Source organism: Crocuta crocuta, unplaced genomic scaffold, assembly GCF_008692635.1.
Source record: "Crocuta crocuta isolate KB4526 unplaced genomic scaffold, BGI_CrCroc_1.0 scaffold750, whole genome shotgun sequence".
Lineage (NCBI taxonomy): Eukaryota > Metazoa > Chordata > Mammalia > Carnivora > Hyaenidae > Crocuta > Crocuta crocuta.
The window spans coordinates 66327-138415 of NW_027529191.1; the positions used below are offsets into that span (position 1 = coordinate 66327).

General features: G+C 40.2%; 1 pseudogene; it reads left to right on the forward strand.

The window, feature by feature from the left end:
* Positions 1–28091: 28091 nt before the first annotated feature.
* Positions 28092–29300, forward strand: LOC144226763 (syntenin-1-like; annotated as a pseudogene).
* Positions 29301–72089: the final 42789 nt, after the last annotated feature.

The window sequence follows — 72089 nt, forward strand, 5'->3', positions numbered from 1 at the left end:
GGGAAGATAAAATTGGACCAGGACCAGAGACACAGAGGGACGGGGGCGATCCCCCTCCGCGGGGAGTTAGAGGGGAAAGAGAGAGGCTGAAACTGCTCAAGACACGGTCCCAGTCGCTGGGGAACAGAAAAACCTCCGCTTGGGACACAGAGGGACCCGGTCTCCTGCTCTCCAGCTGACCATAGGCGGGACGCACTCGTCCCAGGCGATCCCCGGGAAGACAACTCCCTGTGCGCCAACTCGACCTGGAGAGGCCACACAGCGACTGCGCCTTTGTGCTTCTGGCTCGGCTGGATCCCTAGAGGGGAGACGAAGGGCTTAAAACTGGGAGATTTGCCCGCGAGTTCGTGTTTTGGGTGACAAGACACAGAAGGACCCAGTTTCCTGCTCTCCAGCTGACCCTGGACAGGCCGAACTTGTCCCAGGCGACCCCAGGATAAAACTGCTCCTCGCTCGCTAACCCGACCTGGAGGAGATGGGAGCAGCAGCTTCTGGCTCAATCCCCAGGGGAAAGGCAAGAGGCTTGGAAATGCCCTGAGGGGATCGCCTGTGAGTTTGTGTCTCCCGCAATTTCAGTGGGGCACACGGACTGGGATCTGGAAACGAGGCCTGGCCTGGGATATAGAGCACCACCCACCTTGGCTGTGCCTCTGGCACAGGGAGTTTACACACCCAAAAACTGAGTTGCAGCTCTTGGGTCAAGAAGGGACTGGAGCGCTGCCACCCTTCTTCCCATAACTGCCAAGACAGAACTCCCACCTGACACATTGGATCAAATCACGCCCATTACTGCTAGAGAGCTGCCTTCCTCCTCCCCCCCCTCCTTTTTTTTAATTGAAGCACTGCCCTGATTAATTCTGGTCACTGTCTTGCTTAAACAGTCACATTTAATCCATTCTCTAGATGTAAACTCTACACCTACCTACCTTTTCATCTCTTTCTCTCAGGAGTAATCAGACTATATAGTTTCTCTGGATAACATCATCGTCTTTCTCTCACCTCTTCAACCATATTCCACCCTTTCATTCTTTGAAAAAAGCTTCTTATCTCTTCTGCCTGTTCACTTCATTTCCAATTGTGCCTCATCCTTGCCCTGTCATCTTTCTCTTTCTCTATGCTCTTCAACCAGCACTGCATACACCCAGCTATTTAATTGTAGCTGGGAAATCTGATTATATGCTTTAAACTGTTCTTTGTCTATTGGGTTTCTTCTTTTTTCCTTTTCTTTTCTTCTTTTTGACTTTTTTGTGTATTTTTATTTTCTATTATTTGCCTTCCCTCCTCTCTCTTTTCTCTTTATTTGTATGTTTTCTCTTTCGGTTTGCCTGTTTGTTGGATTTGTCTGTGTGTCTGTGTGCCTATGTTCCCTGTGTGTTTGTCTGTCTGTTTTCTTCTCAAGGGCTACCTCAAGAAACAAGCCAAAGTACACATGGTGGAGAGTCCTAAATACCACTACGAGTAGGAAAATAAAAAAACCAAGGTATCAACAAGAGAGACCAAGAGACACCATTCAAAGAACATTTTCTGAAAGGGTAGGCCCTGGACAGTCAAAGAGCCTTCTTGGGTAGAGCAGCACTCACAGGTGCAGAGAGCATAACAAGTTTTTAAAACTAACAAGAGATAGAAAGCTAACCAAAATGACGAAACAAAAAAGCTCTCCTCCAAGGAAATTCCAGGAAGAATTGACAGCTAATGAACTGCTCAAATAGGATATAAGCAGCATAACTGAACAAGATTTTAGAACGATAATCATAAAATTAATGGCTGGGCTTGAAAAAAGCATGGAGAACATCAAAGAAACTATGGCTACAAATAACATGGAGCTTAAAAATAGGTATGATGAATGTAAAAATGCGATAAATGAGATACATAATAAACTGGAGGCGTCCAATGCAAGGATTGAAGAGACAGAAAGGAGAATAAGTGATTTAGAAGACACAATTATAGAAAAAGAAGAAACTGAAAAAAAAAGAGATAAACTGATCCAGGAACATGAAAGAAGAGTTTGAGAGCTCAGCGATACAATCAAACGGAACAATATCCATAACATAGGAATCCCAGAGGAGGAAGAGAGAGGGAAAGGTGCTGAAGGAGTCCTGGAACAAATTATAGCAGAAAACTTCCCCAACCTGGGGACGGAAGTAGACGTTGAAATTCAAAAGGCACAGAGAACTCCCCTCAGACGTAATTTGAATCGATCTTCTGCAGGACATATCATAGCAAAAATGGCAAAATATAAGGACAAAGAGAGAATTCTGAAAGCAGCTAGGGAGAAAAGGGCCCTAACATACAAAGGGAAACCTATCAGACTGGTGATAGACATATCTACTAAACTTGGCAGGCCAGAAAGGAATGACAGGAAATCTTCAATGCGATGAACAGAAAAAATATGCAGCCAAGAATCTTCTATCCAGCAAGCCGGTCAGGCAGAATAGAAGGAGAGATAAAAGTCTTTCCAAATAAACAAAAATTGAAAGAATTTGTCACCACTAAGCCAGCTCTACAAGAAATCCTGAGGGAGACTCTCTGAGGGAAGTGTTGCAAGGTATGCAAGATACCAGAGACACCACCACAAGCATAAATCGCACAAAGGACACGATGACTCTAAACCCACATATTTCAATAATAACACTGAATGTAAATGGGCTGAATGCTCCAATCAAAAGATATAGGGTAGCAGAATAAAAAAACAAAATGCATCTATTTGCTGTCTACAAGAAATACATTTTAGACTTGAAGATACCTTCAGATTAAAAGTAAGGGGATGGAGAAATATATATCATCCTACTGGAAGTCAAAAGAAAGCTGGAGTAGCTATACTTAGACAAACTGGACTTTAAATTAAAGACAATAACAAGGGATGAAGAAGGGCATTATATAATAATTACAGGATCTATCCATCTGGAAGAGCTAACAATTATAAATGTCTACACACCGAATATGGGAGAACCTAAATATTTAAAAAAATTAATCACAAACAGAAACAGTCTTATGGATAAGAATGTGCTAATAGCAGGGGAATTTAATACTCCACTTACAGCAATGGATAGATCAACCCAACAGAAAATCAATAAAGAAACAATGGACTTGAGTGACACATTGGACCAGATGGATTTGATAGATATATTTAGAACTCTACACCCTGAGGCTCTGGAATTCACTTTCTTCTCAAGTGCACATGGCACATTCTCCAAGATAGATCACATATTGGGACATAAAGCAGCCCTCAATAAATATAAAAGAATTGAGATCATACCATGCACACTTTCAGATCATAATGCTTTGAAACTTGAAATCAATCACAGGAAGAAGTCTGGAAAACCTCCAAAAACATGGAGGTTAAAGAACACCCTACTAAAGAATGAATGGGCCAATCGGACAATTAGAGAAGAAATTTAAAAATATATGGAAACAAATGAAAATGAAAACACAACAATCCAAACTCTATGGTATGCGGCAAAGGCAGTCCTAAGAGGAAAGTACATTGCACTCGAGGTCTAGTTCAAGAAATTAGAGAAAGCTCAAGTGCAAAATCTAACAACTCGCCTAAAGGAACTAGAGGCAGAGCAACAAGAGCACCCCAAACCCAGTAGAAGAAGAGAAATAGTAAAAATCAGAGCAGAAATAAACAAAATAGAGAACAAAGAAACAATTGAACAGATCAATGAAACCAAGAGTTGGTTCTTTGAAAAAATAAATAAAATTGACAAACCTCTAGCCAGGCTTCTCAAAAAGAAAAGAGAGAGCACCCAAATAGACAAAATCATGAAGGAAAATGGACTTATTACAACCAACCCCTCAGAAATACAAGTAATTATCAGGGAATACTATGAAAAATTGTATGCCAACAAATAGGAAAACTTAGAAGAATGGACAAATTCCTAAACACACACTCACTACCAAAATTCACACGGGAAGAGATAGAAAATCTGAACAGACCCATAACTAGTGTAAAAATTGAAACAGTTATCAAAAATCTCCCAACGAATAGAAGCCTGGACCTGATAGCTTCCCAGGGGAGCTCTACCAGACATTTAAAACGGAATTAATCCCAATTCTTCTCAAGCTATTCCAAAAAATAGAAATTGATGGAAAACGTCCAGGCTCACTTTATGAAGTCTGCATCACTCTGATTCCCAAGCCAGACAGAGATCCAGCAAAAAAAAAGAGAACTACAGACCAGTATCCTTGATGAATAAAGATGCAAAAATCCTCAACAAGATACTTGGAAATTGAATCCAACAGCACATAAAAAGAATTATCCACCAAGATCAAGTGGGATTCATTCCTGGGTTACAGGGCTGGTTCAATAATTGCAAATCAATCAATGTGATACATCACATCAACAAAAGAAAAGATAAAAACCATATGATCCTCTCGATAGATGCAGAGAAAGCATTTGACAAAATACAGCATCGCTTCTTAATAAAGACCCTAGAGAAAGTCGGGATAGAAGGAACTTACTCTAACATCATAAAAGGCATCTATGAGAAGCCCTCAGCTAACATGATCCTCAACGGGGAGAAACTGAGAGCTTTCCCTCTGAGATCAGGAACATGACAGGGATGTCCACTCTCACCACTGTTGTTTAACATAGTGCTGGAANCATGAGAACAAATGAAATCTCGCCATATGTAGCAACATAGATGAACCTTGAGGGTCTTATGGTGAGCGAAATAAGTCAGGCAGAGAAGGACAAATACCGTATGTTTGCACGTATAGGAGGATTAGGAGGAACTTAATGGAGGACCATGGGGGAGAAGAAGGGAACAAGAGTGGGGGAGAGGGAGGGAGGTAAACCATGAGAGACTCTTGAATGCTGAGAACAAACTGAGGACTGATGGGTGTGGGGGGAGAGGGGGGAAATGGGCATGGAGGTGGGCACTTTTGGGGATGAGCACTATGTGTTATATGGAAACCAACTTGACAATAAACTATTTGTAAAAAAAAATAATAATAATAAATGAAACAACACTGGCATCTCCCATATAACTTGTCCTGGTGTTACTGTCTTCCAGCCAAACATCACCAGGGCACACACTGGCTTTATCATTCACTTAAGAAGGGGAGAACACATTGTAGGGGAACAGTGGGGCTTCTCATCAAGAAGGTGTTAGAAAGAACCTATTTTGGTTCTGGCCATATTGGTAGCTAACCTATAACCCCCGTGGTAAAAGATAAGCTTTAGCTTGCTGTAGAGCAGCAGATTGCTCTCCCCCAAGGAACATGGGGATAAGAAGGCTTCTGGGGATAAATCAGGTGACACCGGAGACCATGATATGTATTTTTTTATAAATTGCTATATATGCTATAAAACTATTTGACCTTATATTTATAAATTTTATCTATGTCATAGTCTTGTGTAACAGTTATTATTTTAACTAAGATGAGACTATTCAATCATAGAGTATTTCAGCAACTAGCTCAATTTCATTTAGCTTGTGGTAAAGTCAGAAACCAAACTTCTCCATTTATTTTTATTCTAGACATTTATATTCTTACCACTCTTCTGCTGAATTTTTACAGCACGATGTCTAAGGAAGTTATGCCAAATTTTCTGTAAGAGTCTTCATTTGCAAGCTGGCAAAGCAGTATAATACAAGGCAAGAAAAACAAAGGCATATATCCCTATTAGTGTTAAGGCTATGGCTTGCTGTTCCAGAATTATTGCAACCTTGCTGGTGAGATCACTACTGAGCAGATCTTCACGATTCAGGTGTGACCGTTTCCTGGAGCCTGCTTCCCATGTTGGTGCTGTAGCTAGTGATCAGTAAACACAGGCCAGCTTTTCCAGAAGTTCCAATGGATGCTGTAAACTGTTGTCCTGTTATTTCCTACTTATTACTATTTCAGGACAATCTGAGAAACTCAGAAGTGGAAAACCATTAGACACTACTCAAAACAGAGAAAAATATTCATATATTCCGAACACTGCTCTAAGAAAACATTCATTGTCTGCGTGTCTTCTGAGCCCACACTTGACACAAACACAAAGTAGATGAGGCATTTTTATTCGTTTTTATGTTATCTACAGGCAGATGTTGTGGATATTGTATAAGTGAGAATAACAAGACAAAAACAACAGAAATAACAGATACATGGTAACTCTAATTCAGGAATAGATACATAGAATTATTACCAAAGTGAAAATAAGTAATGTTTCTTGACCTAAAAATTACTGACTCTAGAAAGAGCACTGGGTCTTAAGGCCAAAGAACTGAGATTGAGGCCTATGTCTGCAGTCAGTAGATTTTATTTGTCATCAATAAATGATTATTTTAACATCTGCTCTACTAAGTCCAGGGTGGTTGTGAGGATCAACTATTATACATAGTAGGTATAAGTTTGAAACCTTTCAATTTTCCTTTTACTTGCATCTTACCAATATTAGTAATAAATTTTATCTGTGAAATTAAAGAATTAAATTTAAAAATTGCTCAGATTAGCTTCCTGACTCTAAAATTGAGAAAATACATGAGTTTTTGCCTTCCTCATTATCTGAGCACCTACTTCACATCATAGGATCATATTAAACCATACAATTACCAGTTGTAGTTGTAGAACATAATGGAGAATCTGTTATGTTCTAGGCCCTTCATGTGCATTGTTATTATCTGCATTTTTATTTTTTTTATTAAGCTATAAACATTTTCTGCCAGGAAACACACACACACACACACACACACACCTCAGTTTTCAAACACTTTTTATCAAGTATTTATTAAACACTGCTTGGGCATCTAATATAATCTAGACACTATGCACCAAATAATAATATTCCAAAGTAACAAATGGGAAACTGAGATTGAACAGTATAAGCTAAAACTGCTAGTTAGTTCCAGAGGTAGGATTCAAACCGAGGTCCTCCTTATTCCAAATTTGTGCTAACACACTCTCCCATGCTGCTGTTTCTCTAAGGGTCTGATCTAATACAAGTGAGTTGTCTTTAATTTTTCTATTATCTTTTGTTCATATACACACAGCACCTATAAAGGTAACTGAACAGAAACTCAGGGCTGAGGGGACAGAATTATTGTCTGGTTATAGAAACCACAGTCAACAAACATTTTCTCTAATGAGTAGCATATACACACAGCACTTATTCTGATCCATAATACCTAAAGTTGGATGTTGTCTTGCACTCAAAAAGTGCTGCAACCCAAGCAGCTATAGATTAAGGGAAGAATGAGGCTTAAAGTACAAAATTAGGGCCCTGGTCTTTACTGTCCATTATCAGCTATATACCTTTGAAGAAATCGTTTAATTTCTCAAAATCTAGGTTCTACTATCTTTAGAACAGATGATAAATCATTGCATGCCTACGTCACAATGGCATGTGAAAGCAAATTGTAAACTATGTAAAGAGTTATTGATCTTTGTGGTAGAAGGCATTTCAAGCACTGATTAAAGTTGGCTTGAAGCTGTAACTTGAAGCAGGAAAGATTGTTCAGGATGTAGGTGGAGAAAGAACATCACAGGGCTTCCGTCATAGCCTTCAGGGTTTGGATGCCCAGGGAAGCAAGGGTAGTTGGATTTGGATGCCCAAGGAGCCAGGGTGGTTGGAACAGAGAGTGTTGTTGAGGCTTCCGTTTAAGTTCATGAACAGAATCAGCTTGAAGTAGTGGATAGATCACAAGCAAAGTGCAAGTGGAATAGTATCAAGCCCAAACTATCTTGAGAGTGTCAGATCAAGAGTCAGAGGCAAGCAGAGTGAAATTGTGGAGACACCCCAGTTGACAGGAGCAAGCACCCAAGCTTCCATGGGGAGTCTAGGCCATGGCCTACTGGTCTTTTGCAGTTGTGTCTTATTTAATGTTAGTCACCTGCTCGCAAGTTACTATGTGAAAGAGGCAGGGATAAGGGCTACAGTGAGTCAGAGAATGTCTAAAGGTGTGTGTGCTTATCTGTGGAAGATTTTTTAGGTAGGGATTACCCTGAAATCCAAGGCTACAGATTATGAGGGAACCATGAAGCAAGATACTGTGAACATAACAGCAATGTAGTCTTCCAGAAGCTGAGGAGTCACACAGCAGAAAATAGTAATTCACATTCTTTATCTGATACCAAAATAATTTGAAAGTTCTTATGTCAATTAATGCTGTTGACAACTGTTGTTTGTTACAAAAGGCACACACGCATACATATGGTATATTTTTATCTAAACACCTGGTTAGTGATAATAACATTTTCTTTAGGAGGCCAAATGATGTATTTATAGTTTTGTTAATTATAAGCAGGAAGCTTAAATTCTTCATGTTATTTTCCACATATGTAGGATGAAGACATCTTTCTATGAGTATCTGTGAACAAATATCACATCTTTAGACACAAAAATCTACAGTTGTATGAAAAAGAAAAATTTAACAGCTTTTGCAAGGTCTGACTTCCAAGTACTCATTAAACATGCAAATGTGTTTTCTATTTTAAAATAAAACCCCTAATAGATTGCTTAGTAAAACCAATGTATTTGTTGGGAATAGGTTTTTACATACCAAAAAAAAAGGAGTTGGTTAAGTAAGATAGACATTATTTTACTTTCAAATTCAAGAATCTCAGCTTTTTCTTGTTTTTGTAATTTTGTCTTTCAACACAGACAGTTTTGAAGATTTTAGGCCAATTATTTTGTACTTAACCCTTCAAGGAAAAAATAGTAACTTTACAGCAGAGAAGCTTAGCAGACATGTCTTTCAATAAACAATCAAAGGTGACATAAACTTTGATGGGGGCAAGTTGAAACCATGTACCATCCCATAGGAGGTACTGAGGAAGATATAGCCTCATTTTTGTGATATATTTGCCAAAGATGCATGATATGAGTTAAAGTAGGAAGAAATGTGACATACCCAATTGAGGAACATTCTCCAAAGAAGACAGGCAAATGGCCAACTGGTATATGAAAAGTTGTTCAACATTACTCATTATCAGGGAAGTGCAAATCAAAAACACATTGAGACAGCACATCATACCTGTTAGGATTTTCATTCTCTCTCTGTCTCTCTCTCTCTCTCTCTCTCTCACACACACACACACACACACGCACACACACAAGGCTAAGTGTTGGTGAAGATGTGGAAATTGAAACCCTTGTATACTGTTGGTGGGAATGGTACAGCCGCTATAGAAAATAGCATGGCAGTTCCTAAAAAATTACTGCATAATTCAAGCAATCTTCTGGATATGTATCCAAAAGAATTGAAATCTGGATGTGAATTGGCATAGGCACTATGCAAAGAAGTATGAAGGTCCCTCATAACTCACAATAGAACCACCTCATGATCCAGCAATCCCAATTCCGGGTTTTTATGACAAAGATTTAAAAAGATTCCACCTTCTCTCTTTTCTCAGACTATTAGTTGTACTTCTTTAAAACATTGTTGAGTAGTTGCAACAGAGTTTTCAATATACATTTGAGAGGAACGTTACTTTCATTAACGCCCCCTACGTGACGGGCAGCGTGGGTGCTAACTGAGCACCTCACTCCTGCTCTAGGCCCCTTTACCACTGCTAACAGTTCTTTCGTTCCATAACCTAGAATAACCCAGTACATTGTTGCATCATTATTTTGAAAAAGGCTGTCAGATCAATATGTTTTTTAAGAAGAAGTAATTTTTTAAAAAAGAATAAGTAAAATAGATTTAATTGTACCTTCATTTACTCCTTCTTTAATGCTCACTCTTTCTTTTTGTAGTGGCTAGTTTCTGACCTCTGCCATTTCCCTTTTCTGTAAAGAATTTTCTTTAATATGCCTTGCAAGTGAGCTTCACTATAGACAGATTTCTTCAGATTTGGTCTGTGTGAGAAGGCCTTCTTCATTTTTGAAGAATAATTTTGCTGGATACAGAATTCTAGGTTTGGTGCTTTTTATCAATACTTTAAATATTTCCCTTCCCCTCTTTTCTTGCTTGTGAAGTTTCTGAAAGGAAGTTCAGTACAATTTTTGTCCTTGTTTCTTATGGGTGAGGTATTTCTTTTTTCCTCCCCTCTGGCTTTTCTTGAGATTTGTTTTTGTTTTGTTTTAATTTGTTTTTCTTTGAATATGATATGCCTAGGTGTGTATGCTCATCCTACTTGGTATTCTCTGAGCTTTCTGGATCTGTGGTTTGGGGTTTATCTTTAATTTTGGAAAATTCTCATCCAGTCATTATTACTTAAAGTATTTATTCTGCTTCTTTCTCTCTTTCTTCTTCTGGTATTACTGTTATACTTGTGTTACGCCTTTCATAATTGTTCCACAGTTCTTGGTTACTCTGTTCCATTTTTTTCCCTGTAATTTTTCTCTTTGCTTTTCAGTTTGGGAAGTTTCTATAGACATGTCTTCAAGCCAATTTATTGTTTCCTTGGTTGCTTCCAGTCTACCAAAGACATTCACATTGCTATTACCATGTTTTAAAAAAAAAAAAATAGTTTATTGTCAAGTTGGTTTCCATATAACACCCAGTGCTCATCCCCACAAGTGNCTCATAAGGGAGTTATATTGTTAATTTTACTGTTTTAAAAATTATTATTTCTATCGTTTTAAAAATTTTTTCTTTTAATTTCTACCTCACTACTTACATTACCTGACTGTCTTTGCATTTTGTTTATAAAAGAACTCTTGGTATACTATTCATAGCTATCTTGAGTTCCCAGTCTAATTTTTGCAAAATCTCTGGCAAATCTGAGTCAGGATCTGATGTCACTTATTTCTTTTTTTTTTTCTTTTTTTTTTTAATATTTTTATTTATTTCTAGGAGAGAGAGAGAGACAGTGTGAGCAGGGGAGGGTCAGAGAGAGAGGGAGATACAGACTCTGAAATAGGCTCCAGGCTCTGAGCTGGCAGTCAGCACAGAGCCCGACGCGGGGCCCGAACCCACAAACCGCGAGATCATGACCTAAGCGAAAGTCGGACGCTTAACCGACTAAGCCACCCAGGCGCCCCAAGATGTCACTTATTTCTTAAGACTGGGTTTATTGCCTTTTAGCATGCCTTGTAATTTAATACCAAAAGCTGGATATGATGTATATAGTAAAAGGAATTGGGGCAAATAGGCCATTATTATGAGGACTTGTGTGTGTCTGGCTATGAGTTATGCTGTGTCTACTACTTGCTACGGCTCTAGGTGTGGAAGCTAAAATTTTCTCTAGTTTCCCCGTGTTTGTCTCCTTTAATGTCTTTGGGTTTCTTTGGACTTCTTAAATAGGGCAGAGGCTTGCCACTCTTTCAGATGTCATGCCCACATGGGAGCCCTCTTGCTGTGGCAAGGTGAAGGTAGGGAGTAAACATTCCTATACAATGCTTATACCTCTGCCTTTCTGTGAACCTGCTCCCCTTGGCTGTGAGTTTCAAATATGCTTCTCAGAAATTTTCTCACTGCTAGGTGAAACAGGAAAGCCGGAGTTGATATTTCCCTTCCCAGAGTGGGTTGGCTGAAGTAAAGGAGTTTTCCTTGAGGGCAGATGGAGAACAGAATGTGCTGGGTGTACTTTACTGGTTACTTTCCCCAGATGTCTTTCAAATGGTTACTAAACTTTTATTCTACTGGAACTGTAAGGAGAGTGTCCTCCAATCTTTACTGTGATTACTTGGTAGAAATCCCAGAGGCAAAACTCATGAAATTGTGGGGCCCTCATAAGACTGGCTCCTTGAGTAATCTTGACATCTTTTGTCATGCTTTCTCAAGGATTATAAAGACTTTTTTTAAAGGCTTTAGCTATGTTTGTTATATAGAAGGTTTTGTTCTAGCCGAATGAAAATTATTGTTATATAAAATATGAATATAATGATGTGTGGCCCTATTAACATATGTCTCTTGATATCCATGACTTTGTCTAATGCTCTTCCACATTAAGTCAGGGCTGACCTTATCTGATCCGTACAATATGGAGCCAGTGTGTGGCTTCCAAGGGGAGGTTATTAAAGTCATCGCTGCTTCCACTTTGGCCTGTTGGGTTGTTTTCTCTGGAGAATCCAATCACCATCTTAGAGAGTTTCCATGCACAGATGACTAAAGCCCCCACAACAACCAGTACCACCTTTCCAGTGTCATTCAAACTTTCAGATGATTGTAGCCTCAGTTGATGTATAACTATAGCCACTCAAGACAATCCAAGACTTGAACAGTAGAAAGGATGAGAGACAACAAATGACTATTGTCATTCAGAGTGATTGAATATGTAGCAATAGATAAGTAATACAACATCCTGTGTCACATGGAAGGAGCCAGCATCTCTGAAGTGCTACCACACACATGATTTACCAGTAGTGAAAGGCTGACAAATTTGGCTTCAGAACCTGAGCTTAGGTGTCAACTCTTCCATTAAAGGGATGACTTTAGGCCAATAACTATTTAACTTCTCCTTGGATCTCTGACTGCAAATGAATTTAGATGTGCTTACTTATGTCCAGAATATGCCCCTTCCTCTCCACCTAATAAATGCCTACATTTATTTAAAGAACTCCCTGAAACACTATGAGGTTTTGCTATCTCTCTCTTCTTACATAAGATGTATTGAATTACTTGTGTCACAGAATTGGCCATACTCATTTAGTGGCTGTTTCTCATTACATTGGAGTAAACTCTGTGTGCTTCTATCTTATTTCTTGCTATGAAATATGCTTCACAAGGCAAGTACCACACTTACTTTCACTTTACTTGTAGTGTTTATACACCTGCTGCTGTATACTGAATACTGGTCTGTGTAAATGTGTGAATGTTATCCTTCCAACAAAGTGAGATAAAACAGAAAGGCAAGTGGGGCACCTGGGTGGCTCAGTGAGTTGAGCATCTGACTTTGGCTCAGATCAGATCTCATGCTTTGTGGGTTTGAGCCCTGCATTGGGCTCTGTGCTGACAGCTCAGAGCCTGGAACCTGCTTCAGATTCTGTTTCCCTCTCTGTCTGCCCTTCCCCTGCTCACACTGTCTCTCTTTTTCTCTCAAAAAAAATTTTTTTTAAAAATCCAGAAAGGCAAATGCTATTGTTACCCTAATTATTTTCATTACTGTTTTGTCAGTTAGAAATTTTCTCTTATCAAAAAGCATTGCTGCTTAGTTCCCTTTTAAGTCTGGAGCAAATTAAGAATTATGCTTACATGATAGGAATTTTTAAGAGATAATCCTTTTGAGACAATGAAACGTCCTTTAGCACAGAAGGATGAATCATTTTCTAATTCATGTTTGAAGCATGAGCATCTTCTATAATCTGATGCTCATGTTAGCCCTCTCATTTAGTCCTATACAAATTGGTGCTTTCATGTAGTGGGCTATGTTTGTCTTTTTGGTTCCTTTCTACAGACTAGAATCCCTTAACAAACATCAAACATTTCTTACCTTATGCTCTAAAGTAACTTATTTGGCACTATATTAATTTGCTTTGGGAGCCATGACAAAATGCCATAGAATGGGTGGCTTAAATAACAGAGTTTCATCAGTGGGTACAACATGGTCAGTCTCCGGCTGGCAGACAGCCACATCTCACTGTGTCCTCCCACGGTGGAGAGAAAGCCAGTGTCTCTTCTTATAAGGGCACTCATCCTGTCAGATCAGCGCCTGCCCTTGTCACCTCACGTAACTTTAATTACTTCATCACAGGTCCTCATCTCCACATACAGTGACACCGAGGATTAGGATTTCAACACAGGGATTTTGGGGGACACATACATTCAGTCTGTAACATTGTGCTCCTGCCTCCTCCAGATTCATGTCTTCATTACATGCAAAATACATTTATTTCAATCCAACAGCCCCGAGTCTTATCCCATTCTACCATCAACTTTGTTTAAAGTTTTTATTTAAATTCCCTTTAGTCAACATACAGTGTAACACTAGTTTCAGGTGTACAATTTAGTGATTCAACATTTACATATAATACCTGGTGCTCATCACCACAGGTGCACTCCTCCATCCCTGGTATTTATTTAAACCATTCCCCATCCACCTCTCTCCTCATAACCATCAGTATGTTTTGTATACTTAAGAGTCTGTTTCTTGGGGCGCCTGGGTGGCTTAGTCGGTTAAGCGTCCGACTTTCGCNCACATATAAGTGAAATCATATGGTATTTTCTTTGACTGACTTATTTTGCTTGGGATAATACTCTCTAGCTCCATCCAGATTGTTGCAAATGGCAATATTTCATTCTATTTATGGCTGAATTACATATATGTGTGTGTGTGTATACATATACACATATACATATATATGTATACACATATATACATACATATATCTTTATCCATTCATCAGTCAATGAACACAAGCTATTTTCATAACTTGGCTACTGTGTATAATACTGTTTTAAACACTGAGGCCCATGTGTCTCTTAGAATTAGTATTTTTGTATTCTTTGGGAAAATACATAGCAGTGCACTTGCTGAATCGACTTTAAAGTATAAAGTCTAAGTCTCGTCTAAATGTCATCTAATTCAGGCATGGGTGAGACTTGGGGTATGATTTATCCTGAGGCAAAACTCCTCTCCAGCTGTAAACCTATATACTATATTTTATATACTTCTAAAATATAATGGTGTGGGGAGTAGACATAGGTTAGATATTCCCATTATAAAAAGGAGAAAATTGGAAATAAAGGTGTGATAGATCTCAAGCAAGTTCAAAATATAGCAAGGAAAATTGCACTGTGTCTAAACTATTGAGAATACTCCTGTTTGGTTTATTTCCTGCCTTCCTGACTCACTGCGATGTTGATCTTGCCTTCTGGACCCACTGGGGCAGGGGTTATGCCCATATAGTTCTGTGAGGTGTAGGTCTTACACCCATGGGTCTACCAGGCAAGGATCCTACCCTTAAGGCTCTGGAAAGTTCCACTCCCAAATTCCAGGTGGCACAGCATGGCCTGTTAAAATCTCAATGGTGACCACAACCTTTGAAGCCCAGTAGGTAGCCCAATGAACTCTGAGTCAACTTCAGGATTATTCATCTCTTTCCTTGAAGATTAGCACATATACACAGCCAAATAGCATTATTGTCCTGTCCTGTAGGATCTAAGAAGTACAACAGCCTTCCTTCATTTTCTTCAGTTAAAACCGACACTATTTCTCCTCATATAATACCATTTTCATTCCTGATTTCTGCTGAGGTGGCTGATTAAATTTGTGGTTCAACCATACCCTTTGTGTTCTGTTTAGAACACAATCTCTCTCTCTCTCTCTCTCGGCAATGCAGATAAGCTTAAAATATTCTAAATCTCCAAATTTTGGTTCCTTTTTGCTTAACAATTCCTTCAATTCATGTCTTTCCTCTTGCGTTTTACTCTGTGGTCAGAAGGACCTAGGACACACCTTCAACATTTTGCTTAGAAATCTTCTCAGCTAAATATTCAATTTTACCATTCATGAATTCTATCTTACACTCCCCCTCCAAAAAAAATCAGAATATAATTTAGCCAAGCTCTTTGCCACTTTAATCACAAAGATTACCTTTCTCCATTTCCCAATAGCCATTCCTGATTTACATCTAAGACTCACCAGGATGCCCTTAAATGTTCCTATTTCCAGGACCATTCTGTCCATGTTATTTATATGCTCTCTAAGGACTTGAAAGCTTTTTCTCCAGCCCTTTTTTACTTTCAGAGGCATCATAAGAATTGTCTTTAACATCTGTATTTCTACTGTCTCTTCATGGCAATCTAGGCTTTTATCTTGTATACATCTCAAAAATCCTCCAGGCTTAATTTTTATCCAGTTCAAAAACCATTTGCTTCAATGAAGCATCCCACTTCATGGTAGCAAATAGAAAAATACACCAAACAACAGGGAAGGGAGAGAATTTGATTTCCAATCTTATGACATGGTTAGATTGAAACATCCAGTTTCCAACAAAAACAATGACAAAAATACAAAGCATGCAAAAAAAACTGGAAAGTGTGATCATACAAAGGAAACAATAACAATAGAAACTATTTCTGAGAAAGACCAGGTGGCAGACATACCAGACAAGACTTTAAAACTAGTGTCTTAAAAATTGCAAAATACTAAAAGAAGACATGGAGAAAGTTAAGATAACAGTGTATGAACACAATGGAAATATCATTAAGGAGACAGAAAACTGAAAAAGAAACCGATAAATTCTGAAGCTGAAAATTACAATAACTGAAATGAAAATTCATTAGAGGAATTCAAAGACAGATTTGAATTGGCAGAAGAAAGAAACAGCAAACTGGTAGATAAGACAGTGGGAAATATCAAGTCTGAGTAACGTAAAGAAAAAAAGACTACAGAAAATCAAACAGAACCTGAAGGGTCCGCAGGAGAACATCAACCAGACTAATATGTGTGTCATGGGAGTCCCAGAAGAAGAGAGAATATTTGAAGAAATAATGGCTGAAAACTCCCCCAAGTTGATGAAAGATACGAATATAAACATGCAAGAAGCTCAACTAATTCTATTAGGGTGAAACTGAAGAGTAACATTGAGACTAATAACCAAACTGTTGAAAGAGAAAGAGAGAATCTTGAAAGCAGCAAGAGAGAAGTGATTTGTCACATACAAGGAATCCTCAATAAGATTATCACAGATTTCTCATCAGAAACTTTGGAGACCAGAAGATAGTGGGCTGATATATTCAAAGTGGCTAAAAGAAAAAAAAAAGGCAACCAAAATTCCTATACTTCAAGAGTGATAGAGAAGTTAAGACTTCTCAGATAAACAAATTTGAGGGAGTTCATGACCACTAGATCTGCAAAAAATGCTCAAGGGAGTCCTGCAGGACACTGGACAGTCACTTGAAAACATATTGAGGGGCGCCTGGGTGGCTCAGTCAGTTAAGCGTCGGACTTCAGCTCAGGTCATGATCTCACAGTTCGTGGGTTCGAGCCCCACGTCGGGCTCTGTGCTGACATCTGGCTCAGAGCCCGGAACCTGTTTCGGATTCTGGGTCTCCCTCTCTCTCTGACCCTCCCCTGCTCACGCTGTCTCTCCTTCTCTCTCAGAAATAAATAAAACATTAAAAAATTAGAAAAAAAGAAAACATTTTGAGAAATAATGATCATAGCAATGGTAGGTACATGGTCACTGGGTGGTGAGAACTTAGAGACAGCCTTAAGGTGTCCTCAGCCTTTCTGGCTGAGACTTGGGAGGGCAGATCAGACAACTGGTTCTTCTCGTTACTGTGCTGGCTTAGCCTCAAGCCTGGGAAAGGGAAGCCACACCGACCTCGTTTTCCTGGTTTGCTTTTCTCAGGTTCCCCGTCCCTTCCCTCCTCTTCCTTCTCCTTTTAACCTACCCGCCCCCTTCTCCACTTCTTCCCACCAAGTTGATTTTTCTTTTGTGCAGCCCTAAACCTGTGGACGGTTGTTCCAATACGGCTTGGGGAGGAGATCGCAAAAGGCCACTGTTACATGGATGACTTCTTAAGCTGACGTATGCCAAGCATCAACTTTAAGCAACTAAATTCAGATGTTGAAGGACATGACATATTGCCAAAACATGCCGTTTGGCAAGATGACATGAATTCCCAGGAGCACATATAGGCCAGAGGAGTAGTTCCAACTCCAAAACAGGGTTCCAGGTGAGCTTCAATGACCAGCACGAGGTCAGCTGGATCTCGAATCCCTAGTTCAAGATTACAGACAGAAGATTAAATATTGCTTGTTTAAATATACTATTTGATAATACTGTTTCTGTTTAAATTTTTTTCTAAAATTTTATTTTTTTAAAGTACACAGAGAATTCTTTATTTTAAATCTGATTCCTAAGGTTTAGACCATGGAGCCCTTCCCTGGGATTCAGTTTCTTCTTAGCAGCAGTGTGTACTAGCTGTCTTGTCAGGTGAGTAGGAGGCAATTGCTGCTCTGGTACTGAAACTGCCAGCTCGAATGTGTCGGTTTCCAACATAACAGTTTTAATTCTTTCCTTTAAATACCACTCATGGTGTGGCTCTGAGGATGCAAGTATTAGGGACATAGAGAAATAACTAAAAAAGCAGGATTTATTTTCTCTTGGTTGATATAGAGATTAGAGATAATAAGGGTGCTGCCTCTGGAGTTAGGCTGCTGAATTTTCTGTACCTCAGTTTCCGTATTGGAAACAATTCTACCTTACAGGGTTGTTAGGAGGATGAAATGAGATCTTGCCTGCATATCGCATAGTTTGGTTGCTATATTATAGCAGGTATGCTATAACCATATCACCAGCTTTATTAGGGTTATCTCCATTGGTCTTTGCCTGGATGACTGTTTCTAAATTAAATAAAAAAACATATCCGAACACTTGTTTATATAAATCTTATTATCATGTTTCATTTAGTACTGAGAGTTAAGTGTCCTTATAAACTAAACTGCAAGACCCGTACTTGCCATGTAAATTTCATAACATTTTTTAAGAAATTTTAAAGCAAAATGTTCCCTAATTGTTAAACTCCTTTTGTTGTGGTTGGGAACTGTAGGCAGCTTCTGCTGTATTTCATTACTAATGAATAGTTCAAACAAAGTATTAGTCAGTGAAGAAAGAAATATAATATTTAATTCTTAATCTAGAATTTTGTTTCTTTAGTATGACTTTTTCTTTTATTCTCTTCTGATCCTTGTGCTCACACAGTGGTGTAAAAAGTTGGAAATTTGTGAACTAACCATAAAATGTATATTGTTTAACTTCTTTTGCAAGGAATTTGAATAAGGCTGACATTTTTATGATCCAATTAAGTTAGTGACCTGAACCACCTGGCTATAATTTCTTTGGAAAACTATTGTAAGCTTTTTGCTTGGTAATTTGATTGGCCATGTAACATTTTAAGAAGTTTTGTTTTCTTTTCTCTTGGGAATAGAGAGCCACAGATGAATAGTATAAACTTTTCAAGGTAAAGAATACTTATGAGCTGACAAAAACCAATGCTGACTGTGCCAAGATGTTACACTAACAGAAATTCTTACAATTTGGGTAAGTGGCTGAGGCTATGTTTGTTTGAAAAGCTGGTTACACACACACGTAATTGGTGTGTACTTTAAAGTAATGACTTACAGGTTGACTGTCAACTTATCCAAATACTGAAAGACTCTTCGTTCTTAATTTATCTTGACTTTTAGGCTTAGTTTGGAATAGCTAAGAAATTAGCAAAATTGATATTTTTTTATGGTTTCCTGAAATTAAATCAAATGTGGTACAAAAATTAGCACCACCTGGTAAGGCAGAACAAAATTTTAAATATTCTTCATTGATATGAATAATTTAATAAATTATTAAATGAGAAAATAAATTTATTTAAATAGAACCTGAAAACTAAAAACATAGAATAAAATAAAATAAAACCAAAAAAGACAAATTCTCAGAGACTTGCAAATATTTCCAAACTGTTACCTGTTCAGATTTATGTAGACAAAACATCTGGACATTTGGCTTGTAAAGCTTTTCAACTCTATATTTGTGTTAGGTGAACAGTATTTTTTTTTAAGTCCCAGGATTATAAATGGCTTATCCTTTAATCTTGTTGAAAGAGATGCTGCACAAAAAAAAAAAATAAATAAAAGCCCCAGGAATAAATATGAAATTCAGCTGATTGTAGCATTTTGTTAGATTCTGTTTTACTTTAGGAACCACATCCACAGTACAGTGTGAGTAATGTAAGCAAGGTGTAAAGCAGTATGTCCAGGCTCATGTTATTTTTGATAATAGTCTGTCTCTCCATTCATGTCCATATATCGATTCTGTGATTTGTAAAACAAATTGAGAACAGTTGTTTCATGAGTGGGATTATATGGGATATTTATTTGTATTCTGTATTTCTCTCTTTTTAAAGATATTTTATTTTGTATTTCCAGTTTAGACACCTTCACTAAGCTGCTGGTATGTGTTTCCGTATACTGGCATTGTATAATTTATTATTTGCCTAACTTGGAAACCCCATCCAAGGCTCCAAGAGTTGGAACCCTTTGTTCATTTGTATCTTGTTATCCAATCTTAGAGCACTGTGATCTGTTTAAGGATTTAAACCTCCTCACCTGCTTAATAGCTTTTATATATCAGATTTAAGAGTTGACACATAACCTTGATTCCTCTAAATGAAATATTAGATATTATTTCATGTAAATTACTTTGATTTGGGCCAATAATATTCAAGAATTATTTTTCTCTTAAATTCGTTTTCATATTTCATCCATAGAAAAAAAAGAAGAGGCAATTATAAGACAAATTTTATTTTATATGTATTCCTAGGGTAGAAATAGTAATAACAATCTAAGATGTAACTTTTGATACATAAATGAGATATAATCAACACTAGACAGGATAAAAAAGTGCTAAAATATGTTAATATCAATGGTATTAATATACCATTTATTGAGCACTTATTATGTGCCAGGTAGTTTACATACCTTATCTCATTCAATCTTGAAACAACAATTTATTAGGTACTGTATTTTGCAGATAAGGAAACAAAGAAAGAGAGGGTTACTTGTCTGTGGTCTCACAGTAGTAAGTGCAAGAGTGGGGACTCAATCCCAGTCTTCCTGATTGCAGAACCAAAATTCATTTCATTGTGACATCATTTGCCTTAGGATCTTGGTAGAATTTGCAAAATAAATAAAACTGTAGATGATGATATTTTTTTCTAACTGTAACTCACAGATAAGTATATATTTGAAATGAATGTGTTTTTGAAAAGTCACTTGTGATGTATTTCCTTCACTGCAAAGCCCAGATGGTGGCATCAGAGCTTTAAAAAGCCTGCTCTATGAGGAGGATAAGTCCCAGGCTGTAGGAGGAGAGCATGGTGCATTGTGCTAGCTCATTCACATAACCGCAAGACTACTTTGTTTGCTTTTTCATTCTTGACATTAAAACAACTGATATTCACCAGATCAAAGAGAATTATAGCATAAATCAATTTTATATTTTTTGGACAAGGCTTTAACTTTGAATTTCTAATAGAAAACCAAGAAAAATGTAACTCTTAATACTCCAGAATGTAGTACATTATGCCAACAAGCAAAACTATCCTTTTGTGATGTTTTCAGGGAAAGGCAGTAAATTAGAATTAAGATCATCAACCAGTGTGAGTTTGATTAGAATTATATTTGTTGAGGGCGCCTGGGTGGATCAGTCAGTTGAGTGTCTAACTTCGGTTCAGGTCATGATCTTACAGTTTGTGAATTCAAGTACTGCATTGGGCTCTCTGTTGTTAAAACAGAGCCCATTCTGCTTTGGATCCTCTGTCCCCCTTTCCCTCTGCCCCTCCCCTGCTTGTGTACTCTCTCAAAAATAAATAACAAACATTTTTAAAATGTTTAAAATTTAAGAATTATATTTGTTGAATGAGTGAAATGAAGTACTAAAAATATTCTTTGCCATTTTATTGCATAAAAAGATTACAAAGTTTGGTCAGCAAGATTTTTTTTTTTTTACATTTTAGATACTAATGTAGCCAAAGATAACCCAAAGATCAGAATTTAGAATATATCAGAACTTGAGTTTCTCTTTCCCTATAAAAGGCAGTAAACAATTCTTAGTTTCTAGGTGCTGTCTGCACTAAGGCATCCTCAAAGTTGGTAGTGAGGCTGAGGAGCTCACCAGGGTAAAATGGTGGCCTGGTATTGACTTGCGGGCAATGACTGGTGAGATTACAGTGTGTACCAACTTTCTTACTCTCCAGAGAGTGAACAAAATTAAGAGGCTGTATCACATCAATATAATACAACTAGAAAGAGATCAGTTCTGGTTGCTTAGAGAAAAACATAGGAACTCTACTAGAACAGAGTCTTGAACCTCAAGTCTGAGAAATGGCAAGCAGACCCAGAATTATTTATCAAGGATATCAGCCTTGATTACTACTACAAGTATTTAGCGTAATACTTGGCACATAGTAGGCACTCCAAAACTATCTTTAAAAAATAATGAAAAAAACAAATAAATGGCTTCAATGAATGACTTCATTTAAGTTTTGCTCCCAAGAATAGAAACTTGAGATTCTACCTTTTTGAGGAAAGGTATAGAAAAAATAAGTAGATAAGGATTTCAGAGAAATGATTATGTGTTCTGTAAAACAAAACACTCATATCAAATTTTGAAAGAATAAAAAAGTCTAAAAATTATAGTAAAAGAAAAACATATTTCATGGCATTATGTAGAATTCTACATATGGGAACTCTGAGAAATTTCAACCAGATTTATCCTAATGGTAATCCTGTGTGGGATTGAAAACCCATCTGCATTCATGTTCTGCCTGTTACTTTTTTAGCTGCCAATGGAAGCAATGCAGATAAATCTTTATTTTCTTTCATCGAAAGTTGAGACTATTTAAGGTCATTCAACTTTTCCCCAGACTGTTTCCAGGTTTCCTCAAACATTCCTAGAATGTTATAGCTTCTGTGACCCCATCATCCTGGTTGTCATCCTCAGGATAGACTCCAAGTCATGAATATCCTGCATAAAGTTTACATGAGCCACAGCTGAAGGCTCCAGAACTCCAGATGTAACTGGATTTGTATGTATGTATGTTTGTTTGTTTGTTTTTCCCCCATTTGCTCTGTTTCTCTCTCTTTTCTCTATGCTGTTACTCTCTCTGCCAAGAATACTCTCCTCCTGCCCCGCTTCCTGTAGTTAAGGTTGTCATTGGGGATCCTTTAATGATCAGGATTAATTCAAATCCCCTTATATACTTCATAGTTTCCTGTACTTATCTTTTTATTAATTTTATTATCATAGAAAATTTACTTATTTGCATTTGTGATTATTTTATTAGTACATATTTTTCTCACTAGACAGTATAATACGCGAGGGAAATGATCATAATTGATTTTGTTCATATTTGCTGTCTTGTGGCTAGTACAATAACTGATGCAGAGGCAATAAACAGTCATTATTCATTAGTTTAACTAATAATCTGGTAACTAAACTTCTGATACCATAGCATAAAGTGAAATTTGCTTTGCTTTTCCCCAAGCATTGTTGATTTATTTTTAGTATGGGTTCCCTAAAAGTAACAGTGGGATTTTCACGAAATTTTTTCTTTTGAAACTGAAATAACACAGTCCATTAAATGGTGAGCTAGAATCCCAACCAAATCTAGAAGATTCTGGGGCTTTTATTTCACACTGAACAAAGTGTTTTCCTCTCTAGAAGGAGGGACTCTAGGTGCTACTGTAGATACTTGATGGAATCTTTGATAGTAGATACAGTTTTCACCAGTAAACCCTGTGTGTGTCTCACTCATGCATATGCACATGAAGCCCAAAAGTCAATAAGTAAGACTCAAAATGTTTCTGTGATGGGCTTGTCAGTTGTGGTGAGCTGCGATCATTTGCAAACTCTGGCCAGGGGGCCACAGAGGATGCCTGTCACACTGCTACAGGCCCCTATTCCAGACAAATCTCATGTGAGATGGCAAGAAAGGAGACAGCATGCGGCATCTGCTCTAGGGGAGAGCTCAGCAGTATAAGAACAATCACGCCAGGTTTCGTTTTCATTTTTACTTTTTAATTGTATTTTTAAATTTATTTTTGAGAGAGAGAGAGAGAGTAGGGGAGGGGCAGAGAGGGCAGGAGAAAGAATCTGAAGCAGACTCTAGGCTCTAAGCTGGATATTGGGTATATAAAAACTTTCTGCATTATTTTCACAATCATCTATACATTTAAAATTGTCCTAAAATAAAGATATTGTTAAGAATTCATCACAGGCATTTAATGGGACGCCTGGGTGGCTCAGTTGGTTAAGTATCCGACTTCGGCTCAGGTCATGATCTCATGGTTCATGGGTTCAAGTCCCACATCTGGCTCTGTGCTGACAGCTCAGAGCCTGGAGCCTGCTTCAGATTCTGTGTCTCCCTCTATCTCTGGCCCCTCCCCCCACCCACTCGTGTTCGGTCTCTCTCTCTCTGAAAAATAAACATTAAAAATTTTTTAAAAAGAATTCATCACCTGCATTTATTGACTACAGTACATTTATTCAAAAAGCACCTTTGGAGGTGACACCGGGCAGACACCTACAGTCTTTGCTACCAAGGGTGCCATAGTCTACACCAAAGCTTCCCCTAGTCAAAGGAACAGCCCAAAGCCCTTGAGACCAGAGCCCTTGCTGTGGTGAGACCTGCCCTTGGGGCCTGACTTGCCGTTGCCCCACACTCTCTGGGATTGGGAACCCACAAGTCCTCACCATCTACAGAACCGTGCTGATGCTGTGTTGCTGCCCAACCCCTGCGTCCTAAGTCACGATTTTGACCTGCCATTCCTGGGGCTGCACTGGGGCCGCACCTCGCACCCTGGGCCCAAGTCACTGCTGTGTCCTCATTCCTGGGCCCATGCTACCACTACCTCTCACCCACAGCCCCAGACCTGAGCCCAGGTGGTGAGCCCCAGAGGCTCAGTGGTGGTCTACACACTCTTGGATCTCTCAGACCAGCTCCACCACTGCAGCTACTGCTCTTGTGCCCCGAGTCCCAGATGCCACAGCAGCTCCATGCACCCCTTTCTCCAGCTCCACTGCCCCTCCGAGTGAACTATGCCTAACCCAATGACAAGAGGTTCGCCTCAGCTTAGCTGTCACCTCCACGGAGAAAAAGGAGAATAAGACCTCAGAAGCCTTTGCCTCCAGAGACCCCAATGGCCCTTGCTTCTGAATGTCCAGCACACTCCCCTAGGACCCCTGCACTGTTCCCCAACACTGACCCCAGTTCACAGAGCTGCACTGTACTGCCATGCTCTCCTCAGAACTAGAGACTCTGGCCCCTCCCCCACCGCCACCTCTTCAAGCTGGTGTCTTCCTGCAGGTGCAAGTTGTTCCCTACCAGGGCTAGTGCCAGAGGTCAGAAGAGGTCCTGCTCCCTCAACTGCACAGACGTGAGATGATTTTTGTTTCTCGGGACAATGAGGACTAGATATTAGCTGTAACTCTTACATGATGACTTGGGTGTGTTCTGATGACAGGCCTTTCCAACCATCAAATGACAGAATTCAGAGAGTGAGTCCAGCATTCTTCTGAATATGTCAGCATCACTGTAATGATGAAAATTCGGAAATACCTCAAGAGTTACAGCAGAAAGAGGCAGGGAGATTATCTTGTCCCATAAGTTGCAGAAATGGAGCCAAATTGATGTAAGCCCTCATTATAAATCATTCTTATTGGGAAATTTAGCCATTGGCACCATTTCTAATTCCCCAGGTTCTATATCTAACACACAAAGATAGGAAGCTTATTAAAAGAAGAAAGAGCATCCATAGTCCCTTTAATGTAGGCCAGTGGAAATTTGGAAACTGAAAGATATCTGAAATGCTGTTCCTTTATTCTCATCAAAATGCATCATTGTGGACACATAGGACATAGGAACAGAGCATTTACTGCTGACTGAGTTTAAAATTACAGTCAGTTTCTTTGATGTTTGCTTGGGGGTCTGAGAAGTATTCTCAGAACTAAAGGCAATTGCTGTAAATCATATAAACATTGGTCTAATGAAGAGAAATTACCATAATGTTGCAAACTCAAAAAAGATAAATATATATATGCAATATGTGCATGTTTTTTTGATTAGAATAAATCAACTGCCCCATGTGAAGGGAAGGCAGAGGTGCAAAGGGGTCTTCAGCCCACAGCTGTGCTTCTGAAGGACAAACATGGTAGATGGACATAGAGAAGAGAAGCAGAGACCAAGACTTCAAACATCATTATAGGGCTGGAAGTGTTCTTGGCACAACCCTCTGGCAGGGTACAGGTGTGTCTCTCTCATTTTGCATCATCTTGAATGACTTAAAAGGTTTTTCTGATTTACTACAAATCCATTTTAAACAGCCTCCTGCTGTACTGGGTGAAAGGAGAAAAAAGATATTAGCTCTCAAAATGAGATCTAACAATGACAAAGAAACCACCCAACAAAACTGCAGGCCTGGGAGCCAGAACTCAGTCTCAGGTTTTCCCTACTGCTGATTTGGCTCTGGAACCCTGAGCACACTCCAGACTTCTCTGGGACCCTATTTAATGTATCTGTGACAAGCTGGGATAAGAATAGAATACATAGATTATCCTTTACAGGTCCAAGATTGTACATGACTCTAAGTTGTGTAATTATAGTTTGGGAAGTACAGAGTTGCCAGAAGAATGAACTCATTTCCAGGTAGGTGGAGAATCTCTGACCAGCAACTCTGGGGTCAGATGTATGATGTCCACTCCTATACAAACAAAAACATGCATAGAAGGATGGAAAAAACTCCATTTAACTCAACATAAAAACAGCACATAGAAATGATTGAGACCATCAAATGGCTGTATCCAGGAAAGCCAAACTAACAAAGCATCATAAACTGTCCTATCCTGTTTCTTCAGGTGGACAAAAGGACTTCCTGACACTGGTGCTTGTTTCTTTGAGAGAAACTGACAGTTGATATTCCGGGCTCCAGCCATAGGAACTGAAGCACTACAGTCAGCTCGTCATGTTTGTAGGACTTACTCTTCTCAAGTTTTCCTGCCAATTTGTTAGAACATATTTTTTGATTAAAGCTGTGTTGAAATTATATGCCAGCTGCCAAACTATTTTCAAATCAGCTTGTAAAGTTTTCACTCCTACAGCACATATTTTTCCTGTGAGGATGCATAAAATCTACGATTTGCAACCATGAGACCTATCGTTTAAAATATCTGCACTTATAAGCCACAAAGTATAATTTTCCATAAAATAAATGCTAGGTTGTCATTTTCTTTGAAAGTATCCTATCAGTCAAACAACTGTAACAATGTGGTTTTTGAAATAGTCTGTAAATTAAGTCTTGGTAGGTCAACATTATGGAAACTTTAGGTCCAAATATTCAAGCACGTAAGGCAAGATATGACACATATACCAGAAAATGACTTCCCTCAACCTTCAGAAGATACTTGTCCATCTCAGAGACCCTGTTCACACTAGTCTAGGGCTAAAGATGTTTTCCACATGAGCCTCTGAATCTGTCTTCCTTTTTTCTCTCTGGCTCACTTTAAAATAGGAAATGACACCTGCTTCCCAAGCCATAAGAAGGCAGGCAACTCTGGGGACACAAAAAGGCCTTGGTGCTGTCTTCCCTTTCCCAGGCTGCCAACCTTGGCACGGGTTCATAGGTTAGATACTAGTCCACTCCTTGTACTTACTCCCTGAGTTATTCTAGCCACATGAGATACTACCTAAGAGTGGCTGAATCAGCATACATCTCATTGGACAGCTCTCTGTGACAGCCAGTATCGTCTTGCAAGCACACATGTGAACCCAGTTCCTGTGGCCGTGGCCTCAGCAGAGAGGTGCAACATTTGTCACAGTCCTTTGTGCATGAAATCACATCCTTGAATGTCTTTATGAAACATGTGCCCATTATAATTTCTGTAAAGTTTGACACAGTCAATTTATTCAGATGCAGTGGTGAGTTTTCTCCAGGGGCAAACATTACAAACATTTTAAAGAATAATTTTCTAGATTCCTATATGAGCTTAGATAGAATGTATAATTGGATAAAAATGAGATTATACCATAAAGGATGTTCAGTAGTCTGATTTTTAACTTAAAGTATAGAATTTAAAAGTTTCTATTATAAATAAATATACATCTACTTTGTTTCATGTTTACCACCCAGCCTTCTAATAAACATTTAGGTTATTGCCATGTACACAATTGAAATAAATGATGTACTTGTAAAAAATATCAAATATTCATTTAACACTTAATACATATAGGTTTAATTATTATTAATTTATTTATTTGTAAATGTCATTAATTATTTTAAGTTCCAAAACTGTATATACTTGTATATATATACCTGTATATACTCACAGAGTATATACCTATAATTAATGTCTTCAAGTTCTACTTTTCTCAAATTACTTCCAGTAAGTTCAGAAGTTTTTTTAAAAAGTTTTTTATAGTTTTTATTTATTTTTGAAACAGAGACAGAGCATGAGCAGGGGAGGGGCAGAGAGAGAGGGAGACACAGAATCTGAAACAGGCTCCAGGCTCTGAGCTGTCAGCATAGAGCCCGACGTGGGGCTCAAATCCACAAGCACAAGATCATGACCTGAGCCGAAGTCGGACGCTTAACCAACTGAGCCACCCAGGTGCCCCATCAAAAGTTTTTTTTTTGTTGTTTTTTTTTTTTTAAGCCAACAGTAGGTGCGACTCTTCTCTCATCTGCTCTCAGAAGTCTGTGCCAGCTACTTGGAGGAAATGGCAGTGAGCAGGCCTTGGGACCTAGAAAAAGTCCTGCAAAAATGTCTCAACCCATCTCTTGAAGACCTGCAAGTAGACAAAGTAATTCAGGCTCAAACTGCCTTTTCTGCAAATGCTGCCAAAGCAGCAATTTTGTCTGAAGCTTCTGCTCCCATCTCTCTAGAAGGAACTCTCCATACTAAACTGCATCCAGAGCTCTCTTAGTACACAGCCCGAGTTTTAATGAAGAAGAAATCTGTGAAAATACAGCCTTGGTCCCTGGAGCATCAGTTCAGGGGTAGCTGGTAGCAAGACCTTCCAGAAGGAATTTGGTGGCTCCTGTAACTGGCAACAATGTTGGAATTTGTAGAGCAGAAATGAAGCAAGGGTTTTTGGAAGTCATTTTGTGTTAAGGATCAAGATGGGAAAATTAGGCTCAGGCTTAAATCAATAATAATGGTATATTCGTTCAGCTGTTCCAGGCAAAGTCTCCAGCCTCATTGGTTGGTCTGAGATTTAGAAGCCAAGTACTTGGAAAACTTGGCTTGGAAACGTTTGGAATCAGCTCGGAAAACTGTACAGAGGCTGGAGCTTGGTGATGCACAAGGTGCTCAAATAGGCCTTTGGAGAGAAGATTACTGACTGTTCCATCACAGACCCTTTGAACGCACAATTGCCATGCATAAGGATAGTACTGGACATGTTGGCTTTATCTTTAAAAATGGAAAGATGGAGATTGAGTGGTTCAGTCAGTTAAGCATCCGACTTAGGCTCAGGTCACCATCTCGCAGTTAGTGAGTTCGAGCCCCATGTCACGCTCTGTGCTGGTAGCTCAGAGCCTGGAACTGCTTCAGATTCTGTGTCTCCTTCTCCCTGCCCTGCCCCCACTCATACTCTGTCTTTCTTTCTCTCAAAAATAAACATTAAAAGTTTTTAAAAAATAAAAATGGAAAGATAACATCCATAATGAAAGATAGTTCTGCAGCCAGAAATGGTCTTCTCACAGAACATAGCATCTGTAAAGTTCATGGGCAGAATGTCATTGGATTGATGGACTCTGAAACTATAAACATATTGTCAACATGAGAAACTATAGTTACCCTTGGAATCATGCTTACTTTTGTCTTTGAATATATTATTCAAGTACAATATCCATTTTATATTATTAAATGTATGGCACCTAGCATTATGAAAAGCCTGATGCATCACACTATTCCTGAGGTTTAAAAATCATGTCACAATTGAGGGGTGCCTGGGTGGCTCAGGTGGTTAAGTGTCTGACTTCAGCTCAGGTCATGATCTCATGGTTCATGGTTTTGAGTCCTGAGTCAGGCTCTGTGTGAACAGCTCAGAACCTGGAATCTACTTCGGATTCTGTGTCTCCCTCTCTGCCCCTCGCCCACTCATGCGGGCGCATGAGCGTGCTCTCAATCTCTCTCTCTCTCAAAATTAAATAAACATTAAAAAATCATGGCACAGTGGAAACTTCACTGGACTTCTCCAGTTTACTTCTTGGTGAACTTAACTTTATATTATGTACATGAAGCATTCTGAGAGCTAGACAGTATATGCTTACAAAGAATATTTTATATTATGGCTGGAATCTTACTGTTTTGATTGTTTATCTTGTTCATACTCCAGGATCATTGTAGTCTTATCCTAGTTTTACAGATGTAAAAATTTGGATACATTTATTGATTTTCATTGAAAAGTTTCTCTGGAAACCCAACGCTTTTACAAGCTGTTATGATTACAATGACTGATACAGGCTTAACTCTGTGTTAGAAACAGTTACCTACAAATCTAGTGGTGTTTATCCTACAAATCAAGTGGTGTTGCTCATGTTACTTTACTTCTATCATATAATTGCATTTTAATGTGTTACCATAGTACATATAGAATGACTGCTTTTATTTTATTTTTTTTAATTTTAATATATATTTATTTCTTTATTTTTGAGAGACAGAGAGAAACAGAGCCTGAGTGGGGGAGAGACAGAGAGAGCAGGAGACACAGAATCTGAAGCAGGCTCTAGGCTCTGAGCTGTCAGCATGGAGCCCGATGTGGAACTTGAACCCACAAACCATGAGATCATGACCTGAGCTGAAGTCGGAAAAGCTTAATCGACTGAGCCATCCAGGAGCCTCTAGAATGACTGCTTTTAATGTTTGTTTTTTAGTTGTGAGTGTGTGTGTGTGTGCATGTGTGTGTGTAAAACACCTATTAAGTACACTGGTTTCATTCTATGTAAGCATTACATAGTGTATGTTGGGTGCAAGGGATTGTGTTGATAATCATTAAATTGTAACTACCTTTACTTAACATGCTTAAACTATCACTTTAACTGTTAAGAATGTAGAATTAAAGCCAAAATACAACTACTGCTGCCTTTCTAAAACCCAGAATGCAGTTCTATATTAAATGGAAATGTCCACTAGACCAGAACAATTTAATGGTACATTCTGAGCTATGGCATAGCTGCTTAGTTGTATTTGAGATTTTCTAGTCATTGTGTCATGGAAAGTTTTTTCTTCTAAAGGTTACCAGTATTACTTTCTGATAAATGAATCACTATATAGCAAATGTAAAACTTCTTATACCAACTAGGACAAACTTTTGACTCCCTTTTTTCATTTGTAGACTAAGTGGAATAGTATCTAATTTTGTCATTTACTCTTAACATTATATAACCCTGCTTTGGGGTGGTCTTAGGATGTTTTTCAGGCAATTTGTTCCATTTCCTGGCCCCTCCATACAAACAAAATGGTAGTGACTCTTTATCCTAATTTTTTTTCTTTTTGGTTTATGCCGATTCCATTTTAATTAAATATGTATGTACAAATAAAGTTAGAAAAACAACAACTTAGCTTTTCCTGATCCACTATTCTACTTTTAGCTACTTTCCTGGCATTTGCTTCAGTATTTCATACACACACACACACACACACACACACACACACACACGCTACTGGTATAATCAAGTCTAGGGTTCTATTGCTCTGTAATTCATACATTTTTGAAATTACTAAAACTAAAACAACCAAGAAAATAGCTTCTGAGTATTAACTAATGGTTTTCTTTCAAAGAAGCTACTTTATGCTCATGTTTCTCCTACCTTAAGAGTAGTCAACAGCTAAGTTCTCAAAGTGTTTGAACAAAATTCTTAACCAGTCTAGTGCCCTAATTGTTGTTAGACTGAAGGTAAGAACATGGTGTCTAAGGAATTGTTGGAGTGTCAGACAAGGATTTCCAAAAATCTGTATCTCAAATTTTTGTTCATTACACCTTCCCTAAGCTGTTTGATTTATAAGATTGTTTAGATATAAATTGTCATGGTTCACATAACATTGATAGAGCCTTATTGGGCAGCAAAACTCTCTTCTCTTCTCATCCATATTTTCCACCTGGATACCACCATCTTTAAAATTCACTGCCATGAAATTAATTAAAGCTTGAGAAGTTATTTCAAGTCCTGAAGTATCTGGTACAAGTCAGGCTTCTGGTAAAATTTTCTACTTATTTCTAACACTGTAAAGGGGAAGAATATCTATTTCTACCTCAAATATACTGATATTTTCTCTATTACTTATTTATCCTGTTAGGAATTATAACATTTTAGGACTGAATCAGAACTCTGGTATTGTCTAGTTCATGATTCCAAACTAAGCTAATCATTAATTAACAACGAATCCTTTTTTAAACAAATTCCAGAACTGAGTTTCTGATTCAGTACGTTCTTTGAAACTCTCCCAAGGGATTCAAATAAGCACCCAGTTTTGAGAGTCACCAACACAGGACAATTCTGCTACTTAGAGACAGGAGACTGAAACACCATGGTCAATCAGCTCTGAAACCCCTCTTGGATGGACTGGTAGACACATGGCAAACTCTGCTGGAATTTAGGGTCAGCATCTCCTCTCATTGTCCAAGAAACAACGTGTGTCTATCCTGATTGTTAGTGCCCATGATTGCAAAAAAATTCAAATACAGTAGTACCTAGGTGGCTCCATCAGTGAAACACCTGACTCTTGATTTTGGCTCAGTTTGCAAAATCAGGTTTGTGAGATCAGTTTGTGAGATCAAGCCCTGCATCAAGCTCTGAGCTGATGGCACAGAGACTGCTTGGGGCTCTCTCTCTGCCCCTCCCCAACTGGTGCACACGCATGCTCTTTTTCTCTCTCTCTCTAAAAATAAATAAACTTACAATTTTTTCAAGTGTAGTCACATTTTTCAGCCCAAAAGTGGTAGAGTTGAATTCTCACCCAGGTCTCCCTGCCATTAATGCAATAGTATCCACTATATTTTGCAGACACTACTTTCCATACAAAGTTATGTTTACTTTCTACCTCATGACTAGAACAAATTTTGTTTGTGCTTATCGAATAACTAATTAATGTCTTGGCAAATATGAGCATTATCTCACCTTTATCATTCCCAATAATTAAATTTGGTAGTCTTGATTGGTGTGTCTTCTAAATTGGAAGATTAGGGGTTCCTGGGTGGCTCAGTCAGTTAAGCGTCTGACTTCAGCTCAGGTCATGATCCCACGGTTCATGGGTTCATGGGTTATAAATATATTTATTTATTAAGTTTTGCACCCTCTTGAGTGTCATGTTTTTAGTTCCACAAATATTTGAGAATCTCACTGATATCACAGACTGTGCTGGAGGAACACGAAAATGAATAAAATGCATATTAATTGAATTGATCATGCAAAGTGCCTCTTAGTTCAAACACTAATCAGAATAAAAAGAGATAAATTCAGAGAAGGACTTTGCCCACATTCATTAATGCTTTCCAGGGTGAGTTATTCCATCATGGCACATGCCTCGCAGTATTTGTTTGACACCTAAGCTTTAGCCCCAACCAATATTTTATAACTATTGCCACTTCTGAAAAACAAACTTAAAAACAATTGCTGTGGGGAAAATACTTTGCTTTGTCTTTAGTTTCACAGGGTTGACTGTGGCCAGAAGTCAGCATGACTTACTCCCACCAGAGACACAGCCTTCCTGGGTCCCCAAGACTTCAGAACCCCTGGAGCACATTGGGTGAAGTTAGGTGCCTCAGAGAAGACCATCCCCGCAGTAGATCAAAGGCTGAGCAATCACAGTGTAAAGTTGACCACAGGCCCAAGGAAGTGTGAAGACAAGTGTTTATTGATGTAAGAAAGAAAAAGTCTGCTTGATGCTTCTTTGGAGAGTGGGCAATTTTAGTATGAAATGAAATATCCTGTTTGCATGAGCAACAAAATGTGCCTTTGTGAGCACACTGACCCCTCCTGCCTCTGCCAGCAATATTTGTGATTACGATGCATCATGGGTAAGAAGCCCAGCACTTAGTTAAACCCCCTTATTTTGTTTTGAGCAGAAACATATCATTTAGCAAGTGTCGGCTCTGACAGTTCAATCTAAAGAATGTCCGGGAACTTTCCATGCTGTTTAGCACTATGACTGAAATAGGACACCGCGAGATTAGGCATGAGCAGGGAGGAGGCATTCTGAAGAAAGATGGTCAAAACCAAGGTGAACTGTTAGGATCTAAGCCTCCTGAAGGATGAATGAAACAAGATCTCATATGAAATTTCCAGTGACTGAGAAGCATCAATATCTGATTATTATCAGCATTATTATTACAGAAAGCTTACTATATAGCTAGGCACTCTGCTTGGCATTTACTGTAAATCATTTCACTTCGCGGCCACAGCCACCTGTTGCTGCTCTCTGCTCTCTATTTTGAGGCAGTGTAACAGTGGTTAGAAGCATAGAACATTCAGATTCTGCCCCTTTTATTTCCTTAAAACCTTGGAGCCTCAATTTCTTCATCTGTAGGGTGGGAATGATAATATCCCCTACCTCATATTGCTGATCTGAAGAATAAGTGACTAAACAGAGGTACAACACTTGGAAAATGCCCATTAGCTATTAAAAGTTACTAGACAATTGAAGTTGAGGCCATACAGGACGTGCCCAAAGTAGCACTGACAGGAAGTGGAAGAACCAGAATTTAAGTCCAACTCCAAAGACTTCTCTGTCAACCACTCTACTGTCTTGTGAGAAAATGTCCAAAGACGAAATTAAATTACTTCAAGCCAATAATCGTTAACTGAGTACACGGAATTATAACTCCTGTGAGGTCAGGGACCACGTCTTATTTACATTCATACCCAGAATGCCTATTGTAAAGTTAGGTACAGGTCAGATGACGAACTATGTGGATCTTATGGGATGTAGAGAGGAAAACAAGACATAATTCTGGGAGGAGTTTTAACTCTGGGCCGGCTCACATAGCCTGTGCCCAAATGTAACCAAGAGCAGGAAAATTCCAAATGAGCACAGGTTGCTGTGACGTGCTGTGTGTTAGAGAGGTTTCTCAATTGAAAGGCGATTGTGCCAGACTTCCCAGAGACAGGCTCTTTCAGCAAGAAGTTAGAATATTTGCTTATCTCTCTCTTCTTTACTCTTATATAAACAAAAGAGTCCTTCTAACTGATTTTTGGAAACGTTGTTAATTAATGGCCTAGACCTTAGAACATAGAAGAGAGAACTCTACTAAAGAGTTGCATAAAAAATTGTACTTAGGGAATGATCAACTAAGGGCAAACTCACCTGGTTTGCAAACCAAGCTGTCTCTAAATAATTATAGAACTTTGGCAAATCCCTTGGCCTTCTGTTAAAGGAGATAGTTGAAAGATTTTCTTCACAATGTCTTCCTACCTAAAATTTCTAGAATCATTTGACTGATGAGTATAGAGGATATCCATTAAAATGGCTAAGAGGACTTCAAAAAAAAAGTTTATTGTCAAGTTGGTTTCTGTATAACACCTAGTGCTCATCCCCAAAAGCGCCCTCCTCCATGCTCATCACCCTTCCCCTCTCCCGCACCCATAAGCCCTCAGTTTGTTCTCAACATTCAAGAGTCTCTCATGGTTTACCTCCCTCCTTCTCCCCCACTATTTTTCCCTTCTTCTCCACCATGGTCCTCCGCTAAGTTCCTCCTAATCCTCCTATACGTGCAAACATATGGTAGCTGTCCTTCTCTGTCTGACTTTTTTCACTCACCATAACACCTCAAGGTCCATCCATGTTGCTACACATGGCCAGATTTCATTCGTTCTCATGGCCATGTAGTATTCTATTGTATAGATAAACCACATCTTCTTGATCCATTCATCCGTTGATGGACGCTTAGGCTCTTTCCATGTTTTGGCTATTGTTGAGAGTGCTGCAATGAACATTGGGGTACATGTGCCCCTATGCATCAGCACTCCTGTATCCCTTGGGTAAATCCCTAGCAGTGCTATTTCTGGGTCCTAGGGGAGTTCTATTGTTAATGTTTTCCCATTTCTTTGTGTCTTCTTTAATTTCCTTCATAAGTTTTCTATAGTTTCATCACACAGATCTCTTATATCTCTTGTTAGGTTTATTCCTAGGCATATTATGGTTTTTTGTGCAATTGTGAATGGGATAGGTTTTTTGATTTCTCTTTCTGTTGCTTCATTGTTGGTGTATAAAAATGCAACCAATTTCTGTACATTGATTTTGTACCCTGCAACTTTGCTGAATTCATGGATCAGTTCTAGTAGGCTTCTGGTGGAGTCTGTCAGGTTTTCTATGTAGTGTATCATGTCGTCTGTGAAAAGTGAAAGCTCTACTTCCTCTTTGTCAATTCTGATACCTTTTATTTCCTTTTGTTGTCTGCTGGCTGATGCTAGGATTTTCGGCACTACGTTAAACAACAGTGGTGAGAGTGGACATCCCTGTCATGTTCCTGATCTCAGGGGGAAAGCTCTCAGTTTTTCCCCATTGAGGATGATGTTAGCTGAGAACTTCTCATAGATAGCTTTTATGATGTTAGAGTAAGTTCCTTCTATCCCGACTTTCTCTAGGGTCTTTATTAAGAAGCGATGCTGTATTTTGTCAAATGCTTTCTCTGCATCTATCGACAGGATCATAAGGTTTTTATCTTTTCTTTTGTTGATGTGATGTATCACATTGATTGATTTGCGATTATTGAACCAGCCCTGTAACCCAGGAATGAATCCCACTTGATCTCGGTGGATAATTCTTTTCATGTGCTGTTGAATTCGATTTGCAAGTATCTTGTTGAGGATTTTTGCATCTTTATTCATCAAGGAAATTGGCCTGTAGTTCTCTTTTTTTTGCTGGGCTCTGTCTGGTTTGAGAATCAGCGTGATGCTGGCTTCATAAAATGAGTCCGGAAGTTTTCCTTCAATTTCTATTTTTTGGAATAGCTTGAGAANAAATGGCTAAGAGGACTTTAAGGGGTGCCTCAGTGGCTCAGTTTGTTACACGTCTGACTCTGTTTCAGCTCAGCTCATGATCTCACGGTTTTGTGAATTCGAGCCATACATTGGGCTCTGCACAGACAGCATGGAGCCTGCTTGGGATTCTCTCTCTCTCTCTCTCTCTCTCTCTCTCTCTCTGTCTGGCCCTCCCCTGCTCACACTCTCTGTCTCTCTCAAAATAAATAAATAAACTTAAAAAAATTTAAAACATGGCTAAGAGGACTTTGAAAAGAATGCTTGACTCTGGGTGTCAAAAGGTCAGATATAGCTGAGGTGACAATTCTGAAGTCCACAGCGTCTTCTGTGCTTTCCCATGAACTTGGATCTTCTAGGCGGTGTTGGGTGAAAACAGTTTTTTTCTTTTCATGGCTCTGATTCTACAAAACTCCTCTTCTAGATACAAGCTGGATACAATAAGATTTGAGTATTATCTACATTACTCATTAGGGTTCTATTTCTAGTTTATCAAGTTCCTATGTCTCCTGTTTTGCTAAAAATAAGTCCAACAGCAGGAGCTGTCTTCTTAAAGATAAATATCATTTTATATTCACAGCACAGCAAGCTTACTCAGTAACTACATCTAGTGGATTTCCTAAAACACTGCTATTCCATTTTTGTCCATAGCAGACAGACTGAATTACAAAAGGAAAACATATAAAATCATGCAATTTATGAATTCAGTGCTCCAAATTCTTACTGCACGAGAAATTCTTGACAGCTTCATTTATTTTGTGTTTGGCTGAGAGGGTTGTTTCTCACACTTAAAACATTATTTTGCAATAGAAATTATTGAAAAATCTTGATACAATGTTGCCAGTGATATTTAAATTTCAAATGTGCCTGCAAAGGATCCTCACAATCTTGACTCCGTGGAATTGTTAAATCTAGCTTCTGTTCACTTACTCAGCTCTAAAAGCAGTCCCCCGCTTGTTGAAAATCTAACACATGTTTGAGAATGTGCTCGGTGCTGATATCTTTGTTGCCTCACAGCAGAACCACGGCACGGGCACAGTTATTCCCATCCTGCCACCAAGGGCACTGGGGTTTTCATGATTTGGGCGGGCTTTTGCCCAGGCCCCGTAGCAGCTGCCAGGAGATGGCATTGGGATGCTTTTCTAGATTGTCTGACTCCCAAGTCTGAACATTTTCACTTTCCCATGCTGCATTCTAGGATTTGGGATTGCCTGTAGGGTCAGGGACACAAATAATACATGACAAGTTGTTCTCCTATGTAACACCTTGTATAGTTTTGTATACATAAACATACTTGAAATGTGACATAAACAGTGGGTGGTAAGGTGTAATTGCTCCCACATGTGTTGGGAGGCCTGGCTCTGGTAAACCTCTGTCCGCTGCTGCAAGGACAGGAGAGAGGCCCGTGGCGCTCTCAGGCGGCAGGTGTGTGCAAAACCACAGCTCACTTCTCTGTGTTACAAGATTCTGTTGGGTGCTCAGGGGCCGAAGGCACCTTTATGGCCCTTTGACCATAAAGGATCCGGCTTCAACCCTGGAGTGTTTAACTTACACATGCCACATAGGGCCGCTTCTCATTGACATGTTCATAAGACATCGCTCGCCATGCAGTGCCAGGCCAGCTATGAGCAGCTCTATGGTCAGCCTTGCTGCTTCTCTTTGAACCCAGCATGGATATCAGCAGACCCTGACCACCTCGCAGCCTCAAGGGAGGTCCTAGCCCTTGGCCTGGTTCTTCTGACGTTCCTGGTCCCAGTGCTGACTGGACTAGGGCTCAGTGATGGGTCTTATGTGAGACACACAGGGGAAGAGAAAAACATAGTGCAGCGGTCAGTCTCCATTGAGGTTTTAGGGGCTTATGCACTCCTCGACATAAAATCGGCACAAGGGCCAGAATTCACAGCTGTTAGGCAAGCCGCTGAATTAGCCACTGGTCTTACAGTGAAAACCCATGTGGATGTTAATATGTTTGGGGACTGTCATGCCATCGGCCAAATTTGGAAGAATAGAGGGTTTCTAATGTTGATGGGAACTAAAATACCACTTGGGATATTACTGATTTATTAAATTCATTGCACTTTCCCGAAGAGATTTCCATAATGCATGCTGGAGGGAAGATGAAAAACTAAAGGAAGTGAATTTCCAGAACAAGCTTTAAAGGGTCCAATAAGGCTTGAGCTGGGGAAATTGAGGCCCATTACTTCTGCCCAGGAACTCTACATCAGCTTCAGCAACATGCAACCATCCCGGAGTTAGAAAAATGGAAGCTGAGAGGAGCTGCTGACACAAGAGGAAAACAGGAATTACCCGATGAAATTACTCCTCACCCCCGGTTGTTCTATGCTTCGTGGTATTTTTCTTTTCTTTTCTTTTCTTTTTTAAATATTTTTATTTATTTCTAGGAGAGGGAGAGAGAGACAGCGTGAGCAGGGGAGGGTCAGAGAGAGAGGGAGACACAGACTCTGAAACAGCCTCCAGGCTCTGAGCTGGCAGTCAGCACAGAGCCCGACGAGGGGCTCGAACCCACGAACCGCGAGATCATGACCTAAGCGAAAGTCGGTCGCTCAACCGACTAAGCCACCCAGGCACCCCGCTTCGTGGTATTTTTCACACCAACCACCAACAAACTCATTCATACAAAAGAATATACTGGAAATCATGGAATCTTACCACACTTGTAATAGGGTCAAAGTAATTCAGGAGGTAATCTCTCACTGTGCCTAATTTATAAATAATAACTTTATCATAAGTATGTATGTACATGGAAGAACATAATATGCATAGGGTTTGGTATGGGCCGTGGTGTCAGACATCCACTGAGGGTATTAGAACCAATGATCCACAGATAAAGAGGATGACCCTACCATTCTAATTACCTAGACTCCAATAGGTGGAGTAATTTTCTTTCTATGGTAATTCAGGGGCTCTCTAAAGCCCTATAAATAACTATAACTTACCATATTCCTTATCATCTCCAGCATCTGGACAGTTGGAAAGATTAAATCATATACTCTAAAGAGTTCTTTGATTAATTTTTATCAAGCCAATGACTTATGGTGGCCCAGGATGTTGCTATTGGGTCTATGAAAATATGCTCAGCTCCTTCTAGCAAGATGTTTTCCTTCTGAGTCAATATTTGGAGACTTATGAATTTATAATTTAGGCATATCCCTTACCTGATACAAGGGAAGACACTTGTGATCATATACTGTGAGTTTGCCTGTTTCCATAAGCTCCTGATGCCATCAGATGGCCAAATACTAGGAAGTCTCACCCAGGAGATGGCTGGGAGAGCCAGGTTACACACGGTGTTCCAGTGACAAGCTGGATGACCCTGCTTGATAAGGGTGCTAAGATAAACCTGACCAGACGGTGCTGATAACTCACATGAACACCAGAGTGAAGGAGACACACAACTTTGCATGAGTGGCTATAATTACTTTTAAGTATCTTCAGGTTAAATGTTCCAGGCAGTAACCTCCAAGTCAGGTACTTATAATTAGGAATAATCTTTAAATGCTATAAAAGTAGGCAGTATATATAGAACCTATATAGTTATAAAAAATTAATAAAAATGAGAATAATAATTATGAGTTTTTAAAAATTAGAAAGCAATATGGTCAACAGTTTAATGATGAACCATGCACTGGTGCAATGCATCTGAAAAACAAAGCAGGAATATAAATATGAACCATAAAAAAACTTATATTCTTTGGCTTACTAAAAACACCTCACAATATCAATTTAAATTAAATGATCATATTTGCTTTCACATGTTTATATGAAGGTACATAGCAAAAAGAAAATGAAGAAACAAACTTACTGAAGTCCCTAAAATAAAGAAGTGGCTTAAATAAATTACATTCTTAGTAAATGATATTTGATTCAGCCAATAAATATTGTTAATATTTTTGATGTATAGGAAGTGTTTATAACATAATGTGAAGCAAGAAAGCGGGAGACAAAATAGAATACAAAGTGTAGTCTGGAAGAAATCCTGCCAAATGCTGACAGTAATTACTTTTCAGATGGTGCTACCAGCTCTGCCTTGGGGGTCCCTGTTCAAGGAGACTCCCTGCCCTGTCACATCTGGGAGGTCAGGAAAAAAAAGGGAAAATTCCTCCTTCCTCTGCTTTCCCTTCTATCCAGGCCCCTAACACATTGGATTACACCCACTGGAGAGAGCTTTCTGCTTTACTTGGTTCACAGATTGAAGTGCCAATCTCATCCCGAAACACCCTCACAGACACACCCAGGAATAATGTTTAATCTGAATGCCTCTTGACCCCATCAGGATGGCACATAAAATTAACCATCAAGTGTTATTATTTAGAGAGGCATTATCCAGATATTATATAAAAACAAGTGTGGAAAGCAAATAATGGAAGTTCAACTTATATCAGGAAAAGTTGTAAAATTAACCTAATACCTGCTAAAATATTCAGTATTTTATTCCATGGCCTGGGATTATTTCAGATAGCTAAACCAAAGAAGAATTGTCATATGCTATGACAATTAAATAGTCATACAGAATACAAATTATAATCTATAGTGGGGATAGAGATGGAGCAACTCTGTAGCTAATTTAATTTCTGTTGGTTCTCACACAGGAGTGAGAATTTAATTGAGGACAACATCCAGAATGATACCTAGAAGCAAGATGATTGCTGTAGTGGAGTCAATGTCCTGAGTCCCAGAGCAAGGACCAGAGACAGAAAGACCACAAGCACTCAAACACAGAACTCCAAATCTAGTTCTGGTCAAGGTTGAGAGAGAGAAGTGCCACCCACCTTTCCTTCTAGATTGATTTTTAGTTGACTTTTCTGTCTTGGAAAACTTTTTCTTTTGTGAATACATAATAGTGAACTATTTGCTTTAAGTCTCTTTAGCTGGTTTTCATAAACTAATACTAATGCAGAGTGTACTAAATTCTGGGGACAAATTGTTTTTTAATGTTTCACTTATTTCTGAGAGAGAGAGACAGCGCGAGCAGGGGAGGGTCCGAGAGAGAGGGAGACACATAATCTGAAACAGGCTCCAGGCTCTGAACTAGCTGTCAGCACAGAGCCTGACGCGGGGCTCGAACCCACGAACCACGAGATCATGACCTGAGCCGAAGTCAGACGCTTAACTGACTGAGCCACCCAGGCGCCCCAGGGGGACAAATGTTTAAATGCAATCTGTCCTCGCCCCACACAGTGCACATTACCTTGCACACACGGAAAGTTTATCGATTAATTTGAGATGATCTTGGTCCTACTATTTAAGTGTAAAAAAGTGCAAGATCGTGGCTCCATCTTATCCAAGTGAATTCTCATTCAAGTAGCCTGAAGCCCACAAGACGTAAACATTAATTGTGTCCCTGACAGTCTGAATGCAAGTGAGCCTGCGACCATGGTGCGGGCTCTAGCGCCACACCTCTGGCCTCCAAATACCAGCTCCAGATCTCGCTAATGATGGGGATTTGTTAGGCATGCCGTCTAACTTCAGTGTTTCCAGGTCCCTTGATTCAGCACATGGAAGGTACTCAGAGCATCTGCACATGGTCAGTGCTTTGCTAATATCACACCTTAATCAAGTTGGTGCCTCAAAGTCCTGGGTTGGAAAGATGAGACTTGACATGGAGAATATGGAGTAGAAGTTCAAGGTCAGGTTTTAGTCTAGTTTAAACTATCTAACCTGTGTTTAAACTCCAGTTCTTTTGCTCAATGCTAATTACTTTGACTACTATAAGTCCAACTTCGTCTGTGAAAGAAGAGTAACAAGTAGATGGTTTACATGAGGACAAAATGAGATAATATCTGTAAGAAACAAAGAACAGGTTAGCACATAGCATGTGTTATCTTAGCTATGAAATCCAAGCGAAGGGTTACTCCTGATTTGCTGTATTGTGTAACTATTAACTATAAAGAGTATAAAAATAAATAATTGCTTCTTGGCTACTGAACTTCAAATTTTAAAGTAATGACATAAATATTACAGACTTAAATAGAAAAACAAGAATTTTTGTAAACCTAGTTACAGCCTAAAAAAGCAGACACTTCAACAAATGGAATATTGCCATAAATCTTATTTCTGAATTTAATCTTCACAGGAATTTTAAATTAATAGCAGCAGGAGTAATCCTATAAAGTATATATTAGCTCTAAACCTTTCATATATCTGTTCTTTCAAAGAATAAACACATCCATCTCCAGAACTCTCCTCGTCTTACAAAACTGAAACTCTGTCCCTGTTAGGCAGTAACTCGCTACCCCCCTCCCTCAGCCCCTGGCAAGCACCATTCTGCTTTCTACCTCTGTGAATTTAATTGTTCTGGGTGCCTCATATGTGTAACATGGTCGTGTTTGTCTTTCTGTGATGGGCCTACTTCACTCAGGGTAACATCCTCAAGCTCATCCATGTTGTAGCAGGCGTCAAGCTTTCTCCTTTCTATGACTGAAAAATATTCCATTGTATGTATGTAGCACATTTTGTTTATTCGTTCATCTGCTGATGGACACTTGGGCTGCTTCCCTGTTTTAGCTATTGTGAGTAATGCTGCTACGAACATGGCAGTGCAAATATCACTTTGAGACTCTGCTTTCAATTACCCAGAAGTGGAATTGCTGTATCAAGTGGTGTTTCTATTTTTTTTTTTTTTCAGGGACCACCAAACACAGCTGCATGATTTTACATTCCCACCAACAGTGTATGAGGGTTCCAATTTCTCCACATCCTTATCATCACTTGTTTCCTGTTTTTTTTTCTTCTATTGGTGGTGTTGTTTTAATAGTAGCCATCCTATATGTGTGAGGTGGTATCTCATTGTGGTTTTGATTTGCATTTCCCTAATGATTAGTGATGTTGGCTATCTTTTAATGTGTCTATTGACCATTTGTATATCTTCAATAAAAAATATCTATTCAAGTCATCTGCCCATTTTTTAATCAAGTTTTTTTTATTGTTGATGAGCTTTCAGAGTTTTTAGAATATATCTAAATAATAATCCCTTATCAGATATTCAATTTGCAAATATATTCTTCCATTCTGTGGGTTGATTTTTTACTGTTGATAGTTTTCTTGATGTATACTTTCATTTCCTTTTTTTCCTTTGTGTGTGAGAGTGAGTGGGAGAGAGGAGCAGAGGGAAAGAGAGAGGAAATCTTAAGTAGGCTCCACGCTCAGCACAGAGCCCGACACAGCGCTCAATCCCAGACCCTGGGATTATGACCTGAGCCAAAATCAAGAGTTGAACGATCAACTGACCAAGCCACCCAGGCACCCCTTAATGTACAATTTCTTTTAATTTTCATAAAGTTGAATTCAGCTATTTTTCTTTTGCTGCCTATGCCTTTGGTGTCTATGAAATCACTGCCAAATCCAATGTCATGAAGCTTTTATTCTATTTTCTTCTCAAGATTTTATACTTTTAGGTCTTAAATTTAGGTCTGTGATCCATTTGAGTTAATTTGTATATACTGCATTTCTTCAATAATTTTTAAAAGTTATTTTTGTCAGTTGGGATATGACTAGTATATACTTTGTTATATTTTTAACTCCAAATATTCAAAAAATAGAGATTAATTTTTTGGGCTAAATGAAAATTATAGTTCTGAACTCCTTTATCTGACTTTTATAAGGGTATTTCACACACCACAAACAATTCTTCCAAAGGAAAAGATCTTTTCCAATCAAGATACTACATGTCCATAGTAAAACATCAAAGAGTACCAAAGGGTTTATTGTGATATATAGAAGTCCTTTGCACCATCTTTACATGCATTTCCCCAACCCCCATTCAAGAGACAACCACTTTCCTCAGTTTTACTAGTATATTCTGACATTTTTTCTACTTCTTTTTACATACTATGCTTAGAGTATTCTTTCTTGATTTATCATTACTAAACATTAACTATTAACTTTAATTATTATTAACATAATAATATTATATTATAAAGTTAATTATTAAACATTAACTATTGTCTTTCTGTTCTGGCAGAAAGATGTTCATCTCTCCTGTTCTCTTTATTCTTCTCAAGATTGTTAAGTTACAATTTTGTGGCACCAATAATATGTGTCTATATTACTATGACTATTAATTATACTATTTTTTATTTTACTACTCATTGACTGCTAAGCCAAATGTAATGTGATTACATTTCCTTTCTCATAACACTATTTTTTCTTAATTACTTTCTTAAATTTTCATTACCTAACTTTTCTATTAAACTACAATTTCTTTCACAAATGCTCCAACTGATCTATTTGCCCATCAAAATATTTCTTAATGTTCAAAACCAGTTCTTAAAGATATATAAGTCTAGTTTCTACCTTAAAAGCCTCCTAAGTATAACTAGCAAGTTCCAGCAACGATTTTGACTTTTTCCTCCCCAGGGCTGATGGTACCTAGAGCCTCCTTCCTCTCCTTCTGGCATTGGACACTTGTGTGCTGAATCTGTTATAATCCAAACAGTGTTGATTTTTTTTTAATTTAGCATGTTAACAACTTGATTTGACTCAAATTACAAACTCATTCTTAACTGCAGTGGACAGTGACTCAAGCCTTAATTTAGTCTCTTAGACCTACCTGTAAACTGCATTATAATGCCCGCACATGCGAGCCAGAGACTTGGGCTGAGTTTACAGTAGAACCAGGGTCTGCCTCACTAACTCTCTTCTCCTGGATTCACCCTCACTTCCCAGTGGCTCTTTCTAGCCTGAGATCTTTCTCAGGCCAGAAGGACAATGAGATTCTAATGAAGCTTTGGCCACTCTGCACCATGCTCTGTTCATGGTCTTGCCTTAGATGAAAGCCAGAAAAGTAGGGAACTTGCCTGGTGCCAATACCTTCTGACATATTTTGCTACGCTCTAAAAATCTGCAAGAATTTTTTATTATTTTGAACTTTCAAGTAGTTGACTTACGTATTATGTTCATAATTGGAGGACATTTTGCATATTATTGCAAAAGATCAAACAATTTCAATCAAATGCAAAGAAAGAAAAGCTAACCTAAAATCTCACCATTCAAAAATACCCCTATTAGTTTGGGTGAACATTCGTACAGATGTGTGTGTGTGTGTGTGTGTGTGTGTGTGTAGATAGATAGATGATAGATAAATAGATGATATGGCACTTTATCCTAATGCATTTATACTGCAGATATAGCTGAATATGCTTGAATATACTTTCTTTACTCAATAATATGTTGGAAAAAGGTTGTATATTAAAAAGTACATATAATAATTTTCAAGTACTGATTTACATAGTTTAGTTTTTTCTTATTTATATACAAAGAAAAATGAAAAAGCAAAAGGCATAACAGTGTTCTCTCCCCATACTTTGTCTCTCATTCTATTTTATTTCACAAATACTCATCACTGACCTACTATTTCCCATTTACTGTTATGGTCACTGAGAAGAGAGAAGGATTCCTAATGGGGAAATTCAGAGTAAAAACAAGTGAACAATAAACAATTTAATATGGCCATAGAGTGGCTACAAAATCCTCATGTAACATTGCATCTCAATGGAAGTTGCAGACCTTGTCAAGCTAGCAAGGGTGCATCCAGGGCTTTAGGGGAAAATTCACCACCTCAGAGCAGCAGCCAGAGCACAGGTGTGCAGCACAGGGAGCAACAGCGAAATCCAGGAAAGGCCAGCTCTTGAAGCTACAGGGTTAGGACAGCAGTGGCTCCTCTCTTGCTGTGGTCAGGGCATGAGGACCTGGCCTTGTAGTTGTGGCTTATTTGATGTGACGCGACTCACTAAGCAATTCTCCTACCTACTCTTGAGTACTTGGCCATCATTGTGAGACTGCAGGAGACCAGCTGGTAGGAAGTCTGTCTTGGACAGAGCAGTTCTAATAGCTCAGCCTAAAGTAAGTATTAGGGAATACTTCCCTCAGCATAAAATTTATGTTCAAAAGAATGGAGTAAATTTTTAAATTAAGGCAGATGATAAGTAAAGCATGAGAAATAATGTACAAGTAGATAAGGATTTTGTGATCATTTTGTATAAAATAAAACAAAGCAATGAGGCAATGAGTGATGTGGGGAAATGGGGTGTTATTTAATCTAGAGTCAGTAAGGAGTTTTCTTTGAGGAAGTACAATTGAGGTGGAATATGAATGATGCCAGAGGCAGCCATGTAAGGGTCTAGGGGAAAGTGTTTAGGTGGAGTGAGCATTTTGGGGGAGAATAGACCATACATACAAGGAAAGGCAAGGACCTATTTGGAAACAGTTGCAATAGTCCAGATGACAAGGGGTGGTGGCTGTTGCATGGACACAGTATAGGGATAGGACCATATTCAGCTCATTCTTCAGATGAAGAGGCAAAGGACTTTCTTTGACAAAGGACTGGATACGGAAGACACAGGAAGGAGGGGCGGTGACAGCTCACAATTCCCCCCCTAAGAAACTGGAACTGTGTGCTGTGTGTTGAAGTGGGAATGACTAAGCAAGTGTGTGGGGCAGGCCTGTGGGGGGTGGGGGGTGCTGGGGCCTCAGTGATGCTGTTTCAGGCTTTCTCAGAGCGGCATGTGCTCTTCTTGTTGTTTTTTTTTTTTAATGTTTTATTTCTAAGAGAGAGAGACAGTGTGAGCAGGGGAGGGTCAGAGAGAGAGGGAGACAAAGAATCTGAAGCAGGCTCCAGGCTCTGAGCTAGCTGTCAGCACAGAGCCTGACGTGGGGCTCAAACTCACGAACCGTGAGATCATGACCTGAGCCGAAGTTGGACGCTTAACTGACTGAGCCACCCAGGCGCCCCATCTTCTTGTTTTTTTTATGTTTATTTTATTTTTTTTTTCAAAAATTTTTTATTTATTTCTAGGAGAGAGAGAGAGACAGCGTGAGCAGGAGAGGGTCAGAGAGAGAGGGGGAGATACAGACTCTGAAACAGGCTCCAGGCTCTGAGCTGGCAGTCAGCACAGAGCCCGACGCGGGGCTCGAACCCACGAACCGAGAGATCATGACCTAAGCGAAAGTCGGACGCTTAACCGACTAAGCCACGGAGGTGCCCCTGATGTTTATTTTTTTATTTTGAGAGACAGAGAGAGAACACACACACACATGTGCATATATGCAAGGGAGAGGCAGAGAGAGAGGGGAGAGAGAATCCCAAGCAGGCTCCATGCCATGGTTTGCTCAATCCCACGAACTGTGAGATCATGAACTTAGCCACCATCCAGAGTCGGACGCTCAATTGACTGAGCTACCCAGGCACCCCAGTTCTTGTTTTTAATTGTTAGGTCCACATTACTTCCTGATTTCACATTGCATGTCTCTATCACCAGACTCTCAGGAAATGCTGACTTATGGCGTTGAGGTAGAAGGAAAAAAATAGGAACCAACACCAAGAAAACAAATCCAAATAATATATTTTGACAAAGTAGGAACTCAAAGAAACGTTACTTTCTGATAATACTGCAAATAAGAACAATTGAATCTATGTTAGGTAATCTATTTTCAAGTCAGAACACGTGTCTAGTTAGTTTAAATGGCGGCCAAAGTGATTCTAAATAAATCAAATGCTCACCAAATTAGCATTTGTGTATAAAATCTATTTTAATTTACAATGGGTATTTCCTCAAAATGAAATGTTACTATGTTGACATAAGCTATAATTTGCTAATCATGGAGTCACTCTTTCAAAATAGTGCCCAGCTGCACACCACCTTGTAGACTGGACAGGAAGGCCCCATGGCTTGGCGGGAAGCCCTCCGTGAGACGTGGGTGTAGTTCCTCGGGCACAGCACGCGCCATGCCGTCTCCCTTAACCTGATCCTTGGGTTTCGTGACGTCTCCCTAGTTGTTCCGGGAGGGTGTGCCATGAGCTCCGGTCTGCGAAGCTGTGATGAGGTCTGTGAAGATAGGACGTCCTGGTGTGAGTAATACCCGCAGCGTCTGAAGTATCACAAGCTACCGGTCCCTTCTCCTGCTCGCCCACACTCTGTCGGGGCTGGTTTGGTTCTCACATCCTGCAGGCATGAGTTTTGCTTGATGGTAGTTGTACACCATGTTTCGTATTTTCTTTCCTGTTCACTGAACTTGTAACCCGACACTAACGACCATGAAGTCCATGTTCTAAAAATCACAAAACTGCACAGAGGAAAAACCAACTTATTTTAAATTAAAGCAGTAATGGTACATAATTTACTACCTTGCAACGGTGAGATTTTAGTGAAAGGAAACTCTTCTGTCCAATAAATCTGATATTTTTCCTTTACACTTTGGCTTTCCCAAATCTTCAACAACTAGGGCTTCATGGGGGTGGGGTAGGTGTTCTTCACAATGCTGTTCTGGGATATATTAGTTATAGCCTTTGGTTAGTCAAAGAAATAACTCAAAATTTGCCTTTTGCAAGGATATTAAACCTTTTTTTTTAATGCAGAGAAAATCTGGAAAACATTGTGTTTCCTCACAGACCCTGATGCCTTGGAATCCTCCCTCCACTGGAATATTTAGAAAGGATGGTGAAATTTTCCTTTCCATGTTTTCATCAATTTCAAAACAATGATTCATTTTTAATATAACATTCCCCCCAAATATGACCAGTGGTTTTTAACACTGCAGTTAAACTTTGAAAACAGCTACACACCAACAAATTAAACTTTAAGCTCCATAGTTTAAATCTGATTTCAACACATTTCCACATTGGAATAGAACTTAATACTGCAGTGGAATATTTGACTTATCAGGAGCATAAACAATGACACTTTTCTTGTAGACATGTAGCCACCCAAAGACTGAAAGTATGGTCATGTAGAAAGGTCACAAGGTCATATTATGGATGCACAGACACCTGTCAGAGGGAGTCCAGCTTCAATGCCACACAAGGAAAACTTTCCAATAGTTAGACTTACCAGAGGCCATGAACCGCCTTAACAGGCAGTGTCTTTCCTCCCCCCTGAAATTGCCTTAGGAAACCTTGAGATGTGTGTGGCAAAGGAGAAGCTTACCATGGTAATCTTAAACAAGCTCTGGATTAAGTTCCAGTTACATTTCATTGATCTTTGTTTATGTGACAGTAAAGTCCATGTGACATTTGTGATAGTACCTAATATCCTGATGTCAATGTCACATCTCCCGCTGTATGAAGACTCCCAAATAAAATGTCTTATAGTTCTTGATAAATAAATAGGAGATACATAATTCTGAATAAAGGCCCACACATATTAGAATGAAAACTAAAGTTTTATAGTTCAGAGTTTTAATATTGGAAACTTTTTCAGAATTTAATGTTTTATGTTTTACTTAAATATAAAAATAAAGTTGAAAACTTCTGGCTTGAGAATACTATTAAGAGAATGAAAAGACAAGTCATCGAATGGGAGAAAATATTTGCAAAACATATCTAAGAAAGGATCTGTATCTAAAATATACAAAGAACCCCTAAAACAACAATAAGTAAACAAAAAAACCAATTTTAAATAGGCAGAAAGCTGACCAGAAATCTGCAAGACACACAAGAGTATGCAGATGAAAAATAAGTACATGAAAAGTTACTCAACATCAGTTGTCACCAGGGAAATGCACATTCAAACAACAATGAGATAACACTACACGCTATCAGAATGACCAAAGTCCAGAATGCTGATGGCAGCAGGGGCTGGCGAGGACGTGGGGCAGCGGGAACTCTCACTCGTCACTGGTGGGAACACAAAGTGGTGCAGCCACCGCGGAAGACAGTTGGTGGTTTCCCACAAAGCTAGAATAGTTTTAGTGTATGATCCAGCAATTGTGCTTGTATTTAACCAATTGCGTTAAAAAGTTATGTCCACACAAAATCTACAGACAAATGTTTAGAGGAGCTTTATTCATAATTTCCAAAAAGAAGCAATGAAATTGTTGTCAATAGTGAATGGATAAACAAAGTGTGGTACACCCATACAACTGAATATCTCTCAGTTATAAAATAAGTTACCAATACACAAAAAGACATGGAGTAACTGAAAATGTATACTACTAAGTAAAACAAGACAATCTGAGAAGGCCACATACTGTATAATTCTAACTGTATGACATTCTAGAAAAGCCTAAGCTATGGAAACAGTAAAATGATTGGTGGTTGTCGGGATTGTAGACAAAGTAAAAATCGTCTGCAATTCCTATTCAGCAGCGAATATGTACATAAAGATGGTGGGAAAATCTGTTCCATGGACTGCAGAAATATAAGAGTTTAATTGACAACATTGGTGCTAATTTTTTAAACACACAAATTTTAAAGCTATTACAATTTTAAATGCCTAGTGTTGCATTCCAAATTATTAGAGAAATTACTAATTCACAACTTTTGTGTGTGTGATTTGCACAGGAAATAATAAAGCATCTCCTTTCCCATTCTCCATCCCATTTCCTAAGGGTCAAAATATATTTCTGTAGACTGGGGCTCGCTCTCTCTCTCTCTCTCTCTCTCTCACACACACACACACACACACACACACACACACACACACACATTTAGGGAGGGTTAAATGGGAAAAAAACAATTTGCTTGTATGATTCTCACCAAGGTCCTTCCTGGGGAGATCTGGAATAATCTAAAGCATTAATCTGGACCGTCTAATGGGAAAGCAAAAGGAATGTCTTGACGTATTTGTCAGAAGAGGGTAGTTCCTATCAAGGCTCCCAGCAGTCTAAGGCCTTGTCAAATGCCATTTCCCTGATGGGTTTGCGTGGCTGCGAGTCCAGCATCTGACTGCTGAGGAGTCTTGCAAGGAACGTTCCTCCCACAAGACCAGGGGCAGCACCCAACCAGTGAGGCACCACCAGGCAGGCACAGCACAAGAAAGGAGACAATGGTCAGGAGGGCTGGCAGAATGGATCCTGCTGGCTCATAAGTCACACACACGTCCAGTGCTCAGAACACAAAGAACCTCTGTGAACTGGTATTTCCCACATCCTGATATGAGGGACCCTCTGCCAGGTATGATTTAATTTAGAAAAAAAAAACAAAACTATAATCCCGTTGCATTTAAACCTTGTGGAATGGTTAATGATTATAACTTGGATGTTCTTGATTCTGAGATCCTATTAACTGAAACTTCATCACCAATGAACTTATAATTTTCAGAGCAATAAGAGACCACATCACTGTAAGTGCAGAACATCAGTTGTAAGATGTGTTCTGACTTCAGAAACATGGAAACATGATAACTATGCCTTAGAATGGAGGAAAGAATGGTTAAGCTATTTTAGACAGAATTTAAATATAAAATTTGTAGTTTATGAAGCTCCTTGAATTCCCTCAACACGTTTTGAAAGCCACTGACTCCAAATATCTCCAATCTAATTGGGTGATTTACCTCTTTCTCTGGGAGCCAGCTTGAATGGAGGTGGGCCCGTCTGACAGAAGCGGAGGGGTCCCACCGGGAACCCTGAGCCCTTGCTTTCGCGCTGGGGTCCCGGCCACCAGGGGGCTCCCGGAGACTGCGGAGGAAGGACCCAGGCCCAGGCGGGAGCTCACAAGGTCTGCCAACCCCCTGTAGACCATGGCCATACTGAGCCCTCCCTGGTCCACTGTGCACCGTACAGCGATGACGGGTAAGAGAAATCAGTGTGTGCTCGGCGTGGTGAGAGCTGACAGTCCTATCAGTCGGCCTTACCAAAGAAACTCATGCATGATGATGGACCACCACATGGTACGAGAGAAAGAACATTAAATTGTAAAATAGAAAATCAGGTTCTAGTTTCAATTCAGCCACTTCGCAGTGTTTCCAAAGTTCAGTCTCCTCCTCTGTGGAAGGGCAACGCTGAGAGTCACCCTCTCTCTTGTTTTCTGCTCACAAGACTCCCTCACTTTCCTCCCCAGCCAGACGTTAAATAGGAACAATATGGTAAGTTCCTGGTCATCTTCTTTATCCAAAAACTTCATGAAAACCAAGAAAGATATAAGAATTCCCAGGTAAGTGTTTTCAAAGTATAATATCTTCATTTATATTGAGAAGAAGAGTCCTTTTTTTCCCCCTCAAATAAAGATTTGGTGACACTTTACCTGTGGCATTGAAGAGTAGTTAAGTGGCTTCTTCAAAGAAAACATCAAAATTTGATCTGTGCTTTTTGTGTGTTAATAATACCACACAAACCTGCATAGCATGCTTAAAAGAAAGCAGAGGCTACATAATTAATTATTCCCTTATCATCACTTTCAGGAAACTCAGTAATTAGTGCCTTAAGATATCCATATTGTTGGGGCGCCTGGGTGGCTTAGTCGGTTAAGCGTCCGACTTTCGCTTAGGTCATGATCTCGCGGTTCGTGGGTTTGAGCCCCACGTCGGGCTCTGTGCTGGCTGCCAGCTCAGAGCCTGGAGCCTGTTTCAGTCTGTGACTCCCTCTCTCTCTGACCCTCCCCTGCTCACGCTGTCTCTCTCTCTCTCCTAGAAATAAATGAAACATTTTTTTAAAAAATGCTTTAAAAAAATTAAGAAAAAAGATATCCGTATTGTCTCAGAAAGTTGAGTCACTGAATATTTTTAAAGCTTTTCCTCAAGCTTTGCTATTACAGTTAGAAGAAAAAGCCTTCCAGGTTAATGCTGATAGATCAAATGCTCACACGTGTCATCCTTCCCTCCCAAGAACCCATCACTATTATAGTACAGCACAACCAAATAAAGGGAGCCACAGTCTGTGAAATGTCAGAGGCCTGTGCAACGAGGCACAGAACCCCAGGCAGTGAGATTTCAGGCCACTGGCGTAGAGGAGAATGCAGACGGCGACCTGAAAACAGAGGGATCCATTGAAATCTATACTTGGAATGGTACACCCCATTACTCCACCTCCGCTCTCTCTGTCACTAGAGTTTAAAAGACCAGCAAATGGGGCACCTGGGTGGCTCAGTCAGTTAAACGTCCAACTTCAGCTCAGGTCATGATCTCATGGTTCGTGGGTTTGAGCCCCACGTCGGGCTCTCTGCTGGCAGCTCAGAGCCTGGAGCCTGTTTCGAATTCTGTGTCTCCCTCTCTCTCTGACCCTCCCCTGCTCACGCTGCCTCTGTCTCTCTCAGAAATAAATAAAAACATTTTAAAAATTTTAAAAATAAAATAAAACACCAGCAAGCACCTTCTGTCCAGCAAGGAGAAGAGCAATTTCTTCCAGAGAAAGGACGTCATCTAGACCAAAGACCTCACTTTCCAATGTTCAGGAAGTCTCCAGCATAAAGATAGACTCTCTGTCAATTTACCCCAAAGAAAACTCCTGAACAAGCCTTACTAGAATAACAAATATTCCATTCACCTTTCTAATGGGACACTGTTAAATGTGAACAGAAAATAAAGAATCACCAGACATTCTCCTGGTGAAACTACCTGGTGAAACTACCTCCTGGTGAAAAAGACATGGACCTAAACCAGCAGATATGGTTATTCTCAATCCTAGCAAAATGAGACGCAAATAGCATTTGTGTGTTATTGTTCATCTACTGGCACTGTTTAGAGTTTCAGCCAATGTATCACTTTGATATATTTTTAATTAGGATAAAGCGTATGAGATTGCCACTCTCATAGGTAAAAATAGTTAAATATTACCAATGTCACATGTTCAACATAATAACTTTTTTAAAAATAGAGAGGGTAGAATGAATGCAATTCTAGTGCAGCAGCAAAGGAAGAACTAAGGAGTAGAGGATTTTATAATCATATAAGAATGGCAAGATCTGAGCTTTAACGTTTACAAAACAAGATGATACACAGTGTCTTTTTGATCTTTAAACCACTCTGTAAGTATAATTATTAATATATGTAAAATTTTAACTGTTGAGAAATCCAAGACCAAATAAATTAAGCTACTTGCTGGAACACAACTTTAATTTGGCAAATAATTAGTGGAGATGGGACTGGAGCTCCGGCCGACTGACTCCATCCCCTTGATGTCCATCACCCAAAAGTAATCAGCCAAGATGGAATCTCGGGGCACCACAATACAGAGGTGGGGGAAGGGGTGGTAGGGGACAATATACAAGCAGAGGTAAGAGAAGAAAGCCTGAGACACAGGAACTTAAGTTAACAGAGCCAGAACTTGCATGAAACCATGCAATTAGAGAGCATCGTGCTGGCAGCAGACTCTTGAACTGACCCAGGGGAGGAACACTCACGACAGTGAATCCAAGAAGGATAAACTTGAGATATTCCAGATGTGAAGCAATGAAACCCTCACTTGGAAGGAATGACCCAGATAACTCCAAAATGTCCATGTTAAGAAATTAAAATGTATGCACCCATATAAAATACAGGAAAGAAAAGACAAACTCATGTCAGACTTCTGGAGACTAATTTAGCAAGTGGGGCACACATACATGCACACATCACACGTATATGCAGCGGCATGTGCATATGCATGCACCCACACATGTGCAAGCACACACGTGTGCACACATAAAACGCACGATTGCGTGTGAAGACACGAACACACATGCACACACCCATGTGTGTACACATGTGAACATGTGCATGTACGCATCCACCCGCACACATGTGCACACACCCACAATGAGCCATACAAAACAACGTCAAACAAGGCCCTTGAGAGGCTGGGGGTGTGCCCTCCGCTGGATGGTTCTTGCCTCCCCGCCCTCGCGTTCTTCTGTCTAGAGCTGAGTCCCATCCACGTACCACGGCCATGTGCTCGCTGAGACCAGCTCGGCTCCATGGACCCAGAGGAACCCTGTGACTCCTCAGAACTGATTTCATTTTCATTTCCGCATGCAGCCTCTAGAACAGAGAGAGAAAATGTGTGCAGTGGATGGATGGAGACGGTGCCTGGAGAGTAACTTTCAGAATGCCCCAGTACCAACTGTTTACAAATCTTCACGCAACAACTAAAGAAATGGCCGCAAGTGGAAAACAGACTGCACGGGTGAGGCCTCATGTTTACCAAGACGTGAAGCACCACCCCTCCTGTTGACGCAGCCCCACCGAGGTTTACATGCATCTGCGCTCCCTCCCCAGCTGTAAGCCACTGCTCAAAAGACAGACACCCCACCGGAGAAAGAGCAGGGACCCAGCACCCGCCTTGTCTGCGCCCCAGCAGGGGGCGGCGGCTCCCAGCTCTTCCCTTGGGCCTGGCCTGGTGCTGCCAGAAGGTCAAGGCGGACGCAGCAGACAGGCTAGTTCAGGCCCTCCAGGGTCAAGGGGCAGTTTGCCCTCTGTGAGTCCCAGTGAGGCTACCGGGGATGGTCACAAAATGTGTGCTCTGACACCCAGCTTTGCCTAAGCGCTTAAGATCTTTCATTCCCAATGAATCCAAACTTCCTTGAGCTTTCAAATGATCTGTTTGGAAATGTGTAGAAACGAAACAAATTGAAATTTTGTGATTCCCAAGAAAAAATATTCAATGTTAGCAGACAGCCCTTGTGACCTAGGGTATATTGGGTTATTAATGCCAGTGATTCCAGATGCAATTTCAGGTGCACTCAGTGTCCCCCAACTTGTATAATAAAGAACAATGTGGCAGGCTCTTTGCTGTTCCTCTTCTAAACTTCATGAACATCAGCAAGTCACCTGCCTCAGGCTGCTTATTTCTTCTTTTGGAAAAAAAAAAGGGTGCCATTTGCCAGACTCTAGACCCCAGGAGGATGGATTCAAGCAAAGGGCATAGAGCACACTGACTAAAATACACAGGCCTGGGGATTAGTGTTGATTATTTTTAGGTATCATGACCTTGGCTTTATTGACACCTTATATTAAACAGACCTCACTTGCCAAATGCCACAGGATGCAGCGCTTTGAAAGTTCCTGTGAGCTGAGACTGTTGTGTAAGCAAAACAATGAGACAATGAAAGAGAGTATCACGCATCCCAACACGGCATAGCCACCCTGAAAGCCTCAGCGTGTAAATTTATGTGGCACCTTGCTTTCTTTCAGAAATGTGTTTGGATTTTAAAGATTTTTAGTAGATTTTGTTATGTAAGCTGTATGTACTGCAATGTCTTAATTAAAGATTTTAAAATGTTGAGCAAAATGCTCACCAGTCTAGTTTGTAATATATATAATAAACCTGTCACATAATTTATTTTTTCAGAACAAGCTTCTTATACAAATTGCTCTTGGAACTTTTATTTAAAATTTAAGGTCATGTAGAGGTTAGTGTCATGTAAACAAAATTCTCCAAAATGCTAAAGTCCTTTTTTGGGGTGTTGCGTTCCCATAAACCATAATCAAGCCAGGTTGTGTCAGCTATTGGAAAAACAAATTTTTCTTGGCCTGAGAGCTCAAATGCCTCGGGCTATGCCAGATGAAGTTTTCATTACTGAGTCATAAATTCCTAAAAGCAGTGTATTCTAGAAAAACAGACACACCTTTAACATCAACATTTTGATCTGACAAAGGCCTCAAATCTATCTCTTGCAATAGAAGTTACAAAAAGATGATCTTGATTCAAAGAAGAAACTTGTGGAGGGTCTGTGCTCTCTCAGTGCCCTTGGTGTATTGAGGAAACAGCTGGACTTGAGTGGGAAGATTCCCGAGCCCCTTTCCACCTGCACCAGGTTCCAGAACTTGGGCATTCTTCTTTTTTTTTTTTTCCTGTTAATAACTTCTTTATTTAATTGAAATATGATTAACATACAGTGCTATGTTAGTCAGGTATACAACATAATTCAACAATTCTACATATTATTCGGTACTCACTATAAGTGTAGTCATCATCTGTCATGAAACAGTGTTTACCATGTTATTGGGGGAGAGGGAGAGAGGCAAACCATGAAAGACTCTTGAATGCTGAGAACAAACTGAGGACTGATGGTGTGGGGGGAGGGGAAGGAGGTGATGGGCATGGAGGAGGGCAGGTGTGGGGATGAGCACTGGGTGTTATATGGAAACCAACTTGACAATAAACTATTTGTAAAAAAAAAAAAAAAATGCACCAAAAAAAAAAAACTAAATCAGGAAAAAATTTTTAAAAAATTGAACAGATGGATTTCTAGCAATGGATTTGAATCAGTAATCCAAAAACTCCCAACAAATAAAAGGTCTCAAAGAAAATAAAAACACTAATTTGAAAAAATACAGGTTGCCCTATGTTTATTGCAGAATCATTTACCATAACCAAGAACTCGGGCATTCTTTTCCAAACTTCAATTCTCTTCTAGTTAACAGAAAATCACACTATTTACCTGTTAGGGCCAATGTGTGGATTAAATATGTTGCCTGGTGAGGTGCCTAGAATGATGTTGACTCAGAAGGAGGAATCAATACATGGATTCCTTCAATACTGGGTGCTGGGCAAGTAAGGGCAAAGGCAGAAAATACTGGAACTTCAGAAAGCCACAGATAATTCCCTACGGCAGCATGCCGGGAGTGTGTGAGGGGAGGCGTGACGGTAGGGTCAAATAGGGGTCAGGTCCAGAGGGGTCCAGCATGCCATACCCACTACTGTGATTCTTTATTCCATCTCCTATGATCATCTGTGCACATCTGCAACCCTGCAATGCAGTTACATGTAAATATCCCACCTTTCCTTCGCTAACCTAGGAGCAATTTAGATATAGGAACAGCATCTTATTCCTTCAGCCCACCAGGTCTCACTAAAAAATACCCTAACAAGAATTTCCTTAACAGGAAAACAAACAGGATGGTACATCTTTCAAAGAAAATGTGCAAATTATTTCTTATTTCTTATTTTCTTATTTCTTCTTACTTAACTGTTCTTATTCAGGGAAGAGAAGCTGGTATTAGTAGACTTTGTGTTCCAGTTCCTCCAGGAAGCTGAATGCAAGCTATTCTAAAGAAGAATTAATATTTCAGTTAAATAACTAACCAGTAGAAATATGTCTCTGTTGTAAATATTTGAAAGTATTATTCGTTTTTGTTTTGTTGCTTTTGTAACATATGCACACTTAATCACGCTGACCTGTGTGTGTAGTAGCCTTCAGCTCTCAAGAGCAATCATTCAGTTTTACTGGAAGCGCACTGGAGATGGGCGGTCAGAGATGACTGAATCTTTCCTATGGCAGGCGGCCACTGAGGTGGCCCCCCAGGGACCCTGCGTCCTGGTACTCATGACTTTGTATAGAATCTCATTCGAGTGGGCTGAACCTAGTGACCTACTTCTAATAAACAGAATATGCAAGAGTGAGGGCAGGTTCCTTCCAAGCTGAGGTTGCAGGAAGACTCCGGGTTCCATGTTGCTTGGGCTCTCCCATCTTTTGCTCCTATGGAGGCCAGACATCATACTGTGAGCCACTCTCTGGAGATGCCGATAGGTTGAGAAACTGAGAGGGGCCACTGGCAAATAGCCAAAAGCCAAAGACACTGAGGCCCTCAATCCAATAGCTCCAGTGGAAGCAACCAACAATCTCAGTGAGCATGAAAGCAGACCCTCAGCCAAGCCTTCAGATGAGACCACATCCCTGCCTGACAACACTATTGTGGATTTGTGGAAACACTGAGGGCAGAAGCACCCAACTATATCACCCCTGGATTCCTAAAGCACAGAAATGTTTGTTGTTTCAATCCACTAAGCTTTGGAGTAATTTACTATATAGCGTTAGATAACAAATATATTCCTCCACCCTGAATTCTCACTTTTAAAAAGTATCCACCAAATTATGTAGGGATTAAGTGACCCAATATCTTCAACTTACTCTTAAATGGTTCAGAAACAATAATAAGCACATATATGAAGGTATGTAAAGATATTTGCAATAATAAGCAAATGGGGAAAATGTAAACAACTGATGTAAAAGGGGAAATGGTAGATGAGAGTTCCTTATACTATGGTTAGTATAAAAATCACAATAGGGGCGCCTGGGTGGCTTAGTCGGTTAAGCGTCCAACTTTCGCTTAGGTCATGATCTCACGGTTCGTGGGTTCGAGCCCCGCGTCGGGCTCTGTGCTGACTGCCAGCTCAGAGCCTGGAGCCTATTTCAGTCTGTGACTCCCTCTCTCTCTGACCCTCCCCTGCTCACACTGTCTCTCTCTCTCTCCTAGAAATAAATAAAAATATTTTAAAAAATCACAATAAAAAATCACCAATAAGGTCAATAAAAAAAGACCAGTTTAAGTGGTGCCTGGGTGGCTCACTCGGTTAAGCATCCAACTTCAGCTCAGGTCATGATCTCATGGTTCATGAGTTCGAGCACTGTATCGTGCTTTGTGCTGACAGCTCAGAGCCTGGAGCCTACGTCAGATTCTGTGTGTGTCTCTCTCTCTCTTTCCCTCCCCCACCCACACTCTGTCTCTCTCTCTCTCAAAAATAAATAATAAAAAAATTAAAAAATGTTTTAAAAAAGAGATAAGTTTAAGAAGAGAATGGTTAAAAATTATAAAAGTGAAGATTAACAAAGTTGTGTGAATAAACAAAAAATACAAAAAGAATACAAGTGATGAGAAAATAAAATTTTTGTAACTATGTGAGGTAATAAATAACTAGATGTACTGTGAAGATCATTTTTCAATGTTTACAAATATCAAATCATTAAATTGTCCACCTAAAACTAATATAATGTTATGTCAGCTATATCTCAATAATAATTTTTAATTAAAATAAATTTAAAGAAGAGTATCTGGGTGGCTCAAGCAGTTAAATGTCCAACTCTTGATTTCAGCTCAGGCTTTGATCTCAGGGTCGTGAGTTCAAGCCCCACGCTGGGCTCTACACTGGGCATAAAGGCTACTTAAAAAAAAATTAAAGAAATTACATTAAAAAAACAAGTGAACTTTTTTTTAAAAAAATTTTTAATGTTTTATTTGTTTCTAGGAGAGAGAGAGAGAGACAGCGTGAGCAGGGGAGGGTCAGAGAGAGAGGGAGACACAGAATCTGAAACAGGCTCCAGGCTCTGAGCTGGCTGTCAGCACAGAGCCCGACGCGGGGCTCGAACCCACAAATCGTGAGATCATGACCTAAGTGAAAGTTGGACGCTTAACCAACTAAGCCACCCAGGCGCCCCACAAGTGAACTTTTATTTTTGATTAGAAAAGAATATGTTACAGCATATGGAATCCTGTGGCCAACATAGCAAATATAACAAGATTTTGAAAACATTGCACTACTATCTAGTCCACAGTAACAATAGCTATTAAGAAAAAAATCTCACTTGCATGAATAAAGAAAAATTGTACAAGACAAAAGCATTAGTGTTCTTTTATAAATAAATTAGTTTTCTTTTGGAAAATCTAAAAAACCTCTGAAAAACACATGGATATTAGCTATTTCCACTACTTTATCAGTGTCATCTTTATGAACAAAGTACACCCACCTTTATATCCATCCTCCCACAGCATTCCTCTGTGATTTTTTTGAAAACATATCTTACTGGAAATACATATGTCTACTGATGTTAAATATATTTGTATAACTTTGTTAAATGGTTTATTAACATATATCAGAAGTTTTAAAATATAAACTTTGCCTTAGTATTTCAGCAGTTTCTCTGGCCAGGTGTGGTGCTACAAGAAAATCATCAACCCAAAGCTGTATGTGAGTGATGTGCAGAACAGCAAAAGCCTGGAAATAATCTGTATGTATAACTATGAGATGTGATTTCAAAGTGGGAAAAAATGGGGACCTACTAAAAATCTAAACAGCAATGTATAAAATAGTAATGTACAATGTAATTCAATCACTTTTTATTTCATATAAAGCCTTGGAAGAAATGCTATTTTTTTCTCAATATTATTGCATATTTCCAAATCTATCTGTGGAAGTAATATAGTCATGTGTGTATATGCTATACACTATAGAACAGGTATATGCTATAGAATATACAATAATAATACTGCATTATCTTGGAGGCCAAATGAGAATGGCTTCTCTGATATTTTCTTTAATAATTAAGACAAGTAAGGAGACATGTCATTTGTGTTAAAAAGTTTTTTGGTAAACATTAGACTTAATTTGTCAAAGCGTGCACCAGGGAAAAATTTAAAAAAGAGTGTTTGTTTTCATTTTTAAAAAATCTTTTTAATGTCTTTTATTTATTTCTGAGAGAGAGAGAGAGAGACAGCATGAGCAGGGGAGGGGCAGAGAGAGAGGGAAACACAGAGTCCGAAGCAGCTCCAGGCTCTGAGCTGTCAGCACAGAGCCCGATGTGGGGCTTGAACCCACAAACCGTGAGATCATGACCTGAGCCGAAGTCGGACGCCCAACCGACTGAGCCCCCCAGGTGCCCCTATTTTCATCTTTAAAGAATATTTGTGTCTGCCAAAATTCAAGAGTGATTACATACAGAATTTATTTTTCTAAGAATATTTATAAGTAGTCTAGAGAGAGAAATTTTATTTTTATATTCTTAGCATACAGTACACATGTCAAATATAATTGAAATGATACTAAACTAGTTGTAAAAAAAATACTACACTAGTTGTTCTACAAGCAAATTGTATCACCCTGTTGGCTTCAAACCATTTGCTGATAAGATTTTTTAGATAAAAGCAAAGTTTACATTCCTCCACAATATCAGAATTTTCTTTCCGAGTCATTTGTATCCCAAAAGTCTAACCAATGGACAGTCTTCAAAATGAGAATTGGTGCTGGCTTTCTTTGGACTCTCCTGCACGAGGCCTACAAGGCCTCCTCTCCCCACCACCCCACCACCCCCGCTGCACAACATTGCTGGCGTGAGAACAAAAGCTACGGTTGCCATCATCTTGGGCAACGTCCGGACGAGCGATTCCAGTGACTCCGCTGCTATCACAAGGGCCCCTGGCTCCTGGTGTGATTGAGTCAGTGACTCCCAGCCAGGCTGCGCTGCCAACGTCTGCAGACACACTTGTCACAATGGGGCCTCCAGCAGGCAGAGGGCAGAGATGCTGCTCAGTACCCTGCAGTGCACAGCTCATACCACAGGGAATTATTCAGTTCAAAATGTCAGCAGGGCTGCGGTTGAGAAACCCTGAATTAAATGAAACCTCAAATGAGGCTTCTCTCTCTCTCTGTCTCTCTCTCTCTCCACTTGTATGTCCTCTCAATTATCAGATGAAAGACTGTAGGCATACGCATCACTAAAGGGCCACCAACTTTTTTCACTAACGTAGGTAAATAGGTGATTTAAAAGTACCTTTGCTTCAGCAGCATCAGCAACAACAACAACAAAAATAATCTGGTTAAAAATGAGCACAGGACTTGAACAGACATTTCTCCAAAGAAGATACACAATGGCCAATAACTACAGGAGAGTGTGCTCACCATTACGAATCATTAGAGAAATGCAAATAAAAACCACAACGAAAGATCATTTCATACTTGTTAGGATAACTACAATAAGAAAAGTAGAAAAGAGCAAGTTTTGGCAAGGATGTGGAGAAATCAGAACCGTTTACACTGTCAGTGGGATTGTAAATTAGTGCAAACACTGTGAAAAAGAGAATGGTGTTTCCTCAGATCATTAAAAATAGAAACACCATATGATCCAGCATCCCACTTCTGGGTTTATACCCAAAAGAATTCAAAGCAGAATCCCCAAGACATGTCTGCATTCCCATGTTTTCACTGCAACCTTATTCACAACAGCTAAGAGGCGGAAGCAAGCTCAAGGTCCAGTGACAGATGAATAGATAAAGAACATGTAGGCTGAACATACAATGGATTATTGTTCAGTTTAAAAAAAAAAGAAGGAAGTTTTGACACATGCTGCAGGATAAATAAACTTCAAGGATCTTATGCTAGATAAAATAAGCCCATCACAAAAGGACAAAGGCTGGTGATACCATTCAGATGAGGTGTGTCAGATAGTCAAACATCACAGAAACCCAAAGTGGAAAGGTGATTGCCCAGGGCTGGGGAGGAGAGGTGTGCTTAGTGTTTGATGGACACCGAGTTTCAGTTTTGTAAGACTGAGAAGCTCCAGAGATGTGTTGCAGAACAATGGAGGTATACTTAACACTCCTCACCAGCGCACTTAGAAATGTTTTAGGTGGTAAATTTCATGTCATGTGATTAAGTCACAATTAGAAATAAAATTTAAAGTTTTTAATTTTTTTAATGTTGTATTTAATTTTGAGAGACAGAGAGAGCAGTGGAGGGTCAGAGAGAGAGGGAGACACAGAATCTGAAGCAGGCTCCAGGCTCTGAGCTGTCAGCACAGAGCCCAAAGCGGGGCTTGAGCCGCGAGACCATGACCTGAGCCAAAGTCAGACGCCCAACCCACTGAGCCACTCAGGCGCCCCTAAAATTTAAAGTTTTTAAAAAGCACATGTGCTTAACCGACCATGGGACACAATCACCCAGAAGCCTCACGATGACAGGTGGAAGGCCAGCAGTGGGATGGAGGGTCCTCTGACATCTGCCCCACGACCTGCGTTTGTAGATTTGCTGTCGCTGCCTACGTGGCCAGATGACAGCCAGCTTTCCTCTCCTCTATTTGCACCTGCTTCTGTTCTCCTCCCCTCAAAGCCCTCCAGAAGCCCCTTTTAGGGCACCTTCCTTCACCCAAAGCTCAGAGTGACTATAAATGGAGCGCCGAGGGTCAGCTCTGCTGCTCAGAGTTATAAACGGTCCTCACAGGGGCACTATTTCCCTTCAGAAAACATCTGACCCCTAAAATGCTCTAGCTTTGGGGGAGGTAATGAAAGAGAGGGTTATTTTAGAAAGTACTTTTAACCTTCCACTTTTACACAGCCTTGGCCCCTCTGCGGCCCATATAGACAGTTTCCCATAACTAATAACATACCATGAGCCTGAGGAGAAGGTTGATTTAAAAAAATCGCCAAGACTTAAAATGTATTTTCACTTACTAGCTCATAACCTGTGTTTAACGAATAACAGAATCAATAGGAATTAGCTCTTCCCTGGGACCCTGTGGATCATTTGATTGGCTCTGGGCACACAGCAGAAGCAGGAGACGGGGGAGCATACACGGTGGCTCTCTCCGTGGGCGCAGAGACTGGAATTGGGCAGGAGAGCTCCTAAAAGATCAGGAGCCTGGCACTCGTGCCTCACAATGGATTCACAACTACCGGTTTTCAAAGACAGAAGCCCGTGCAGTGTAGACACAGACACATAGATGCCTGCGTAGATCTTTATGGGACATCTCTGCCGTAATACCCTGCCCATTACATGCACCTTTAATCAGCTAGAGGGAACATCTAATGCAAAAAAGAAACAAATTCAAAACTCCTTTTTATTTGGCCAACATTCTCTCTACCTCGAATCGTTTTTGTTTGTATTTCCACGCGCCCTTCCAGTCCTTGTTCATATGTATAAGTCATGTTTACCTGATCTGAATCATTACCTAGAGAAAATACTCTGCTAGGGCATCCCTTTCACTCTATACTCCATCATCAGTATTGTTCTGTGTTGCTACATTGTTAGCACTTTGTTTGGATTAATGCTCAATGTTCTCAAGAGTGACTGTACAATTGCCTTACACTCTCTGCTATCACTGGACATGTAGGTCATATTATGATAAGTCATGTTGGAATGAGTACCTTTTATTATCATTTCACTCTCCCTCTAGATTATTTTCTTGGGATACATGTCCCTATATTTAGCTAAGGTATATCAGAGATGGTTATTAGTTTTTAGACCGAATGCATATTTAGAGCTTGATGATTTGAACCATCCTCATACCTGGGTGAGAGAAACAGGGGACTTCTCTTCTCTCAAAGTAGCTCTTCTCCAGCCCCACAGCCAGGCCTTGCGGCTCGCCCACACTTGCTCTGTTCTCGCTCTCTGGTCCTAAAAGGCCCTCTAAGGTTCTCTGAGCAGAAGCTGGCCCCTGCGGGGGAGCTCAGCAAATAACAAATAACCAAAATCAGCTCCTAACTGAGTCAGTAACACAACTACTCTGCACACCTCAGTGCTCCACATTAATCACCGAGGTGCTTCCTTCCGGCTCAGCGCTCCGGTTGCAGCAACCCCAGCCATGCTTCCCTGCCTGGCCCCTCACCGTGGGCCTCCCCCTCGCCGCCCACGGAGACTCAGTCTCAGACTGTCAGTGGCAGCTGCACCCCAGAGCGAGCAGCCACTGTCCTCTCTCTCAGCCCCTACATCTCACTCAGACACAGTGCTGATTCTTTCTTGAGAGAACCAAAGTCAGAAAGCCAGGACAGCCCTGGCCTCCCGAGCTCCACACCCTCCCGTGTGTCAGCATTTGGACTCAGATGCCCCTCTTGCATCCTGGGGCAGCAGCCTGGCTGGTCCAGACGAGCCACCCCCTCCAGGACCTGCCTGGCGGCATCAGCCCCTGCAGAGCCCCCCTTGCCCCCCTCCGTGCGCACGGACTTCCCTTGGTCCCCTTCAGAGCTGGCTCTTCCCTGCTTCTCTCTCATGTCTCCCTCCATGAGATCCCCTGTCCTCCCCTCAACTCACCCCTGGAACAGCAATTGGCAAGACTGTCGACGGCTTCCATGCCAGTGACCTCCCCTCCGTCTTTGCCTTATTTGACATCGCCGTGCAGCTGGTCACACCGTGGGTGCCTCTCGTTTTGACTATTTTTCTTTCCTAGCTTTCATTTCACGAAGTCTTCCTGGCTTTTCCCTACTCGGCTGACCACTCACACTGCAGTCCTGTGCTCAGTCCGGCACAGAGCCCTCCCCAGGACCTGCCTCTCTCTCTTCTTCTGTACTTTACCTCGGGTCAGTGCAAGTGTCTTCACTGGCCTTTAGATTTGCAGACTCAGCTCTTCCCTCGAGATCCCTTGTTAATGGGCACCTGGAACTTGCCAGAGAAGGCTGCTGTCCCGCACTTAAGCACATGCACCCTCTCCTCACACTGCTTCGGTCCTTACCCCTCCCTCACTCTTGCCTTCAGGGTTCCATCCGTTAGGAAGCTGGGGGTTTCCACTGTGGCCTCTTCCGGTCACCCTTCTATGACTGCCGCTCCCCAGCCCTGCATCGCTCTCCTGCCAAGAATCCTGTAAAGTCCTAAAACTCTGGATCGTGGCCCATATAACTCTAAACCCAGGCCGTATTTACAGCCTTTTGTCCCGAAGAGGACATGTGTGTGCTGTGCCTGCTTCCAGGCTTTACACTTTAGAACTCGGGTTCGGGGGCCACAGAGGCCTGTGCACTAACACCACAGGGCGAAGCATTGGATGATGTTCACCCTGTTCCCTCTACCGGAGACAGAGGTGCACTTCAGCAGGGCTGGTCTCCTTTCAGGGGCTGTAGTCGGCGCCCTTCGAGGACTGGACTTCACAAAAACTATTTCTACCTCTTGTCTCTAAAATGAAATCCATGCTTCTGGCCACCAAGATGTAAGGCTCTCCTTTAGTCCGTTAAGACTCACCTGTTCTTGCAGATCAGACTTCCAAGGCTCACTGTCTTTTTCTACATGCTCAGCCATAAATTGTAAAATGATATGCTTTGTTTTTTTTCTGGCATCTTTGTGTGTTCTGTGCTGGGGAGGGTCCCTGGCCCACATATGTGCCATATTACAGAACGTGAGCCCTCTCTCTATCATTTACTGTTCATTGTGGTTAGAGACTTTGTGTAATTCTCAACAAATTTAATCAAATAAAATGCAACATGATACAAATCTACAAAACAAAAATAAAACAAGTCCCACAGTAGGTAAGGAGAGGCTCTATTTGAGAAGCTTAATTCACAAAGAAGAGGGGACTTTACAGCAATAGGGACGGTTCTCTGGCCCCAAGACCTTTAAACATCTCATGGTCAGGCACAGGAGGGCTCTTCCTGAGGAGGAATAAACAGGAGGGAAGAACAGGGTGGGCCATGGACAAGCCTGACGGGCAGTAGGTTAGAGAATATTGCATCGCAATGTCAGCCATTCCCTGGGAGGCGGTAAGGGGGTTGTTCTTCTTTCTGGTGCTCAAAGGAGGGCCAAAGGTCAGGGGCTGGGGGAAGGGAGAATCTTTGCCAAAGTTTGGCTCAAGAAGCATTTTGTTCTATAGGTCAGCGGAGACAAATCATTCAGTGAAATCATTTAGGGGACAAAGAATGGGGACCTGGGGGATGTGCTTCTGGACTTGTAGCTGGTGAACAGGGTGCCGTGAGTCTCATGTAAGAATGTAGGGAAGGAGCGGGCAGCTCTTTCTTGGAACACCAGGCCTTACCTTTCCTCTTCTTCAGGAGCTTGGGCTCGGGCAAAGGCAACATGGTCAGCAGCTAGAGAAATAACTTTTGTCCAGGTTAGATTTCTTTCTGTGCCCAAAGTCTAACTTTGGTGGACTTCTCTGAGCTACGACTGCTGGTTCTTATTTCAGATCCCTTATCACCAGTCACAGCAGAACTGGCCCATGGCCCATCTGTAAGCTTGCTGGCAGGTTCTTGGCCTCTGCCCCATCAGTGGCGCTCACCGAGGAGGTGGGTGGAGAGGGCCTCTTCTTCGGTGGCTGCTTCTCAGGGTCTAAACTGAAAACGGACTTCATTTAGCAGAACATGGGAGTCCTAGTGAAACCATTATAATCTGGGAAGCACAAGTTAGGGATTTTAATCACTTTGTTTATAGAATTATGTGGTTTGTGCCTGTAGGCATATATCATGAACTCAATCTTTTTCAACTAAACTTTTTAAAATCCTATATTTAAGAAACCCTGCAAATATTGTTGAACATTAAGAACTTGGCCAGAGTGGGCACCACCTAACTGCTGCAGGTCTGGGCAGTGGGCACTGCTAGTTTCAGCAGAGGGTCCAGGCGAGGGTTCCTTTTTCAGTCCATCACACAAAACCCAGGAGTGGCAAGCGATTCCCGTGACGTTTGCTGTTACTTCTAATGGGTGAAAGGCAATTGCTTTTAGTGATTTAAAGTAAAAGGTTATTGTTAACATGTGCTCCAGGAAAGTTATTCTCCAGGTGTGTGGACTGATGTGGATGGTTTCTAAGTTAACTTTGTTTTAGGACTTACACAACATTAACCGTCCACATTGTAACGCACTGACCTTGTTTCTAAGGAGTCACCAGTGTCATTTCATGGGAAGGTCTCTTTTTCAGGATTTACATTATAATTATAATCTCCTTGGAGGCTCTAGGAGAGAAATTCCAGCTAGTTTGGCAAAGGTTAGCCAGAACAAAGCAGCAACAAGTGATATCATGGTTATGTTTATATTTACTCTTTGGAAAAAAATTAATTTGTACATGAATTCTTATGTTAGTTGTTACCATTACTAAGAAAATAAGATGTGATATAAAATGTTAGACCAAAAAGTCTCATTGCACAACCTCAGCACCCTAACATACAAAATATTTCTACCTCCATTTTCTTTCCAGTTTCTGAACATACATAGAGTTACTCAGCTTTGGCCATAGTACCCGTGGGGTGTGTGTCCTTGACTTTCTCTGACCAGTGTATCATAGGCATCCTTCTGTGATGTTATTTTGCTGCCATAATCAAAATTGTAATGGCTGAGGAATACCTCAGTTTCTCAATACTGAAAAATGAATGTCACTATGGCTGTGAGCAAAATAATACTATAAGAATGGAAGAAACACAACCCTAAGCTTTAGGCTTTTAAAAAGTTAAATGTTATTACATACACAGCCAACATAGCTGGTGTTTTTTGGTACTCAAAGACTTTATTTTATTTTATTTTTAAAAATATTTTATTTATTTCTCAGAGAGAGAGAGAGAGAGAGAGAGAGANGCACAGAGCCCGACGTGGGGCTCAATCCCACAAACCGTGAGATCGTGACCTGAGCTGAAGTTTGTTGCCTAACCATCTGAGCCACCCAGGCACCCCAATACTCATAGACCTTAAAATTCATTAATGGGGCACCTGGGTGCCTTAGTCAGTTAAGTGGCCGACTTTGGCTCAGGTCATGATCTCTCAGTCTGTGAGTTCAAGCTCTGTGTGGTGACAGCTCATAGCCTGGAGTCTGCTTTGGATTCTGTGTTTCCATCTCTCTCTGTCCCTTCCCCACTAGTGCTCTGCCTGTCTCTCTCTCAAAAATAACTAAATGTAAGAAAATTTTTTTTAAAATTTTAAAAATTAAATTTATTAATTATATTGGAATCAAATCAGTTTATCTCATTGCTCCATCTTTAATTTCGTGTCTGCAGCATAAATTCCCTGTTGCCTGGGGCCTACTGGGTTAGTATGTTAAAACAAAGATATTAAATTCACTCCCCTCCACCATTCTCAAGGTCCCCTGCATTCTCACAGTTTAAAGTTTGTTTTAAACTTTAGCCTTTCTCACATTCTTTGTTTTTTGTTTTTTAGGTTACATGCATGTAATTAGGAAAATAAATTCAGATGGAGTCTGTCTTTGCATGGATGGGTACATTGCAGAGCAGCTAAGGTCTGTAGAAGAAGGTATTCTTTCTCTGTATGTACTTATTCTGGGAGTAAAGCAATATTGTTTTAGAATGGTTAGAGAAATAACAATCTAAAACACTAAGTAAAAATTAGTGCTGTCAGCCTATTGGTTTTCTTTGGGGAGCTTAAAGATGCTCCATATGTATTGATGTCTTTTTCAGCCCAAAGTTGGTTGTCGACTCTTTTGCAAGGATGTGAGCAAGCTACCCAATCTGCTCAGCTCAGTTGAGTATGTTGCTGACTTGACTTGCTCACTGAGGAGAGAATGGAGAATGTGCTCAGCCCAGACCCAGGAGCCCAGTCTTGGGAGAGAGACGGACTTCAGAGAGGCTGCTGTGGGAAACGCCTGGCTTCCAGGCATCCAGGGCAGGAAGGGGATGGCCTTTCATGGAAGCTGAGACCGAAGTGAATGAAACAAGTTGAATTTCACTTTTATTTCATGGTATGGCATCACCAAGAGTTAGTTCCACCAAATATTGTTTCTAACACGTTCTTGTACTATTTTTCTAGGCCCTGGTAAATTACAGGAATGCAAGCAACTTCTGTTTTGCACCAAACACATAGCTTCCAGTCATTTCCTCACTAATCTTCACACCACACAATGGCAGGAATGCTTGTCTCTTTTATTCTCTGCCTTGAGTGTTGTCTGGAATATAGTAGATAGTAGATAAACACATGTCGGTTGAATGATGGATGATCGACTCTTCATTTCACATAACAGAGTCTAGTGTTAAATTCTTGTAGGAAGTGATCTTAATATATAATGTAGGGATAAAATCTTAACACGGAAACTACAAAACTTACCCAACACCCAGTTATTGACTGGCATTCACTACTGCTCATCAACCAGTATGTTGAGCTTGGAGGGCACCTTGACATAGCTTCTGTCCCCTCAGGGAGCTACTGCTGTCTGGTGAGAGACACGAGATGGAAGCCAGGACAGAAAATACAATATGCGTTAGAGGTGAGCTAATTTAGAGTGAGGACCTCCAAGGACTGAGCTCATGGCCTGTCCTCAATAAACGTGTGACAGGAGCTGCAGTTAGAATCCTGGGTGCAGGGTTTCCTGAATTAACAACTCTGCGTGATGCTCCATGGGCTTCCCCTCCTATGTTCTGGGGTACAAGAAGCCATCAATGACCATGCTGGAAGGCAGAAAAGCTGAATAAAGCACTACGTCTCCACTGATGACTGGAGTCTGAACAACCTGTTGTGTTTAAGCCTGTTGGTCAGTGGTGGTCACCAGTGCAAGCTGGAAACTTTATGTGACAAGAGTTGTAATAATAGTACTTCAGTAATGTTTTTTTGAGTATTTCCTGTGTGCCCAGCACTCAGTGAGACTATTTATATTCAGTATCTTGTCTCATACCTACTTTGCAGATGAGAAATCAGAGATTCAAAGATGGCAAGCCATCTAGAAGATTCTTGGAGTTGGTAGGTGAGAGGGCCCAGCACTTGCACTCCAGATCTGGGATTTGTCTACTGATGGTATATCATGTTGACTTAAAATGTATGTGAATAGACTCAAGTCACTTCAAACGCAGGCGCTGGAAGGGATCTGGTAAACCAGCCCCTGAAGGTGTACGGCTGATAACCTCTGCTAAGAAGAGCAGGTCCCTGGGTATCCCCACTGATCAGAGCCCCCGTGTGGCTCTGGGACAGCACAGCAGCCTGTCCTGCAGCTCTGGCTCTGCACCTGCTGGTGGTGTGAGGCTGGGCCATGTGTGAACACCGTTTCCTCACTGCCAGTACTTGCACACAGTACTGCACTTGTTCAACTGAAAGTGCTGAAGAAGGGAATGGTTTTAAAAGTGACTGGTAAGCCGTGAAGCCCAAAACACACGTAACACCTTTGTTTGATTTACATGAAAGTGTAGACATTTTACATGTTAAAATAAAATATTGCATTTTTTAACTAATATAATAGCATGCGTTTTAAAGTTTTGTTTTATTGTTGTTTTACTTGGATTATTTAATCCACTTTCTTCTTAGTATGACACAAGTCCATTGACTTACTCTGTGACCAGCAGGAATTTTTGAGGCATCTGCCGAAGAGGTCAGTTTATTAGCATCTACACTGGCCCCACAGAATTTATGTGAGAGTGGGCCTTAACCAATGAGGAATGTCAGCTTCTCATATGTGATTTTCTCATATGTGACACCAGATGAAGCCTGGAGATTTGGATGGGCAAGACAGCGTGGCTTGGACCAGGCCAAGAAAAGAAAGAAATCACTCAAGACCAACTTCTTTTTCTTTCAAACTTATGTCAAAGTCTAGGTAAATTTCCCAGAAATATTGTTTAATATTTGATGAGCCAACAGCCTAAGGGCTGCATACAAACTTCAGGGGGCGCTTGCGAAACCCCGAGAGAAGGGCCCCTTGCCTCAGGCAGTCTGTGTTGTTTCCACCTTCCATCCTTTGCTTGACGTGGCCCGCAAGAACGTATGTCTGAAGAGAGAGAGCTTTGTTTTCACTGTTATGATAATAAAAACACAATTATGAAATAATGTAAATGTGCATATAAGGTATACAGAAAAGCCAAACACAACAGTGACCCAGCCAAGTACAACAGTTTAGCTGTGACCCGTAAGAATGACAGAGAGACTC